General features: G+C 40.2%; 2 protein-coding genes across 6 annotated transcripts; one reads left to right on the top strand and one right to left on the bottom strand.

Annotated features, from left to right (window-relative positions):
- Positions 1-3,392: 3,392 nt before the first annotated feature.
- LOC131220218 (DNA topoisomerase 6 subunit B) lies at positions 3,393-34,650 on the top strand. 4 transcript variants are annotated; one of them, XR_009158529.1, is made up of 19 exons: positions 3,393-3,744; positions 3,829-3,881; positions 5,539-5,636; positions 5,751-5,856; positions 14,104-14,241; positions 14,371-14,422; positions 14,611-14,675; positions 15,981-16,087; positions 16,618-16,720; positions 16,846-16,931; positions 17,038-17,234; positions 30,875-30,990; positions 31,132-31,217; positions 31,473-31,545; positions 32,198-32,289; positions 32,380-32,518; positions 32,655-32,749; positions 33,028-33,147; positions 34,425-34,650. XR_009158529.1 is itself a non-coding variant. In XM_058215182.1 (19 exons), the coding sequence occupies exons 1-19, from the start codon at positions 3,648-3,650 to the stop codon at positions 34,569-34,571; spliced, it is 2,025 nt and encodes a 674-aa protein (XP_058071165.1). In that variant the 5' UTR covers positions 3,395-3,647; the 3' UTR covers positions 34,572-34,650. The 4 variants fall into 4 exon arrangements, 3 of the variants coding, with proteins under 3 accessions (XP_058071165.1, XP_058071177.1, XP_058071172.1); XM_058215182.1 differs by having other exon boundaries at positions 3,395-3,744; positions 32,973-33,147; XM_058215194.1 differs by lacking the exon at positions 3,829-3,881 and having other exon boundaries at positions 3,396-3,744; positions 5,751-5,866; positions 32,973-33,147.
- Positions 34,651-36,200: 1,550 nt separating this feature from the next.
- LOC131220242 (uncharacterized) lies at positions 36,201-57,964 on the bottom strand. 2 transcript variants are annotated; one of them, XM_058215207.1, is made up of 9 exons: positions 57,399-57,964; positions 55,725-55,865; positions 54,470-54,880; positions 43,780-43,884; positions 42,381-42,521; positions 40,968-41,171; positions 40,633-40,725; positions 38,906-39,011; positions 36,201-36,724 (listed from the first exon to the last, which is right to left on the bottom strand). In XM_058215207.1, exons 1-9 carry the CDS (start codon positions 57,903-57,905, stop codon positions 36,681-36,683), a joined length of 1,752 nt encoding a protein of 583 aa, XP_058071190.1. In that variant the 5' UTR covers positions 57,906-57,964; the 3' UTR covers positions 36,201-36,680. The 2 variants fall into 2 exon arrangements, with proteins under 2 accessions (XP_058071190.1, XP_058071183.1); XM_058215200.1 differs by having other exon boundaries at positions 38,906-39,017; positions 57,399-57,963.
- Positions 57,965-72,089: the final 14,125 nt, after the last annotated feature.

The following is a 72,089-nucleotide window of genomic DNA, read 5'->3' on the forward strand; positions in this document are numbered from 1 at the left end:
TTAAAAAAAAAAAAAATAAATTAAAATAAATAAATCTTTAGCTGTATTGTTTTTGTGGGTCCCATCATGAGGTCTGTGTTATATCCAAACTGTCCATCTATTTGGTGAGCTCATATTAAGGCTTGAGACGAAAAATAAGATAGATCTAACTATCAAGTGGACCACACTGTAAAAGGTAGTGGGGAATTGAACGTATATTGTTGAAACCCTTTTAGGGTCACGAAAGTTTTGGATCATTATGAAATTTGTTTTTCCTCTTCATCCAGGTCTCTGTGACCTTATGAATAGATTGGATGGAAAATAAATGTTATGGTGGGCCCTATAAAAGTTTCAACGGTGAAAATCAATTTTCTGCTGCTCTTTGTGGTGTGGTCCAGTTGATCTTTGGATATGATTTTTTTTTTTTTGGATAATGCTCCGAAATGATCTCAAAATATTGATGAACGGTGTGGATATAATAAATACATAACTGTTGGGCCCATGTAACGTTGATCTCCTTTGAACCGTTCGTACAACTCGGAGTTCGAGGAGCGTCAGCGCTCGTCCTCAAGCACCAGCCGATCCGCTTGAAGGAAAAACCAGGGGCATTTTCGACCTTTTGGAAGGCGTCCGTACATCTGGGGCTTATTCTTGGAAAGTAAAATGAGGCGGGCTTCGTCTCGAGAATGGGCCATAAATGGGTGGTAATGTAATAACCCTAAATTTTGGTACATTATAAAAAAACTAAATTAAATATTTAAAGATTTTATTTTTAAATAAAAAATAAAAACAAGTTAATAGTTGAGTTGGTAGCGAAATTCTTAATTGATAGAGAAGTTTAGGGATCGATTCTTGAAGTAGTAATAATAAATTTTTTTTATTAAATATCATAAAAAAATTCAAATTCAGGATAAGGGAAGATGTGCTCATCCTATCTTATGGGAATTTTCTTTAAAAAGGGATACGGAAAGTTTCTACATTAAAAAAAAAGGAGATAGGAAGCCCTAAAGTAAAAGGAAGAGGAAATTCTAAGAAAGCTCAATCGGTTAAGTTCTAATCGTTAGATCTTTTTAACTTTTTATTATGTTGTTAATTTATTCTTGATCTATACAATGGATGGCATGGATCATCCACACCATCATTGTATAGGTGTGTAGAGTCAATTTTAATAAAGTGATGTTTTAATGATTTAGGTCTAATTAGTAATATTTTATGAATAAATTAAATTGATGAAATTCGATTGTGCTAAGATAGATCTGTATGGATCATATGATCCTTAAGGCCAAAATATACAAGGACCATAATTTTTAGATCAATCTAACAATCAGATAGACTACATTAGTCAAATCTAAAAGTGTTTAATAAATGAATCTTAAATTTTTGCGCAAGTGTTAATATCATTTGGCGTAGATGGTCGAGATGGGCCATCGATGTATGTGTGGTTAGATCCACACCATCCATCTAATGTTTAGAGGCAAAATATGATAACACCTTAAGAATCTGGATGATCCAATCATCCGGTGGGCTACCCAGATTAATTATTTGACATTCAATTTCAGGATCTTAAAAAGAAAATTTAAATCTTAATAATTAAATTTACATAAACATATAATTTTAATTATTTAATCATTTTAAATTTGGCCACTTAGAATGTTAATCAAATGTGGACCCCCCATGTAATACAAATAAATGAATAATAATATCGTTGATATAATTAATAGGACCCCGGAATTTAAATCAACCTAATTATATTGCAGAGTCAATACTACCAAACTCAGGTGAGTAACACAACTTGTCTCATAATTCATTAAAATTAAAATAAATTACTGTGATTGTTTGATTGATTTACTGGTTTGAATATTTTGATATGATAATTGTACGATAAATTTATATATGAATATTTTAATCGAGACAATTATGCCAAATATGAAAAATATGCATTTACATATCATCCCTCATTCATTACATTGCATAATGCATGGTCGATCCTGGGGGCACTCATTGGAAGAAATATCGATCTTGGTAGAGCGTTACCAGATGCGGGCTTTGCTCAAGCCCACCGAAAGGTGAAAACCTACCCAACGGGTGGATGCGGGTTGACGACCTCCAACCCAAGCAGATGGACGATCATTCCATTTGATGCATTCATACATCATTTTACATTCATATCATTGTACATGTATTTATGTATTATTTTAATTGCTATGATTATGAACCATGTTGGGTTATATCACTAAGCCTGTCCAGCTTACATTTTTATTGATGGAAAAACCGTATAGAGGAGCTATTAGCAGATGATGTGACGCAAGAACTGGAAGGATCTACTGTACCTAAACATGACTCACCTGAAACATAGGCATACTTATCTGAAGATGAATTAGCGGCATTATACAATTTTTGATTATATGTTTTATTTTGTTAGCATAGTTTGATAATGCATACTAGTATTTATTTTGAGACTTCAAGCAATTATTTAGATTTATGTCTTTGAAATAATGTTAGCATGGAATAAATATTATTATAGAACAATGGTATAATAAATGAATGATTTTAAGGTTCATTTTATTTTAAGGGTTATCAAGATTTATATATGTTTAGTTGATTGGTGCTAAGTATTATGTACGTGTGATTGAGATTATGGTGGACCTTATATTGAATATAATTATCATCTCTGATTAAATCGATTAAGGAATTAAATTAGTACACTTTGTATACGAGTTAGGAACTAAAATCGGGTCTGGGGGTGCACACTCCGTACCCAAATTTAGAGGCGTGACAAGTACAGTCGAAAATTTCTCTTGTTATTTTTCAGTTTTAGCTGTCTAATTTGTATGCATGCATATCAGCCATCATACTCACCACAGTATCAGTGTTTCCTTTCTTCTCAACATTTAATGGAAAATGGTCAAATGCTCCAAGTTAGAGTGCTCTTAGTTGCATCTGTTCTCTTGGACAGTCCAATCAATCCATTTGAACCGTTGGTTTAGTCCATGACACATTTCATGGTATACGATTAAAAATTAGGACTGGTTGGATGGTTCAGTCATCCTTGATATGTTCTTATTCTCTATAGCCGTCCATTTTCCAAATTATGGAATGATGAGGAATCCCTGATTGGCCATAGCAAATCCATTGTCAAACTACTGACCGGAACTATTTTTGTGTAATCAATTTTGACCGTTCGTATTGAATGCCGATGATCAAATGGTTAATATCGGTCAGAATTGTGGGATGTTTTTATGGTTGTCCATGAACGTGTCTTGAACCTAATGGACGGTATGGATCAATGGATTGACTCTCTAAGTGCTCCGATTCCGATGTCATGAAGAGCACCTCTCAATGTTAATCTACGCGTGCTATGCGCACGGACTAGCCTACGCACCCCAGAACTATTTGTCCCCAAAAACTCCAGTCTACTTCGGATGCTACTAGCGGCTCCTTTTTTAACTGTTTTCCTCCATTTCGATCGTCTGCCAGAAACCCAAGCGAGCTTTCTACAACTCTAGTGGCGGAAACCCTAACCTACTCTCATACAAATCCCAAAATCTCCGCCACCGGAACGTATTTCACAACAATCTCCATCTGCAGAACGACTCGTCCCTGAAATCTTCTCATCTGTTCCTCCTCGTTTCTCCCTATCCTCTCCTTCAATCTTTGCCGAGAATTCCATGGATTCCTCAAGCGAAAGCCCGATCGAAGAGAAAAATACGAAGAAAGGGAAATCCAAGACGCCGCGGAAGCCAAAAGAAAGCGTTCTAAAGCAGAGTCAGTTCCCAAACGGATAATCTAAATTCTTTTATTTGTTTTTATTTTTTGGTTGATTTTGTTTGGTTACTGCGTTTTCTGCAGAATCGCCGGCGGAGTTTTTTGCCGAGAACAAGAACATTGCTGGGTTCGACAATGTAGGATTCTTTAATGCTTTGACTCTGTGTGTGTGCGTGCGTGTGAGAGAGAGAGAGAGAGAGAGAGAGAGAGAGAGAGAGAGAGAGAGAGATTTGGAATAGAAATCATATTTCCTCTAGAAAGTATGCTATGGTGTGAGTCTGCTACAACGAAGAAGAGTGTTGAACTTCCCACTTGCAGAACTTACAGGCATCCAAACGACGCATCATGATTGTATGTAGTTCCAGACTCACGTGGTGCCCCATTGTGGTTGGAGCATAGTAAAAAATCACACATTCATACTGATTTGAAAACCCTCACACCTGATTGATGGGCACTTAATGGATGCCTAGTTAGAAAATGGTAGACAGTCCAAATCCAATGGGTGAAATTGGACAGTTAAAAACTTAAGGCCCTGTTTGTTAGATGCCTAAACATTAATTAATGGTAATTATGTATTAAATCTCTAGTACATAATTACTGTCAAGATGAACTCGTTATGTATTAGAGATGAAGATCTCCAGACTCCAATACATTATTGCTGTTGGCTAAAATAAAATGAATTCATTTTAGGTGTCTCCCAAACCAGGTTTAAAATCATCCAGTGAATCTGATTTTCAGGCTATGATACATGCATAATGGGCCCATGATTTGGATGGTCTGGCTTGACGTGTGTAAATCATTATCTACTGTGGATGTGTCACTAACATTCATTGGGTGTGGCAGAGTCACCCTGTGGTCTACCTCTGAAAAAAAAAAAAAATCATCTTCCGCTGAATTTTGCTAATTTGTGCAAAGAATTTTAATGGGAACTGATAGTTACACTCTTGTTTTTTTTTTTTTTAATGTGTTCACGCCCTTTCCTATCATCTTTTTTTTTTCCATACCTTTGCTAGGCAAAAAAGAAATGTCAAAAGAAAATGGTGATATTTGTAGGGGGTGTGCTCCAGTGGTACCAGTACCACCATAAGCTCATGGTGGTACCAGGCAGATGTATGTTCTTTCACCATCCAACCCGTCAGTCAGATGTGTCACCTCCGAAAATCCAAAACTCTGCATGATCTTAAACTAGTGTGGGCCACGAAAAAGGGAATGAACTGCTACGGGACCCTTGAATTACACAGGGGCCCCCATGAGTTACAAAACAGCCTGAATCTTATCATGACCCTTCATCTGGACTTGTTGAAGGGTTTGGATGGCCTTGATTATATATAGAATATGTATTATATATAATAAATACAAATAAAAAAATCTTGCTAATCAATGGTGAGCGTCCCCTTCTGGTGCAATGGTGGCCCACCTGAGTTTTGGATCGGTTTGATCTTCAGACTCCAGAAGTTTCCTAAGGTGACACATCTTATGGACATGTTGGATTTGAATTTTTGCGAACACATCACTACACCCCACATATGGCCAGTACCGCCGTAAACTGACGGTGGTACCATTACCACTAGAGCGTGCTCCTTTGTAAAAGAATGGGGCACACAATCACTAAAAATTTCAATTTGTTCCCTCATTTCGTGTTAGTAATAATCATATTCATCTCATTGGTAATTAAAATTTTCAATTTGTTCCCTCATTTCGCATTAGTAATCATCATATTCATCTCATTGATAATTACCTTGAAGTTTCATAGCCAATTATTAGGTGGTGATTTGAATTGTTGTATAATTCCAGCCTGGCAAGTCTCTTTATACAACTGTGCGAGAACTCGTTGAAAATGCACTTGATTCAGCAGAGTCAATCTCCGAGCTTCCTGTCATTGAATTAACAATGTAAGTGGTAAATGCACACATATACTCCGACATGAATTTATAAGTGTTATTAGGTTACAGTTGTATGTCCTACAATGTTTTGTGACTGGCGTTGTGTTGGATTTGATTTAACAGAGAAGAGATCAGCAAAAGCAAATTTAATACTATGATTGGTCTCGTTGATCGTGAACGTGTGGATGAAGCACTATATGATGATTTTGAATCTTCTAAAGCTCGTGAGGTGCCTTTTGGTTGTCTATTGCCCTAAGCCTACTTTAGTGAATTTGTTTTCCCCATGTGAATGTATATGCTTAATACATTCTCTTTGTTGGATTTAGTAGGTGTAACTTGTTGAGAGTTTGTGCTGATCATGGATATTGCATCCAAGGCATTAAAAAACAGTTACATAACAACCGTTACGTGTTATGATGTAACGGCTTATTACCAAAAAATTGGACCATATTGGTCCCATAATAATCCATTACGATCCAACGCAATGGCCCATGCTTATATAAGGCCCCTTTTGGGGGCTGTTTTTCCATTTTTTGCGATTTTCCTCTACTTTTTTATATCTTTAATTCTTGGGACTATTTTTAACCCATTTTCGACTAGGTTATGCTATTCTTCTAGATTAGAACACAAGATTTAAGTTGTTTTTTTCTTCAAGATTAAAACACAAGGTTAAAAATTGTAATCCGGATCTCACCATTTTTTACTGACCCGAAATTGTGGTTATATGGCTTATTCTGTATGAAGAACTCTTTGCATGCCTGGCGATCCCGAGGTCGTGATCCTCGTCCTCGTTGGGACAATTCAAGAAAGGATAGTTTAAGGAGATCATTGAGATCCCACTAAGTTCGGCATCCCCTATTACTTGAATGACCTTGTCATCTAGTTCCAATTTTTCTATAACATGGGGTCGGGAGAGCTTATTCTCCGGCATCTTAATCCCTCCTCCATTTGGGTTTCCCTCCACTCTCTGGAGAACATTGATGGAGTTCTATAGCTCGGTCATCGCCACTAGGTGGATCCGATGGAATTGGTATGTAAATGGTCGGAATGTTCTTGTTTTGGTTATTCTGATGTTTGTTTCCATTTTCCAGACGTTCCATTGGAGTTGTGGTATTCCGAGTTCTTTCTCTTGTTCGGTTCTTGTTTGGGGGAGTTGGTGTGTATCAACCTGGTTACTACAAATTAGGAAGAACTCTGTTTCACTAGACTCTGCATCTGGGTGAAGAAGATGAAGGTGGTTCCAGGCTCTATGTTGGTAAAAGTTAAGGAGGATTCTGTCTTGATCAAGGTGTTTCGAGAGGATCTCCATGGCCTCTCGACGACTTCGGTGGGTTCTATACTTCTATTTGGACCACATGTGCGCGCCACCCTCGACTATCGTTGGGGATGAAGGAGCTCGATTGTATTGCTCTCGCGGACCACCCTTTCTTGACTGCCCCCCACATGACCCATGTCTCTCATGCAATCATTCAAAGAACACTGTTGTCGAAGTCTCCTCTCAGGTGGCCACGTGTCTGATGGAGATCAGAGCATTCCCTTGGTCGAGCCGACAATTGTCCCGCCTTTGGGATAATTTCCTTATTCTTGACCCAACCCCAACCTTTGCTCGGGTTCTTGGGACTCTCCTAGAGATTGCCCCCATTGAGTCCATGGGCCCCGGTGATGGATGGCCCTAGTTGGGGAGGAAAGGGTCTCACTCAATGATTTGAGAAGATCTCCCTTTGATAGCTTAGCTCCCGCCTACTTTCCCCCATATCCACTGCTTTGATTCAAGAGTTTTCTCGTGCCCTGTTCCCAATCCCATGCGTAATTCCTTATGGGATGAGCTTTCCTTTGCACCCTTTAAGTGGAATCTGCCCTGGTGTGTTGGGGAAGACTTCAATGTTATTCGATTTATGCATGAGAAATCTTCTAGGTCTCGAGTCTCTTCCAGCATGAGAGGTTTCTCCGACTGGGCTTGTAAACATGACTGTTAGACCTTCCTTTGGGGGACATTAGATTTTCGTGGTCATAGATTCTTAGTTTTGCTTGATTGGATTCATCAGTTCAAGTTTGGTCATTAGAGGGGCATCCCCGAGCCCGTTTTCGATCATCCCCCCCAGGTTATGTTTCTTCTTGATAGATTCTTAGTTTTGCTTGATTGGATTCATCGGTTCAAGTTTGGTCGTTAGAGGGGCCTTCTCAAGCCTGTTTTCGATCATTGCCCCATCCTCTTGGGGGCGGAATCACTCATCAAGGATTCCTTGTCCAATCTCCCTCAATATTTTGTCTTTTTTTTTTCCTTGCCCCAAATCAATCATTGCCTGCATTGATGCACTCTCCAATGAGACTTTCTTTGGCAAGGAGGCTCCTGGACCTAAAAGTTTCCCCTTTTAAATTGGAAAGAGGTATGCAATCCTTTTGGTGAGGGTGGGGCTGGTATAGTGGTTTTAGGCATCTTGATCTAGTGAATGAGTCCCTTCTTGGCAAATGGATTTGGAGATTTGCCATTGGCAATCTATTTTTGCTGTCAAGTACGGTCTGGGCTATAGTGGTTGGAGAACTAAGTCCTCCTCCCTACATTGTTATTTGTTTCTTTGGAAACGGATTGTTAAGCTTTCCTCGAGAGTGTTCTCTGAACTCTGACTTTCTATCGGGAATGGGGAGTGAATTAGATTATGGGAGGACCCTTTGAGTGGATCTTCCTCCTTAAGTTCCTCTTTCCCGTCCCTTGCAACCCTCAGTTTTGAGGAGAACATTCTTGTGGTTGATTGCATTTCTAGGTCTGGTGAGGAAGGTGTTTGGGTTCCACCTCTTAGAAGGAACTTGAACAATGTGGAATTCCAGGACCTGACGTCTTTGCTATACTTATTGTAGGGTCTTTTGCGCTCCCCTGATTCTGAAGATTTGTTGGTCTTGTCCCATTCCAAATCGGGAGTCTTCTCCGTTTAGTTTTTCTACTCTATCCTGGCAGTGTCTTCTTCCTCCATTGTTGGCCCTTCTTCTATAGTCGTAGTTTGGAAGTATTTTGCTCCCCTAAAAGTAGCAACTTTTGCATGGTTGGCTAGAAGAAACAAAATCCTCGCCATTGATAATTTGAACGATTTTACCTAATGTGTGCCTCCTTTGCTTTCAAAATGCTGAGAATGTGGATCGTCTCTTCCATTGTTCCTTTTCGTTGGTTCAATGGAACAGGGTGTTTGGCTCGACTAACATTTCCTAGGTGATGCAGGACATGAAATTCAAGTATGATGTGTAAGATTTTCAGACTTTAGATCACACTAATTTAGAAACAGTTACACAAATTCCACATCCCACACAAAAGTTCAAGCACTCAATCAAGGGGAATCTTATGCGGATCCAAGCTTACACATGCTAGGGCCGGATCAATCAAAATTATAGACCAAACAATAATCAAAGGAGGGTAAATTCATCCACACATGCACAGAAATAATTCCCCAATCCAAGGGATTCACAGATTTCAATTCGGGGAACCCTAAAGTTGAAGAAAGGGCATAAAATTGGGGATTTGAGTAATTTAGGGTTAGGGTTAGGGATTTAGGGTGAAAGAGGAGTGAAAGAGAGGAGAGAGACGAACCAGAGAAGCACCACACGCGTGGACAGCAGTGAAGGCCCAGGCGCACGTGCGCTGGTGGTGTCCCGCACGTGTGTGGGGCCCACGAATCAGAAAACAGCCAGCTTGGCCCTGGTCGGCCAGGGGTGGACCACAAAACCCCCAAGTTTCGCGACGATCCGATGATCGGTCTGTGCGCGGTGCTCCACTGAAGTTTCAGCCCTCCTTCAAGGCCAGATTCCAGAAATCTGTTGTAGAAAAGAAATGTTTGCAAAATGTTGATGGATTTGCAGGGAGGATGGCTGTAGGAGGAGAAATATGGAAGGTAGAAGGTGGGAGCGAATCGGGGTGAGTGTGGCTTCGCGCCATGGTAGTCAGCCATTCGAGGAAGGGAGGGTTTCACACCCAATTGTATTTACACAACTCAGAAACTCAGAGAAGTAGAAAAACAAACGCATAAATTTTATTAATCTTAAAAAAAGACTACAAGGGTGCTTATTTATAATAAAATCCTATACTCCAAAACTCGCGCCATGTGCGCACCCTATTACTTGGAGACGGAAGTAATAAAAAATAACAACTAATCAAAACAATCTAAACCATCCATGATATTTCTAATAACAATAATAAACAAAACCCAAAGTACTAGATTATTTAGAATAGTGGGCCACAATCATGAGAACCCATGGTGGGATTCACATGACGATTGGGTCCACTCCAATGAACTAAAACGTAGTCCTCTAACTAGGAGGCCCTCCTTGGACGTCGTCATCGATGCAGATCGATGGTGGGGCCCTCCTTCTCTTTGCGTATGTGCGTAAGGGGGGGCGTGCGTGTGCGCGGGATGTCTCCATCACTAGGTCATGCCAGCTTCCATTGGTGATCTTTTCCTCGCTTGGGACGGGGTAGATGGGGGCTCTCTGGGTAGGAGGAGGTGTCATACTATCATTCGTGCTGTTCTTTAGGCCATCTGGTCTGAAAGGAATAGTCGGTGCTTTTACAATTCAAAAACTTCCTCAGCTAGGATGTTTATCGGGTCCTTTGTTTAGGGATTGGGTTCCTTAACTCTATTGGGTTTTCCTAGTTGTGGGCTGGTGTGTTGTATTACTAGTTTTCCTTCTTTTTTTCTTTTGTTTATTCTGTTGTTTCTCTGTTTTGTCTCTATTGCTTTTGCCTATGACTTAATAGTATATCATCTTTTTTTTTTAAAAAAGATTTAAGTTGTTTTTAAAGAATTGAAGATTTGGTGCCAATTTTAGGGGATTTTTTTTTTTTTTTTTGGTTATTTTATTTAAAGGTAAAAAAATCTTTTTTTTTTTCTTAATGTAATTTTATTGATTCAACATTTTTAAAAAAAGATGGAGCAATATTCTTATGGGTAGCGGTCAAAAAAGGAAACAGAACACATAAAAATCAAAACAGAAACAAAAGGGAAAGGGTACAAAGCAAAACAAAATCAAACCAACAAACACCCTTAGGGAACCCAAGCAAAACATAACCAAACCAACAAACACCTTTAAGGAACCCACACCTAAATATACAAAGCCACCTGATTGCAAACCCCATCAACAAAACCCTTTGATTCAACATTATGTTACTAAATTGACCAAATCTTACTAGATTTGTGTTCGATTTGGCTTGTGTGTGTGTGCGTCACTAGTTTTTATGTAATTTCCAACAATTTCCAAACTTTTTATGTTTATAAAATATTTGGAGTGTAGATTATGCACTAAATTAGGGGGTTTCACCTTTTTTCTTTCTTTCTTTCTTTCTTTCTTTCTTTCTTCTTCTTCTTTTTTTTTTTTTTTTCATGTCATCTTTTGAATGAATAGTGCCAGATTTTTTTTAGCTCAAATTTCTCGAGGGAATTATGTCAAATGCTTAGATATATGCATTAGCGAGATGTATACCATGGATTGCATGAACTGCGGCTCGTCTTAGGGGCATTTGAGTGGTCCCCAAATTGGCCTGGTACTATTCATCTGAATTTAATTTATTTATTTTTCCCGCAAATATCTCGAGGGAAATAGTGTTAAATGGTTATGGATATGCATTGGTGGGATGAGTTCCACAAATTGCATGAATTTAGGCCGTTTTAGGGACATTCAAGTAGTCCTAAATCAACCCAACACTATTCTTTCAAATTTAATTTGTTATTTTTCTTTAATTTTCTTGAAAAAATGGTGTCAAATGGTTGCAGATTTGCATTAATGGAATGAGTGCCACTACATGAATTTCAAGCCATTTTGGGGCATTTGAGTGGGGTCCTAAATCAAACCGATACTATTAATTCGATTTTTTTTTTCTTGAATTTCTTGAGGGAAATGGTATCAAAAGGTTAAGGTGCACATTAGTGGGATAAGTTCCATAGATGATAGATTGCATGAATTTTATGCCGTTTCGAGGGCATTCAAGTGGTCTTAAATCAACTATATTGTGGTTGTCTGTGGTACAATGGTTATATAAATAAAATATAATTGTCCCATCATTAGATTCGTACTCATATAATCTTATTTATATTGAATTCATTGATATTGGATATTTAAAAAAATAAAAATAAATTTAGGAGTGGAGATAAGGGAGTTATAAAGCATAAATTTGGCCTTGCTTGGAAAATGGCTATGGAGATTTGGGGTAGAGGAAAAGAATCTTTGGAGAGAGGCAGTAGCTAAAAAGTATGACGCCCAAGATGGAGGGTAGAGGGTTAAGAGATCCTCTCTTTATAGAGGATCGGGGTTGTGGAAGGTTGTCGTTGAGCGTGGATGGTGGCTTTTGGGAGGGGATTCATTTCTCCATAGCGGATGGGATGGAGAGAGAGTCTGCTTTTGGGAAGATGAGTAGGTCACCGCTTAAGGTGGAATTCCCTAAGTTAGTTACCTTAGCTTCGACGGTCAACATCCCAGTGTCGCGTTGCTTCTCTCTCAATGGCGAGGCAGTTGCGTGGACTCCATGCTGGAGGAATTTGTAGGATGAAAAGGTAGAGGAATTTGTGAGGCTTCTAGCTAAGATCTAAAGGTTCAATCCAATGTCAAGGGAGAAGGCTTTGATGGTGTGGAAAAAATGACAAGTCAGGTTGGTTCATGATTCATTCTTTTTGCAAGATGCTTACAAATCCCTCAAGTGAAGTGCATATCGATCACATGGCTAAGGTTTGGTCTTATGCCCTTGAAAGAAGGTTCTAACGATTGATAATTTACAAAAGAGATCACTACAACTCCCTAAAATATGTGTCATGTGCATGGCAAACATAGCGTCTGTCAATCTCCTTTTCATTATGTGTCCTTTTGCTTGAAAGGTTTGGGAGGGAGTCCTTTGTTTCTTTAATATGGAGTGGGTTTTCTCAAAGTCCATTGAGAACACATTTAGGCTTGGCATGGAGGGGCTGAGAAATATGGTAGGATTGTTTGTAGGTTAGTCGGCGTGGCAGTTCTTTGGGGCCTTGGGAGGGAAAGAAATAGTGGATGCTTTAAAAGTATTAGTGATGGTGGGGGAAGTGTTTAGGACGGTTGAAGTTGAGTTTTTTGGTGTGGGCTTCAAGTTTGAAGTCTAGTGATTCAAATTTTGTCTTACCGTTCCGTGCCGGTTTTGGTATGTGTTTAATGAAATTGCAGTTTTATATATATATATATATATATATATGGGAAATGGTACTATGAGGTCGACCTCATGGGAACTTCTCATAAGGTCGAGCTGTGTGGGCCCCACCGTGATGTGTGTCGAACATCTACCCCATCAGTTAGATGCACCATTCCATGGTGGGCCACGGGCCTAAAAATCAAGTCAATCCATGACTTGGGTGGGCCACACCACATACAACAGTTGAGAGGGGTTACCCTCCCATTAAAACATTCATAATCATTTATTGGGCCCACCGAGATGTGATTCACAAATCCAGACCATCCATTATGTGTGACCCACTTGGATGAGGGGTCAGACCAAGTTTCAGCTGCATCCAGAACACAGGTGGGCCCCACCAAGTACTTTTATATGTTTTAGGCATGTCTTCGCGTGGTTTTAGATGGCATGGCGCACCTGAGTTCTGCATACGGCTGATTTTTGGGATATCCCATAACCTAAAGGGGACCCATCAAATGCATGGTGTTGATGTTTGACACACATCACAGTGGGGCCCACACCACTCGACCGCATAGAACCATTTCCCACACACACACACACGAAGACATGCCTAAAACAGATAAAAGCATTTGGTGAGGCCCACCTGAAATTTGGATGTGTCTGAAACTTGGTCTGACCCCTCATCCAAGTGGGACATAATGGATGGGCTGGATTTGTGAACCACATCTCGGTGGGCCCAAAAAACGATTATGAATGTTTTAATGGGAGGATAACCCCTCAACTTTTTTATGTGGTGTGGCCCACAAAAGTCATGGATTGACTTGATTTTTAAGCCCGAGGCGAACGATGGAATGGTGCACCTGACTGATGGGGTAGATGTTTGACACGCATCATGGTGGGGCCCACACAACTCGACCTCATGGGAAGTTCCCATGAGCTCGACCGCATAGAAACTTTTCCCTATATATATATATATATATATATATAGAAACCTCAAATCTTAATTGAGATCTTTCTTTTTTCTATGTTTTGGAAGAAATTCTGTTACCCCCATTCACTTGACTCTACTTAACTTCACCCAACTTTAAATGGAGTCAAATTGAGTGGATGAGTTTCCTGAATTTTTAAAAAGAAGAAAAAAAAAAGAAAGAAGAAGAAGAAAAAAAGAAGATGAGTTTCCTGAGTACTTAGTTGAGTTTATTATTATTTTTACATTTTATTCTAATTTTTGTTTTCTGATAAGTCTAATCCAAATGATTTTTTAAATTTAAAGTTTGAACAGAGTGGGGCTTTTACCAAACGTTGCTTTAGCTAATATATTGTGTTAAACATTTGACTTCCTTGTAGAAACGACTTGCCAAGGAAGCACGGGATCAAGAAATTCAAGCAAAAAATGCTGCACTTGGGAAGAAAATGAAAGAAACCCCAGCTTTGAAGGCTGTAAAGGGCCGAGGGGAGACCTCGTTTTTCAGGGTGACTTGTAAGGTGCAGCTCATTCATTCCTACTCTTTTAATGTTCCAAAAGGGATAAGTAAAATGACGGGGGTGTCTGCTTTTGTTGGACATTCTGTCATAGTTGACCTTTCATAACATTGATTTATTGTCTTAATGTAGGATAATGGAAAAGGAATGCCACATGATGATATACCGAACATGTTTGGAAGAGGTTTGGTGCCATCCAAATGACTTAATCCTGCCCTTTCCCTTTTTTTCCTGCTATGCAATTGTATGGGATAGAATAAAAATCTCTACTCACCAACATCATTCCTTTTACATTATATCCAGAGTTGGTAAAGTATGGTCCAGTTATTGGCTTCAATATGGTTTAATGCTGCTAGTTGGGTATTCATGCAGTTCTCTCTGGAACAAAATATGGCTTGAAACAGACCCGTGGAAAATTCGGACTTGGTGCCAAGATGGTAAGTCTCACTTCCATTTATAGTAGTTTGTCATATTTTTTTCAACTTGTCTGGCTTCAAGTCTTTATCACCCTCTATCTCCGCCTTTCTAGCTGCCAGCTGGACCTCCTTGTGGAGGACAAGATCAGATGGTCCCCTGAAAAATCAGGTGATTTCTCGATTAAATCGTTCTACTCTGTGTTAGATCCATCCCCCACGCAGCCCCTAGATATAACGACTTTACACCTGTGGAAGTATTTGGCCCCCCCTAAGGTGCTGTTCTTCGCCTGGTTGGTGGGTAGAAACAAAACCCTTTCAGTTGAGAACCTCGAGAAGAGAGGTATGATCCTCCCAAATGTGTGCCTTTGTTGTTTGGCCGCTGAAGAAACCAACAACCACCTCTTTGTGCACTGTCTCCTCATCAGTATGATTTGGGGTCACATCCTCTCTACCTTTGACATGGCTTGGTGCTCTCCCTCCTCTACGGGATCTCTTCTCAAAGCTTGGCACGGTGCTCGTTTGGGATCTCAAAGATCCCCTATTTGGAAGATTGCTTCGTTGGCAGTTTGGTGGGCAGTTTGGGAAGAGAGGAACAACAGATGCTTCAGAAATGAGTCTCACTCTTCTTTGTCCCTCCTCCGTAGAGTGAATCAGTTCATTATAGAATGTAGACAAACTCAGGGGCTGTAATCTTTTGTTCCTAGGTGTGTAGCTGGTTTGCTATCTCAGCATCCCTAGTTTCTGGTTTTTCCTGTTTTCTTTTTGTTGTTCTCTTTCCTCTTTAATGAAATTGCGTTGCTCTTCAAAAAAAAAAAAAAAAACTGTGGTAATGATCTGATGTTCTGCAATAAAATGGTTTAGTAGTCATTTCAGATGTTCTGCCAAGTGTTTAAAAGAATTGGACACGTTCCATTTTCACCACCAGCTTCTGTAATCTAACCTGTGCCATTGGTACAAGTATCACCAATCAACTCTTGGACTATAAGGGAGACTTGTTGAAGCTGTGAACTGGACTTGCTATTTCCAATTTTCAATCGTCCATTGTATGGACTATTGAGAGCATAGTTAGCATTCCATGAATCCTGTTAGCCCGTATCATTATCACCATGGACATCCAGCTATTTGGGGTTAGCTTTCTCATGATTGCTTGGCAAATGTTTGATGATCAGTTGGAACCTGACATCAACGCTTCTCCTTTACCTGGCTTGGGGACTGGCTGGTGCATCACTACCGGGCGGCGTTGTGTAATCTTGTTGCCTGTGTATCTTCTGGCAGGCATTTCTATGCTACAAAATTATGATTTTCAGCCATCATGGACTTCTGCAGGCATTGATTTGGTCCAAGATGAGTACAGGGCTTCCTATAGAGATTCATTCGTCAATGAGGGGACAGAATTATGTTTCGTTCTGCAGGCTGGATATTGATATTCATCGGTATGATCTGAAATCTGGACATTTTTTATGGAATGATTTTTCTGCAGGTGCTTCATAGTTATTATCCCAACTACAAATCAGTCCCACAAACACAAGATGATCACAGGCACAACATTTTAAATTTCTTAGTACAATAGCCCCTCCATTTGTACTTTGACAAACATTATCTGCATTTACACAGACTTTAAAAAAATATATATATATATCTTTTACAACATTTCATGCAGAATTTTTGCATTTCTGTGCGTTTGCATTTTCAAATGTGCATTAGGTTGGAATATAAGAAAGCAGTTCACTAAGATTTGAAAGTTTAAGGAGAGATTGTGTGAAAAAAATAAATACAGACGGTTCTCTCAAAAAAGAACTACAAAGTACAAATCCGTGGGTTGAGAGAGGCAGGGACTAAGTTGGTAAATTTATATATAATATTTGAGATTAATACCTTCTTAGAATATTAATTATTACGGGGTCTACTAGTTTCTTTCCTGTATGTTCAACCATTACTGGCTAATTTTTGGCCAATCATTCAGAAACATTCCTCATGTTCATTTGCACGAAAAACGGGACGACAAGGACCAATGGCATGGAGCAGAAATTCAAGTTATTATTGAAGGGAACTGGACTACTTATCGTGTAAGTAGTGCTAACTTGGACCAGGATTTTCAACTTCCCTTCTGTCTATAGGAGCTTTGGACCAATATGCTAAGTATAATGATATGATTGTCTGAATATAATAACTTGTTTGCTAATATCTGCAGTCAAAGATCCTGCACTATATGCGTCAGATGGCTGTGATTACTCCATATGCTCAATTCCTCTTTAGATTTGTTTCAGACATGCCAGAGTAAGTTCTCTTTGACTCTCATGAATTATTTTTGTCCGCTATCTTTTTTTCCTTCTCAACTGGCAAGTCTTGTATCCAATTTCCTTCATTCTCTTGTTTATTGCAGCAAAAATGTTACAATACAGTTTGCACGAAGAACAGATGTAATGCCTCCAGTTCCTATTGAAACAAGGCACCATCCCTCTGCTGTTGATTTACTGCTTATCAAACGCCTTGCTGCAGAGACTTCAAAACAGACCCTTCTGCAGTTTCTCCAGCATGAATTTGTGAACATTGGCAAATCCTATGCAGAGCGTTTAATAGGCATGTATTCACGTTTGCAACCCCTCTTTCACTCGAGGAGTCATTTGAATGGAACTCACTCTGCAGCTGTTGTTATGGCATCTGGAATTGTATACCTATGGGAATCTAAGGGTCTGTTTGGACAGGGGATCCCACACAGTTGGGATTAGCACTAATCTTGGAGGCCTTTGCCCTACACTTGGATTTACTATGTTAAAGCAGTGTTTTTTTTTCTGTTTAATTGCAATTTTGGGCTTTTTTTTTTCTCTCTTTCTAAAACTTCAATAGTTGCAATTATGTGGAGGAAACTACAGCTTTAGTGTGGTAAACCTGATTTGGAGGGCATGGGTGCCCCTTAATCATGATTTTGCATCCCTACACAAACAGACCTAACTGAATGATTTTGTCTGGGAACCGATGTCATCTTGAAACTCAGGAGTGAACTTTTTTACATATCAGTGATTACGGTATTATCTGGATACTTCTATTTTCTGGATTTTTGCATTGCCGACACTTGGGAACACTTATTCAAAATCTGTACAGATGGTATCCTGGTGTGTCATAGAAAGTGCCATGTGTTGGACACTTTAGGTAAGGTGTCAAAATATATTGTCCGTAAAACTTTCCTCTTATATCTTTCTTGTTTATTTAATTAATTATTTATTTTTGTGAATTTCTTTTGTTAAGCTGAAGATCTCTCATTCCTAGGCCGTACCTCTTTCTCTCTCTCATATATAATGGATTTTATTCAAAAGGAGCGAACCCCCCTGGCACACACACACGCACACACACACACATGGCCCAAACAACCGCCAAAAGAGCAAAACGCCACACCGAATTCTTTTCTCTGAAATTCCCCCTTGTGCCATGCGAGGAGAAGGCTGGAAATGGACCCCTGCATCACCCGTGCCCTGCCAACGGTTTCTCTGACTTTCTTCTACACCTTCAAACAAAGGGGCAACGAGTAAACACATGATCCAGTGTCCCCACATCCCTCCAGCACAATATGCAACAATTAGTTAGGACCAGCTATCTCTTTTGGAGATTCTCTACCGTCAACACCAGGTTCCTTCCCACCAGCCACATGAATGCTGCAACTTTAGGCGGAGCCCCATAAAAAACGAAACGAGCAGTGAAAAGCCACTGTTCACAACCGGGAAAGCTGGCTCAAGCATGCTATAGAAGGATCAAACCATGAAGCGACCTGTTTTGTCCGTCGACCAAACCATCGAGTCTCTTTCTCTAGGAAGAGATTCCATGAAGACTCTCCAATGACAACACAAGCTCTTCAACCTTATCATCCTTTAAGTTCCTTCTGCAAGGAAGGGCCCACCCCATTGTGTTGCTGCATAGGATAAGCATTGGTCTATGGATACTCCCAAGTCTAGGGATAAGCTAGCTAGCCTTGGGAAGACTTCCGTAAGGAGTCAATCCCTGAACCATTGGTCCTCCCAAAACTGAATTCTCTTCCCATCCCCAGTGGAGAATTGCGTGCCTTAACCATATTGGTCACACTAGTCACTCCTCTCCACAGACCCAACACCCTGTACCTCGTTGACTCCTTGACTCACCATTCCCCTTTTTTGCACTCCATATTTGCTAGCCATCACGCTCTCCGTAGCATAACTTCCTCTGTACCAAATCTCCATATCCATTTGCCGATGAGCGCAAAATTCATAGTCTCTAGAGTCTAGCCTCTTCACTCTCGCTCCACCTTCCCGGTACGGCTTACACATTTTCCCAATTTAGCAAATGAAACCTATGCTTCTCCTCTGCTCCTTGTGATAAGAAATCCTCCCTCAATCTGCCCAACCTACTCAAAATTGTTGTCGGGCACTTGAACATGGTCATATAGTATGGGGGAAGGTTGGATAATGCAGCCTTGATCAACATGACCCTATAACCCAAAAAGACAGGCGTTGGCTTTTCCACTTTGAAAGCTTTTTCTCAACTTTTTTTAATTATTTTTATCCCATGAACTCTTTGTTAGCACCTTAGAATTATAAAATAAAAATAAAAAATAAAAAAATCTTCCTTGGGTTGCCGATATAGAGCAAGAGCCCAATTTATGTTGACAGGAAGGCACCGATATGACATTCAAACTCCTTAGCAAGATCTTCCACCACCTCCCTGGAAGTACCCGCTCCCAATATCTCACTCTTGGCCACATTCACTTTCAAAGTGAAGATCGTCCCAAAACATTTGACTAGCTTCCTTGTGTCATCCACCAATTCAACCTTTGCATTGCCAACTAGAATGGTATCATCTGCAAACTGGAGATGGGAAACTTCTAGACGTGATCTTCCTGCCCTGAAGCCGTTGATAAAACCAACTTCTTGACCTTGCCTTGACATTCTACTTAACACCTCAACCACAACCACAAATAGGAATTGGGAGAGCGGATCCCCTTACCTCAACCCTCTTGAAGCTTGTAAATAGCCTTTAGGAGAGCCATTTACAAGAACAGAGAACCTCGCCGAACAGGCACACTCCTGCATCCACGTCCTCTACTTGGATCCATGCCCTAACCTCTCTTGCATATAGTCCAAAACCACCCAGCAAACATGCTTGTATGCCTTCTCGATATCCAGCTTACATACAATACCTTTCTTCTTTTCTCTACAGTAAGCATCGATGCACTCATGAGGGATGGGAACATTGTCCACTATTTGCATGCATGCCACAAATACTTCCTATGAATATGAGATTACCTTATCAAGGACCGCTTAAAACCTCATAGCCAAGAATTTTGCTAATATCTTTTAAGGGCCCCCAATCAAGCTAACGAGTCTATATGGTCGTGATGCCTTTCCAGTTCTTCAATCTTTGGAATAATAGCGATAAAAGAAGCTCTCAATTCTTATCAAAACAACCCTTTACAATCTTCTTTTACATTTCATGCCTCTTTTTAAGTGTTTAAAAAGTGCTCTCTAGATTGGAGAAGCTTCGAAGAGATTTTATGTGGCATGGTGGGAGCTAAAAAGAAATTTTACCTCATGAATTGGGTTGATGTATGCAGGCCGAAAGAGGAAGGGAGGGGTGTGGGCATCAGTGATCTTCGAATCATAAATGAAGCTCTTTTAGGCAAATGGATTTGGAACAGTGTTTCAAAAAATGGAGGTCTATGGAAGGATGTCTTAGTTACAAAGTACAAGGTAGATCGAAAAGGTTGGTGGCCAAATCACATCCCTTTATATGGAGGGCCAAGTGTGTGGCAATCTATTCTAAGCATTAAGGAGTTAGTTGTTGGGGGGTGGGTTGTTTGGTAGGTGACGGCTCTAAGGTCAGATTGTGGAAAGACATTTGGCTTAAGGTATTCCGTAATGGTAATGGTGGCCATAATGGCCACTACTGTTACTTTTATGATATGGGTTGTAACGGCCATTACGGTCTCTTTTTTTATTTGAAAAAAAAAACCTTTGAAAAGCCTATATCTACCCCGTAACGTTAAAAACCAAAAAATAAAAATAAAAATAAAAATAATAAAATAATAAAATAAAATTCCAAAAAACCTATATCTACCCCATAACAGATCATAACAGGACCATTACACCCTTTATAGGGGTTGTAACAGGCCATTAACGACAGTTATAGTTTTTTTTTCCCATAATGGTTGCTACATTCGTTATGACCTCGTAACGTGTAGCGGTTGCCACCGTTACCTTTATGCAACGACCTTTATAGCACACCATAGTTTGGCTAGAAGGCACAAAGCTTGAGAACAAGTATCCTTTGTTGACTCGGGTAGCTTTAGTCATAGACATTCCTGTAAAGCGCTGCTTCAACTCTCACGATCTGGGAGGGAACTAGTTTCCTCCTTTTCGAAGAGATCTTTGGGAAGAGGAAATTGCAGAGTTGTTGGCCCTTTTGAATCAACTTATTGGAGTTTCTCTATCTAATGAAATGGACTCGATTTGTTGGCTCAGCTTGAAGCTCGAAGTCAGGCAATTTCTCAGTTAGATCTCTATATCAGCGGGTTTCAGGTAGTCTTCAGTGTGGCATCAAAGCCCATACTTATCTCATTTGGGCTTATGGTGCTCCATCCAAGGTTGCAGCTTTTGCATGGCTCACAGGATGGAATAAAGTACTCACTGTCGATAATTTAGAGAAAACGGGCCTCGTCTTAGTAATTGCATGCCCGTTATGTTGGAAAGAAGAAGAGTTGGTTGACCATCTTTTCATTCACTGTCCGTTCTCTAGCAAGGTTTGGAGCAGCATCCTGGGCCTTTTTTTAATATGTAAGCTGGGTTATGCCAAGATCGATTGTCGAATTTTTCGTTCAATGGTATTCTGTGGGTCTGCCCTCGTCAAGCAGGAGAAAATGGAGGTTGTTCCTCCTAGTTGGTCTGTGGGCATTTTGGTTCGAAAGAAACAGTAAATGCTATCGAGACAAGAGTGGCACTTCAAAGAGGGTTTTCTTGAAAGCTTTCTCTTCAGTTTCTGAGTGGGCAATGTAGCTCCTCCATAAGGGTTGTTTTCCTTGTTTTGCTAGTTTTCCTTCTTTTTTTTTCCCTGTTGTATCCTTTCTGGCGTGCGCTGTTTTTCCCAATAAAGTTGTCATCCTTCAAAAAGAAGAAGAAGAAGCTCTCAATTCTGAAAATAACTGACCTCTATCGCTAAACTCGTTAATGAAGTTGAAGACGTCCGCCTTCATGACCTCCCAAAAGACTTGGTAGAACACTAGGAAATATGCCTGGTCCTTGGGCCTTGTCCACCCTTAAGTAATCCATTGACTCTTTTTTTTTTTGTTCTTCCTTCGAGACGGTTCTTCTAGGTTGTCTGCCTTTGCCACTGAAATCTAGTTAAACTCCAAGCCATCTAACCTAGGCCTCTTCCATCCACATCTTCCAGCAGATTTTTGTAGAATCGCACAAACGCATTGACACCTGTTGTTTTTCCTCTACCCATTCATCCTCCATCATGGCCATGATGGAACTGATCTAGTGGTTCCTTGCCCTAGCATTAGCCATGGTGTGAAAAACTCTATATTCTTGTCTCCCTCCTTGAACCACATGGCCTGCAATCTTTATTTCTATTTTATTTCCTCATTGATTCGGTTCACATAGAGATTGGTTAAAGATAATCCTCCGATTTCTCTCTTCCTTGGACAATTCCCTCCCATCTTAGCATGTTATCTATATCTTGGATCTCCCTTAGAATGTTATCTATCTCCTTCTCTCTCCCAAGCACCTCCCTCCATTCTATTAATTCTCCTTTGAGCAATTTGAGCTTCTGATGAAGAATGAATCCCACACAATCTTCCACTAGTCTTTGACCAGCCCCTTGAACCCCTCCACTTGAAGCCAAAGAAACTTGAACATGAACATCTTGGGACCGTAGTCATCTTCTATCATCTCCAACATAATGGGATAGTGATTAGATACAAGCCATGGAAAACCCCTTTGACTTGTCAACGGGGAATTCTCCACCCACTCTGTAGACACGAGAAATCTGTCGAGCTTTGCCATGATTGTGTTTTCCTGACCATTGGTCAAGGTATATTTGACTTTCCCCATGGGTAGATCCAGTGTTTTAAATATCAATGATATCAACCGATATATCCCACAGTATATCTTGTATCCCACCTGTGCGATACGAAATGCACAGGTAGTGCGATATATCCCACATGTTCGATTTGGTGAGCATTTTCGAATTTCGATCCTTTTATTTTCTGTAAATCATGTTACATTAGTGTCAAATTGTTACAAATCCATGGATTGGGAGCTTCGATTTCGAGATTTGGAGGATATGGGGCCGAGTTGCAGAAAATTGGAAAAAAAATAAAAAAAATTCCCAATTTCTCGCAAATCATTTGCAATCTTTGTGTCCAAACATAAAATTAAACATGTATTTTTTTATTTTTTTTGAAAGGCAACGAAGATTCATTAAAAAAACCAGAAAAGAGAGGAAACAGTTTGCTGAGATAACGAGCTGAAAACTCCCTGAACTGAGATACAACCGAGAAAAACAACAGAAAAAACATAAAAAAAACTAAAAGAAAAGCCATCAAAATAGCATTTAGACAAAATAGACTCCCCACAACAAAACGCAGCCTAGCTACATCCCACTAAGCTGATGATCGGAGAGAAGAGGAATCCCACTAATGTTGATGGTGTTGCAGGCCCATTCAATGACTAGATGCTGAACTCTCTTGATCACATAGGTCATTGGATGGGAAGCATCTCCGAAACAGCGACTGTTTCTTTCTTCCCAGATGGCCCACCAAGCAGCTAGTAGGGTTATTCTCCAAATTGAGGATCTGCTCTTACCCAGAGAAACTCCATGCTAGGCTGCGAGGACACGATTCGTGGAGCTGGGAAAGGGCCAGGAGACGGGAAAAGAAGACAGGATGGCCAACCAAACTTGGTTGAAGAAAGGGCAGTGAACGAAAAGATGATCTGTCGACTCTTCATTAGACATGCAACAGACGCAAATGTTGGTTAATATGATACCCCTTTTCCTCAAATTGTCGATAGTGAGGACTTTTCTCTTCCCAACCAGCCACCCAAAAACAACAATCTTAGGAGGGACCTTATATTTCCAGACTCTTGCAGTAAACACTTCCTCGGAATTTTCTTTCTTCGTATCGAGAGATCGGTAAAGGGACTTCACCGAGAACAGGCCCTTGCTGTCTAAAGACCAGACTAACTTGTCTTGCTGCACAGGATCTAGATGACAATTTCCAATCCGCTGAAGAAGGCTCACATAAATTTTGACTTCCCAATCGTACAGATTCCCTCTAAAGGGCGGAAGCCAGACCACTACATTGCCTTGAACTGAGTAACAATCAGCCACAGTAAGGAGGGGGTTTGGGGCTAAGCGAGAGATAGCTGGAAACTCCTCTTTTAGAGCATTAGAGCCCACCCAAATATCCTCCCAAAATTGAATTATGTCCCCTTTCCCTATGGAAAAATGAATGTGGCTTTGCACCTCTTTCTGGGAAAATAAAACGCCTCACCAAACAACAGACGCGCTGCTATATGACTCACCTTTGGTCCACCAGCCTTCAGACGATTGCCCCTACTTACATTTAATCAGCCTATTCCAAAGGGCCCCCTTTTCAGCTTCAAGCCTCCACCACCACTTGTCGTGGAGGGCACGATTCATAGATTTGAGGTCTCTAAGTCCAGCACCTCCATCTCGAAATTGTTTGCACACATCTTTCCAACCGATCAAATAAAATTTCTTCCTCTCCTTGCTGCCGTGCCACAGAAAATCCCGCCTGACCCTTTTGAGAATAGATAAAATCTTCGCCGGGCATTTGAAAAGGGACATGAAGTATAAGGGAAGATTTGAGAGCGCCACTTTGATTAAAGTGAGCCGGCCACCTAGTGACAGGTACCTGCATTTCCACCTAGCAAGATAGGATTCGAAACGATCGATGACTTTGTCCTAAAGCGCCACCGGGGGCTTGCCAATACATAGGGGGAGCCGGACAAAAGAGGTAGGGAGGGAGCCCGACGCGCAACCAAAAAATTCAGCGAACCTGCATGTCTCGGTCTTGCTAGTGTTAACTCCTATCATCGTCGATTTGCTCAAATTTATTTTAAGGCCTGAAACCACTTCAAAGCAACGGATAGCGGTACGAAGGTTGCCCACTTTATCCCATTCGGCTTCACTAAACAGGAGAGTGTCGTCTGCATACTGGATGTGAGATATGGGCTGGTCCATATCTTTGATCTTGAAGCCTCCTATAATGTCTTCCGTCTGCCCTTTTCTCAACATACGTGAAAAAGCCTCTACCACAATAAGAAAGAGAAATGGGGATAGCGGATCTCTCTGTCGAAGATCTCTAGAACTTTTAAAGAAACCTTTGGGAGACCCGTTAATGAGGACTGAGAACATCGCTGAACCGACGCATGCCTTTATCCAAGCTGACCACCTGGGACCAAAACCCATCCTCTTTAGCATATACAGAAGGAAGTTCCAATCAACATGATCGTAGGCCTTCTCTAAATCGAGTTTGCATAAGATTCCTCTTGACCCGGATTTGTGACTGGAGTGCAAACATTCGGAAGCCATGAGCGCGCTATCTATAATTTGTCTTCTCAGGATGAAAGCAATTTGATGGTGAGATATGATCTTGTCCATAATCCCCTGGAGACGATTGGCGAGAACTTTAGTGAGGATTTTGTATGGGCTGCCGAGGAGACTGATCGACCTAAGATTGTGGAGAGCGTTAGCCCCCTTCATCTTCGGGATAAGAACGATGAACGTAGCCCCTAGCGCATTTGACAATTGGCCTCTTTCATGAAATTCATTAACAAAGGCCAAGATATCCCCCTGCAGCAACTCCCAGAAATGCTGAAAGAATAGGATAGGAAAGCCATCAGGACCCGGAGCTTTGTCCCCAGCCAGCGACTAAACAACATTTTTAATCTCATCAGGAGAGAAGACAGCTTCTAGGGCCATGACATCCATCTTCGAAATGCAGTCCATAGGTAAGGAGTCCAGATTGGGCCTGCGGTAGGCATCTAACTTAAGGAGATTGGAGAAAAATCTGATGGCTTCTTCTAAAATTTGTTGCTTGTCTTCAATGTGCTCCCCATTTATCGAAAGGCAGTTTATCTTATTAACTCTCGCCCGAGCACTCGCAATGGCATGAAAGTAGCGAGTATTGTTATCACCTTCCCTTATCTATTTGCACCTTGCTTTTTGCCTCCAAGAAATCTCGTCTTCAAGGACCCTAGCTGAATAATCTTTGACAAGCTCTGCACGTCTGGACCACATACCGCTGTCAATCGGAATGTCTTCACTCGCAACATCAATGGACTAGATATGATCCACAATATCTTCGGTTTCGGCCTGCCATTTGTATAGAGCATCCGATTTCCAAGCTTTAAGCTTATCCTTGATCAGACTTAGCTTTTTACATAATTGAAATCCTGTGTAACCATTGACCTCCAAATCTTTCCACCAATCAAAAATAAGTTGATCGAATTCCTCAATCTTCAGCCAAGAAATATCAAAACGAAACGGCCTCGGGCCCCAATTTTCCTCTTCCATAGAGAGCACTATCGGCGAGTGATCAGACGATGGCCGAGGGAGCGCCGATTGTAAGACATGTGGGAAAGCTTCAGTCCACTTAGCCAAGACTAAAAATCGATCTAATCTAGCGAGGGAAGGCGATGAATGTTGGTTCGACCAAGTAAATTTGGCTCAGGACAGGGGCAGGTCCACCAACGCATGGTCGTCAATCCAGCGGGAAAAAGACCGCATTGCAACGGACACTCTACCAGGCTGAGAACGCTCTTCCGCGTACCGCATAATGTTAAAGTCTCCTCCGATACACCACGGGCCGTCAAAAATTTCCCTGGTTGCGTGTAAATCCTCCCAAAAATCCGATCTCCTATCAGCTTGATTAGGATCATAGACCGAAGAAATAAGACAGGAGAAATCGGAACCAATCTGTTTTAGAACGACAGAAACCAAGAACTCTCCGATCCGACTGCGCTTCATCGACCAAATAGCCGCATTCCGGGCGATAGGGATCCCTCCTGCACTACCTGTTGCATTTGAGGACTCCCACTTCGCATCGCGCACTTTCTAGAGGGATTCCATGAGCTTGGCTGAAAAATCTTGGGCCTTTATTTCCTGAAAGCAGATGATATCTGCTTCGCTTCTTCCTGTGATGTCTTTAATCAGACAATGCATCTTCTTGGATCCCACCCCTCTAACATTCCAAGAGAGGACTTTCATCTAAAAACTGATCTTCCCCGGCGACCGCCTCCGATGATACCTTCTGTAATTTCCTTGATGAGACCAGGGCTGGACTGAAGACTCTGTAGCTCTCTATTCTTGGTGGGCTTGGGAGAGAATTTTCTTGGAGATTTGGGGTATTGCAGGGGCTTGCCGCGAGCTTCGATGTAGTGAAAGAGGGCTAAGAAATCTTCTGGATGATCTCCGAAAGAGAGACTCAAGGATCTACTGATGTGTCCCATAGCATCCCTGATCCACCGTTTTTTCTAGATAGAGTCTGCCAGTTCTGCTCTCTCGGCAGCAACCTCCTTATCTGTCTCTTAAGGGAGGCTTCCCATTCTAATCTGGAGCGGCTCAACATCAATAATGTGACCCCCTTCACCTTCCTGAAATAAGGCAATCAGAGCAGAATCTGTCATTGTCTGGGAGTTTGAGGTGGACCGCGTAGAGGAACCGATCACCGAATTATCACATTCAGTCGAGGGAATGGAAGCCTCAGACAGGGAATCCGAGAGATCCGCATCTCCCAGGGGTAGAGAGAGTGGGAGCAAATCGGACTCTCGCCGCAAGATCTGAAGGTTGAGATTCCTGAGGAAGCCGCTAAGAGAACCCGTAGCTTTCACTCTAGAGGAATGGCGCCGGTTGGAAGGAGGAGGACGGAGGGATATGTTCAAGTTCAGAGAGGCCTGGTGCGAAGAAGTCAAGTTGCCCTTTTGTCCTGGGTCGATGGAAACGTGGCTGGGGAAGACACGAGGGGTCTCCAGATCTGCGTCATTTGTCGAGGGGAGTAACACCCGCTCCATAGGTGAATCAATAAGGGCACACGAGCTAGGCACGTGGTCTCGGTCGAGACCCGATCTCATCACTGCCGTCCATGTGGATGTAAAAACATCTTCTGGAATTGCCGCCCGACACGTATTTAAGTTGCTGACATCTTTAATAGACTTCTGCTCAAGATCATCTGCACTCTCCCCGTAGGAATCATTTGCGTGGTTTTCACGACATCTGGCTTCCCGATGGTATGGTAGGTCAGCAGAGCACTGACCCTGGCCGTCCCTCTGACTTGGTACTCCTGCGGCACAATCGTATTGTGTTCCTTCTTCCACTTCCCCATCTGCTCCACTACCGGAAACTCCCTTTACCACTTCTCTGGATCTCCAAAGGTCCCCCCATCTCGGGATCGGGTCGTCCTTACGCTCCATTTGAACAGGCAGGGAGATGCAGCGATCTTCAGTCTGAATCTGAATGAAGGACGGCACTGGCGCACCCTTCTTCCTACGGACCATCACCCTGATAACCCCCATCTCCTCGCCCGGTAGAGATTTGGGGTCCACCTGAATAAGGGCTCCATGACGGGAAGCCGCGGCAAGGAAGAATCCTTTGTTCCACAGTTCTAAAGGAACCGACCAGATCAGCATCCACACCTCCTCACAGCCGAACAGGGAGAACTCTTCCCAACTCTGGATTGAAATGATCAGACCATCCTTAAATAAAACTCCTGCCATGATTAACAGGTCTATGTTGCAGTCAGGCTTCAGCTTAATCCACTGCTCGTCAAAGCCTAACGGTTTGATCGTGTAAGAAGTTTCTGGAATGCTGTAGCATTCATCAAGCCAACGGATGACTTGAGACATGGAGACACCTTCCTTGGTGATAGCAACCGCCGAATTGATTAGTTCTTTTTTGGCTCTCGCAATAGACAGAGAGTCAACATAGATACCAGCATCTTCCCCAATTTCGGTATTCTTAACCTCCTTGCCTTTATCCTGACGCACTCTTTCGGGACCGTAGGGATTTCCCCCCCTGGGATCGACGCGCCTATTTAAGAGCGCATCTCTGAAGGACGAGGAGCCTATCTAGACCTCGTATCTTGATGGTGGATTTCCTTCGATCGTCGCCTGAGATGGAGGATGGGAAGACCTCGAACTAGCAGTACACGCTCTACGCTCCGGTCCGAATCTCGCCTTCAGGACTCACAATTTCTCACCCCCAAAACTCTCTCCATTTAGGGTATGAATCGCCTTGTGAAGTTCGCTCTCGGAACTCATTCTAACCCGTGCAAATCCCCGAAGGGTTCCATTGCCCTTATTCCTTGGCAACACAACATCCATGACAGAGCCAGCCCTGCCAAAAACCCTAGAAAAATTAATGGTGAGCCACCCAGCTGGGAAACCCTTCACGAACAAAGTTGGGTAGCTAGCTACATCTCTTTTTCGTTGTATAGGGCCAGAATACCTCCTTTGATGATGCTTCTTTGCTACAATCACCCATTCATCCTTATCAGGCTGGTGATTAGAGGAAGAAGTCCCTCCCTTCTCACGAGCTTTTTCCGGACCTTCCGGGATTTTCTTCCCCTCTCCATTCGTTGTTGTTGTATGGTTTCCCTTTTCATCACGTTCCGAATTTACAGTCATTGCTTCTGCGTCATTCACATCGTCGTCGATCGCGTCATCGTTCGCGTTCGCATTCTCCATCTTGTTCAAACATGTATGTAACCTAATCTTGTGATTCTTATTTTGCTTTTGAATGTATTGCTTGTGTTTCTACACGTCTTCTTACGTATATAAATTATATGAATAAACATTGAATATACTTGCATCAATTCAGTTAGACAACGCATAGATTTAGGACCCCATACAAAGAAAACCTATTATGTGTACTTGTTTTTTTGAAATTTTTTGATTTGTATGTATTGATGTTTTTTTTTTTTTTAACAATCGCTGAAGTTTCATTGAAAAATTCAACCAATTTCCCAATGTTTTCCTATGTTTCCAACAACAACGATACATTACACGATTCAACCGATATATCCCATGCAATAACCGATATGTATCCATATCCCAAGAATGCGATACGTAACACGATACTGATATTTCGAACACTGGGCAGATCTACTGGTTGATTCCTATCCACCCACTTTGAGAAACTCCACATGCTTCCATTCTCTTGTTATTGAAGAAACTACTCATAAAGACTTTTTCCCACTCAGTACAGATTTTTCATTATAGGCTTCATGACCCATATAACCAAAATAAAGAATCTTTATTGTTCTTTTTTTGCTTTATTTGTTCTTCTGTTAAGGTTCCATAAGTTTTTTAGGGGCCAAGTGATTCTTATACAATGTTCTATCTCTTGAGATGGCTATGGCCCACTTTTTTTATGTTCTGTTAATCATTTATTTGTTAATATAGATTACTTGTAATTAGTTTTATTAGAATTGTGTGAATATTCTTTTCTAGTTTCCTTTGGTTTCAATTTTTTTCGTCATTTTATTTTGTTTGTTAATTTTATCTATGTGCATGGAAGTGTTCCCATGCCTAGATTTTTAGAGATTGAGGTGCCAGACACTTTGACACTTGGACACTTGGGAGCTATGCCATGTCCAGGTAACACTGATGATTAGAAGTGGTTATTGACAAGAATTTTTTACTAATAGTGGGAAAGACAAAAGGACACTGAAGCACAGAACATGGCTTTTCCAAACCAGGGTTGCTCATGCCACATCCACTATGGGGTGTAATATGTTCCTCTCATAGCTAATTTTTCATGTTTTTCATATCCTATTGATGCTGGAATTATGGAGACCTCTAACTGGAGTCTGGGGTAGGATATTCTGAATCTCGTTGATTAAAAAAAAAAAAAAAACAACTTTGGGAGGGCAAATCAGGCCACCTGATGTGATCATTAGGTGGGTGGGTGCCAAATGTGAAAACAATCCTGATCCTAAGTTCGAGAGCTTTTACGTTCATGTTCACTGCATTTGCCAGCTATATTGAAGCATGCATGGTAGAAAGTTCCCTTCATCGTGGAAGATGATTCATTTCTAACTTTGCCAGGATGATCATAGTTGCTGTTGTTGCCATTAAAGGAACTTGCACGTTTTGGCTCCACATTCGGGAGCCTTCAGATTGAATCAAGTTCACAACAACTACTAAAATATGTTTATGCCATTCCTTTGGCAGGAGAAATGGGCCCAGATTTTAATCCTAAGATGTCTGTGAAATCTCTGACCTCTCAGCAAGTAGTTCGTATTCATCAGTTGTTTCGTCAGGCTAAATTTGACGATCCTAGTGGTGATGTAAGTGCTCAATCTTCATCTTGGAGACCACTTCCTCCCTTAACAAATTGTATATTTTGATTATCTGATATTTTTTCGTTCCAACCTCTTAATGGTATGCATTGCATATTAGATGTGCTAACCAGTTAATGTTATCTGTAGTGTCTTAGTCCTGCAGGGGAATACAATCTTCGCTTGGGGATCATAAAAGAGCTGCATCCAGATATGGTTGCTACTTATGCAGGCAGGTTGTAGTTTCATCAGGATAGGGTTAACCCATGTTGCCTTCGATGTCTAATTTTTCACCACATAATTCCATTCTCAACTTGGGCACTTGACATCCCTGGAGATGATGCTTTATTTTAACATTTAAAACTTGAGTTATAGCAATTTTCATAAAGGATGCTATACTTTATTCTTGATTGTGGTCGATAGACATGGTTCCTAGGCATGACTTCCTCTTCTTTTCTTTTTTTCCTTTTTCTTTTTCTTTTTAAAAACAGTCCTCAAGTTTTTGAAGGGCATCCATTCATTGTTGAAGCTGGAATTAGCTTGGGTGGAAAAGATGTTAAGCAAGTAGGTTTCTTTATATAAACTACATATATTCTGTTCCTCTTGACTTGTTTTATGGAACAATGCTACCCTTTTCATCTTCTAAATGGTTTGATAAAATGTCTCCTCTGTTCACATGTTTAATCTGCCCGTCTTGGATGTTTTCCGCTGTTTTCCTCACCTTTGGTTGTTGTGGCCACAGCTCATTAGTGTTCGTGAGGAGTATATGACTGGTTCCTATGACTAATTTGTGTAGTTCTATCAGGACCTAATACAGTCGAGCTTGTTTATTCCTAAACTATTATTAATAACATAGACATGTATATAGTCATAACCTAGACTTGCATGCTAACTTGTGTCCATTAACATGTGTACGCACGCATGCACATGCAGTTACATATGTAGTGTATGTAATCATCTCTGCCCACATGCCCTATTGTTTAAATCATAGAGAGGTTCTCAATAGTTTCTGCTTTTGCAACCATGCTCCATCCTTCTAGGAAGTTTCCAATTATGTTACAAGGATGGTTCCAAAGCAATATCATAGAAAATCTCCATCACATTGCTTGACTATTTAAGCACTGTTTTGTGTGCAACCATGCTATTAATTGTTTCTTTGTTTCAGTCAAGTTTATGTTTGCCACTTACATAACAAGTTCTATTGTTAAAATCATAGGGTCTTAATATCTTTCGCTTTGCAAACCGCATTCCGCTTCTTTTTGAGCAAGGTGCTGATGTTGTCACAAGAACGGCTCAAAAAAGGATCAAGTGAGTTCTTTTTAATGCCATTTTGATAGATTATTGGAGAGAAGCTATTATTAAGTCTGGAAGATCTCATTTAATCATTCTGTCCTTCAGTTGGAATAGCTACAAGATTAATCAAGCTCAAGATAAAATTGGTGTGTTCGTGAGCATTGTAAGCACAAAAATACCCTTCAAAGGAACTGGTAAGGAATATATTGGAGATGATATCAGCGAAATAGCCTCTGCTGTCAAGGTTACTTTCTTGTCCCCGTCTTAGGACTTTTAGTAGGCTTCAGAGAGACTATGGACTAGCTAATATGTTTCCCTTTAGCCCTTTTCCTCTTTAAATCATTCATTTATTTTTATTTTCATTTATGATTATTTTGCAGTCTGCCCTCAAACAATGTTGTATTCAACTAAAATCTAAGATAGTGAAGAAAATTCAGGCTCGTGAGCGACAAGAGAGGAAGCGCAACTTAACTAGGTAATACTATCACCCATGCGTGATGCACCTTATATAACTGAGATAAAGGAGGAAGCTGGGATGCTTATTTCGTGCATGAAATTGAAATGGTCACTAACGTCCTATGTAAATTTTGGAGGTGTCTAATTTTTTTTAGTCTGCATTGACTTTTGAGTATTTTGGTCATGGAGATCCATGTTAACATGACACAACTATTTACTGTAATAATTATATTGAACTGCAGGTACATACCCGATGTTTCTAGGGCAATATATGAACTATTAAAAGAAATGTCACAGGGTCGGGAGAAAAAACAGCGGGTTTACAAAGAAGATCATGATGAAATCCTAAAGAAAGTATCAACTAGTGAGATTACAGAAGCGACCCTGAGGGAGAAACTCACACAACATGTTGAACAGGTAAAATCTCACAATTCCTTTGTTTTTCCTACTCCGTTTGACTTAAACCTGAATTTTCATAATTAACAAAAGAAAGTGCTAGGCTAGTCATGAAAGTAACCATATGGACCATTCATGAGTTGGCCTCACTTGGTATGTGATATGGCCCTGAAAAGAACCCAGCGTAGTTGTCTAATGAACCACAGTATGTTAGATCTGGACCTTGGTCAATTTTCTTAACTGCCCATTTCTCCCATACACGTGTCCCACCTGATGGTGGTTGTGGCCTATTTTTTTGGGCCCGATGCATAAACAGTGGGGCCTACCAAATGAACCTGGATCTCGCATGGCTGCATGGAGAGAGTAGGATTCCGGTGGCTATTTGCAATCACATTTCTTGTGACAGAAACTGCACGATTACAATTGAGTAAAAATGTTCAGTCTATTTGTGGGAGCTGCCTTTCAACTTCAAACAGAGGTTACCTCCCCCAACCCCCTTGAGGATGTGCGTTACATGCTTTTGTTTCAGCCAGTGTTTTGAATAGCCACACTATGGACTGTGTAGCTTGTTCTACGTGGTGTAACGTAGCTTTAATGCTACATAGCTCGTGAAAATAGCTCAAGTCACTCGCAGGCTACGCTACATGATGATTTGCGATTGTTATACTCAGACTACGCTGCGCATTATGTAGGTCACATTACATGTTACTTTTCATGAGAACATTAAAATCTATTAATGTTTTCGACAATTTGTTATATATATTTTTTATTTTCAATAAAAATTGGTGGAGTCTTTTCAATGCTTTTAATAAAATAGTAAGTGTATATTAACAATATTAAATAATTTTAGTTATACTTTTATACTTAATCAGTGCCCTTAGTTTCCTATTACTTCAGGATTTTTTTTATAATGATGACAGGGTGTCCCCGCCCCCAATTTAAGGCGAGATTATTCGTGCGGATGCACGCAATCTCCCACCAACCACGTGCATCGGATAAATCGCGGGGAGGGTAATCGAACTTTTGTCTGTGGGGAGCAAACCCACGGCACTAGCCATTCACCCAAACCCCAGGTGGGTTTCAGGTTGTGTTTGGTTGCACCAAATATGATGAAATTTTCTTAAATTTCATTATTAATCAGTCTAATTTGGTACAGAATATAATGAAATTGGTGCAACCAAGTGCAACCTTGATATTAAAAATAATAAAAATAATAAAAAATTCTACATGTAGCTTGCTACTCTTCACACTATTCACTATTTAAAACACTGGTTTCAACTTTGGATGGAACAATGCAGGTGGATTATGAGATGGCATTGGAGTATGCCACACAGAGTGGTGTGAGTGAAGAGCCTCAAGAAGCTATTTATATACAGGCACTGGAAGGCACATATGATTTTGTTGACCTCCATAGCCCTGTCTGTGTTTTTAGACTCATTCGGTAGGCATATTCCCCTGCCTGAACTGAAGCTTGTTATATTGGATATTTTCTTGCTATTAGATTAAGGGTCCATTTGGGTGTTATTATTTTGTTTTAGTTTATTTTACTTTTGCAACGGATGGATGCACACTCAGCACAAAATATCAATGCAGATGTGAACTCGTCCATATTTGGGTGGAGAAACTCGAGGTAAAAACCCCACATGATCAATTTCTGTATTTCGTGCTTCTCCCCACATATGATTTATGGTGCATCCAAACCACCTAAATTAATAAAATTGAATGCCCAGAGGATTAATTTCTTGGTAATACATGTTACGTGGAGCCCGAGGAGCACAAAACCCTGTGGGGCATGCTATGTCATGTCACATCAACCCCATCCATCAGTTTCTCCAGCTCATGTCAGGATGTGATACCAAAAAATTGAGCAGATCCATCACTTGGAGGTTCCGCGTAACAGGTTACTTGTTCCCCGTTTCCCACTAAAGGTGGTGCAAGCATCATATCTGCAAGAAATGCGCATTTTCAAAACATTAACAATACTTTATTATCACCGAGTCAACTGCGTTTCAATTGTGAGGAAGCCAAGTGCTGCTTAAGAAACTCATGCCCTTCTTCTCCCTCTCTCTGCCTAGCTGACAGATGAAAATGGAGCTGCCTTTGATTCTTAACTATGACATGTAAGATTGCGTCTCCCCTCTTCTTGCCCAACAAAATTTATGGGATTACGATTTTAACAAAAGACTGAATGCACCTTAATTTACACTGCTGAATTCTAGGATGATTGGGCCCAAATGCTCATTTAATCCACTAGATCTCAGTCTCATGCCCCAACATTTTCAGTTCTGTTGAGCCAGGTTCGAAACAAAGGGCTGGGCCACATCTCACAAGATGGGCCTGAAGAGTGTGACGTTCATAACATCTACTTGGAACCGCCAGGCCCACCTGCACCAATGGCAGGAAATTAATGGAAACCGTACATTTCATTTGATTGTTCACTTGTTCTCTGCCAGGGAACAATCGTGTACGGTCGGTCAGTTCAAGGTATGGCCAACTCAGACTATAGAAACAACTAACAAGGGCCTCACATATATGTTACTGCACAATCATGTTCATTGCAACCCACTCGGTAGCATGGCTGCCGTTTTCCTAGGCCTCAATAAAATATTCCCACAACAAGCTTACTGGCAGAAGCATGTCGATTTCAATTTCACGTGTCACCGGTTTTAAGTTTAAAACCTGATACTCTTGAACAGATTCCAGGAGTGCTCATTCAAGAGGTCCAACCTATCCATCCCTCGGTACATGATCCAACCTAAAATAAACAGCCAATGAGAGATGTCAAATGGGCTTGCTTGTTAGTTGCCGTCACCATCCATCGATATTTTTGAACATCCACTATGGGGCCCACCTTACAAATGGCCCAGATCATGCACCCTTACACATTGGCACATTGGGGCATTTGGGTTTAGTGTTTGACAATAATTCAACGCAGTTGCTGATGGCCTGTGGCTCATTCACCAACTTCTGCAATTCCCCAAAATGGCCATGCAAACCAACAAGATCAGAAGAAAATTTCCAAGCAATTGATCCAAAATAAAAATAATAAAAATCATGGATTGGCAGAGGGGCAGTGAACTTCTAAATAGTCACATTTAGTCAGAGATTCAAGCAGACTTATTGCTGGAATAGGAGAAAAAATCACAAATGCAGCAATCTGTATCTTTGTCAGATGGCCAGGCAGCTTCCTTCTTGAAATCAGTACGATACATAAAGAGGAACTCACACATCTTAAGGTTAAAATGCACCGACGCTCAAAATTCAACAACCCCTCCTAATTTCACAAGGAAATGGAACCTATGCGAACAAAAACAAAAAAAAACAAATACAGGTGACCGGCCAACATATTCACAGGTATCTGTGAATATAAAAGGTGCATCGGTACATGAGCATTACAACACTCGCGATTCTCTGCAGCCTGCAGTCTTGGTAAAGGGAAACAGAAATTTCTCAAAAAGGTAACAGCGAGAGAAGGAAATACCAGAAAGATGAAGAAAATTTACAACCCCAGGAAAGGCGGAGCACCGAATACCACACTATAATGCCTCAAAAGTTCAATCGCCTTGTAGACAGTAGAGCTGACGGATATTCCCAGAAGCTGCCACAGAGAAATAAAACCAATTCAGGTAGTCTGTTCTCATGCCTTCATTTTCTTTAAGTTAGCATATACAAGCAATAGCATTTTAATAATAATAATAAAGATTTGATGGTGCATCTGGCTCCGAGCATGCCAGTGCAAAAACAATGTCCTGTTGCATTGACACTTGGTACAATGTTCGGTTTGGTGGTCACGAGTAAAATCATGAGCCAATCTAACAGAAAAGAAATCCAATTTCACTGGATCGCAATCATGCATTTGACACATTAATAGCATAAAAGAACTCAGGCTGTACTTATAAAGTCAACATCAAGGATGGAAAGGTTCGATTCAGCAATTTTACAGAATAACCATGCAATAATTGGAAATATATATAGAGAGAGAAGGAAGATCCACAGAAACAACTGAGAAATAATTCGTTTTGTTGTAGCCCTGAACTAAACTAGGATAAAACTTTGCCAGGAGAATATCCTGCAATTGCCTTAGTGTTCATATTGGAGAGGCTCCACCTTGCAATTGTATTACTTTCAACTCAGACATACAAAGGACACAACTGTAATTTGAGTTCAACTTAAACATCATTGTAATTTGATTATTTCCTCTTTAATTTGAAGTTTTGAACAGATTGTTGGCAAGCCAATTCGCACCACATCCAAATGCAGCCTTATGTAGCTTGTCATGCAGATACATAGAGAATATATAGCTATGTTAGTGAGGTCAAACTTTTTAAAGTCTTCTTCAACCAAGTTACATCAGGTTTTATTAAGTAACAGATCCTCTCTACCCAACAAGGGGGGAAAAAGGTACTTCAGACCTGGAAGATCGATCTATTCATGAGAACTCCCTAAATCAGCCCTTAACAAACCAGCTGTAGAGAAAGTTTTGGGAGCATCTTCCTTTGTGTAAAGCTGTGGCACAGCTAGAAAACAAGGTTTGGGAGAGTATTAGCTTCTCACTAGGCTGTGGTGAAAGAATCAATTTTTGGGGTGACATTTAGGTGGCAACCACCCTTTGAGACAAGATTACCCTCACTTGGTTTCCCTCTGTCCTTCCAGCAATTTCTCGGTTGCTGCTTGCTTCATTGGCGAACACAACTCCGGAGTTTGGATTCCTCCCTGCAGGCGGAACTTGAACTAAGGAAGAAGAGTGTTTTCAGCTATTGCAGATACTTGGAGGCATCTCCCCATCTCCGGAATCTGTTGATTCATTAGTATGGAACAGAGATAAATCGGGATCCTTTTCTGTCTATGTATGAATTTCTTATGATCGCCCCTGCTCCTCCCATTTCTCATACATCCCATATCTGGAAGAATGGATGTCTGCCCAAGATTATTGCTTTCACTTGGCTCGTGGGGAGAAACAGAATGCTCACCGTTGACAATCTTCGAAAGAGGGGAATGATCATTCCTAATGACTGCCTTCTCTGCAAGAAGGATGCTGAATCGGTTAATCACTTTTTCATCTTCTACCCTTTCACCTCAAGTTCCGTGGGACAGAAATCTTAGTTTTGTCAATATTAGTTGTCTTATGCCATGTTCGGTTCAAGGGCTTTTTGAATCTTGGCATGAGGGAATGCCATTTGTTTCAGGGAGAGAGAAATGGAGGAAGGCCATGTTGGCAGCCCTTTGGACCATTTGGGGGGAGAGAAATGATCGCTGTTTTAGAAATATGGACAGGACCAGTCCAGCAGTCACATATTTCAACAGCCTTTTGGCTTCTGTGCAATTATGAGGGTTCAGTTGGTGTCTGTACTCTGCATAAGATTTTCACTTTAAAGTAGGAAGGCAAGCATGACTTGAAACAAGAGTAGAACGTGGTTGGAGTATCATCATGTGAAGGTAGGGCTCAGGGCAGTTGAACACCTATTCAAGTACAGGGATTTTTATGTTTGCAAACACACCACGAGAATTATCCCAAAATTTTAGAGCCAGCAAGACACCTGGTCAGCTTTGCGGATAGCCAACATTATTTTGCAACAATTTCAGGCATGAAGATTAGATGGGCCCATGGCTACGATGATGATAATGATGAAGGTAAGAAGATGCACCACTCACAAATTGATACAGATTACGTATCACAATGCATATGACTTGCCTGGATAAGAAGTGTTAAATAAAATAATAATAATAATAATAATAATAATAATGGAAAAGGGGGGAAAAGGGGAAAAAATTTAATTACCATATAGCCAGTCTTTGAAGTGTACGTGCAGAGCAGATGCCAACTCGCGTTTCCGATTCTCCTCAAGTTGCACATCCCTCAAAGCTTGTTTAATATCATTTAAAACCTGATGCTGGAAAAGACACATCATATTCAACATTTAACAAAAATAAATAACACAGATCAAGGTAGCGAAAATGAAGATGTTGAGATGAATGAGGGGTGCAGACAAGGATATAATTAGGAATGACTGCATTCGAGGGAACTAAGGAGAAGTATTTTAAATGGTTATGCTATGTAGCATGTAGCTTACACTACTTAGCTCATGAAAATAGCTTAAGTCGCGTGTAGCCCACACTACACGCTATACACTACATAGAGTATGTTACACACTACGTAGCTTCCATTATAAGTTATATTTCACTACAACATTAAAATCATTTAATGTTTTCAATGATTTGTTATATTTTTTATTTTCAATAAAAATTAGTTAATCTTTTCAATGCTTTTAGTAAAATAATACAAATAACAATATTAAATCAGTTTCATTGCTCTTTCTTTACCTTTATAATTTTATTGCCCACTCCTATTACACCATAGGTTGCATTTGATTGCACCAAATATCATGAAATTTTATAAATTTCATTATTAATCAGCCTAATTTGGTGCAAAATATCATGAAATTGGTACGACCAAGCACGACCTTCATTTTAAATATAGTAGCAGCATGTAGCTTACGCCTCACGCTTCGGAGGGGTGAATGCTACCCTACACACTATTCATTATTTAAAACATTGCTTAGGAGTAGCACCAATAGGTAATAAAATGAGAGAGTAGACTAAGATGGTATGGCCATGAGCAACAGAGACCAAGAATTGCACCAGTTAGGAGTGAGTCGATTGAGTTGAAGGCACTAAAAGGGCACGGGGAAGGCCCAAAAGGATGTGGATGGAGGCATTAAGAAAATACCAGTGTTGTAAATAGCTACGCTCTGTAGCATGTAGCTTACGCTGCATAGCATAGCTTAGCCTTAACATTACATAACTCGTGAAAATAGCTTCAATCACATCCTACGCTATATAGTTCACATTACAAGTTATTTTTCACTACATTAAAATCAATTAATGTTTTCAAAGTAATAATATTAAATCAGTTTCATTGCTCTTTCTTTACCTTTATACTTAATCATTGCCCTTTTCTATACCTATAAGCTGCGTTTGGTTGCACCGAATATCATGAAAATTTGTTAAATTTCATTATTAGTCTAATTTGATGCAGAATAGCATGAATTGGTGTAACCAAGCACAACCTTGATTAAAAAATTAGTAGTAGTGTGCAGTACACACTTACACTACACACTATGTAGTTTATGCTTCGCACTTCAGATGGGTGAACACTACGCTACACGCTATTTGCTATTTAAAAACTGGAAACTATTTGATCTATGGTTTAACTGAGTATACGGTCTGTGATAGAGTGGAATAGGGTAACAGGATTTGAGTAACTGAACCCAATTAGTTTGGATCAGGCTTAGATGATGATGAACATAATGATCAAGCTAATAGAATGCAGTTTATGCCTGAGGCACCAGTATTGCAGTATGTAAAATAAAATCAAAAGTTAAGCTTGGCATATTGGGACCGCAAAAACCAGAACCTCAATAACTCATGAAGTAATAATATCGTTAATCAATTGCGGATGACACACTGAAATAGCCTGCCATAAGCTGCATGGTTAAGACGACATACATTTTTCCTCTGAGATGCCATGTAAATCTCGGGCAATGGAAATGGGTTATGTTTTGTGGACTGTGGTGAATCGCCTCCAAGCCAGTTAGGAATCTGCAACCAACATTAAAAGAGTACGCAGCATAAGTTCAAGAAAAACAACATTTTAATGCAGTTTTAAGTAGGATTCAGATATGGACTAATATATCACTGCCGATGTGAGATATTGGAAACCTGAAACGAATGGTTAAACAAAATCCATCAAGAAAATGCTAAGACAGGCAGTAGCAATGCAGAAAACATGATCTAATCATTTACTGTCCTCTAAAGTGACCAAATATAGTATGGGAGTGTACCAAAAAATTGGTGAAGTGATCAGGGTCAAGGCATGTAGCAGACTCCGCTTGAACATCAGAGACCCCTGCAGGATGAGATAATGAATCATGTGGATCAACCATTCCCAACACCACAGGTTCATCCCATCTGTTGACAGCTGCATTAATGCCAGCTTGAGACATGTGCTCCTCCAACTGTGAATAAAATGTATTGTATGGTGCCACCTGGTAAGCATAAAAATAAAATAATAATCCATAAACTTTCAATCCTTCCAGTGCATGTCTCAAACCCACATCTTTCTATACAACAATTGTTTCACAAGATAATAAAGACAACTCCTCAGGTAAAGGCAGCTACAACTGATTCCTTTTCTTTTGTGGCGCCTTAGTTTTGTGTTATATTCTTTTCCTGCCTTTGGGTAGGCTTTCTAATAAATTTTGTTCTCTCAAAAAAAAACAAAAAAACTCTACTCCAACCAAAGGTTTGGCATATAGAGAGGACGCACATGCAGCGTCTTATGATGTTCAAAACTGGGACATGATGTATTTAAGACCCTCAAACCATTGATCAGAAATCACATATCATACGGTTTCCAGTAACAACAGCAAGATGTTATTAGGATCTCAATCGACAAAGGAATCACAAAACTTCCAGAATGCATGACACCTAAACAAACTGAAACAAAGGTGGTGGTTGAAATGACCCAACGCCTTGATGCTTGGAAAATGAGCAAGTAAAGAGGACTTAGTACTTAGCCACAGTCTGCTGACGTGCAGACTTCCGCATACTTCGGGCTTTTGGCTATCGAAACTGTTGATATTAACAGGCCCAGCTGCCGATGGGAGATGTCTTAAAACTCTTCCATAATGGAAGATCCAAACAATTCAATCAGTCATCAAGAAGTGAATGCGAAGAAAATAATAATAATAATAAAAGTGGTAGTTGGAAGGAAAGGCCGAAATGGCTAAATTTTGGGAAACTTTTGGGGTTTCCCTCATCCACAATGGGCCCATCAGATCAGCAGTCTGGATCACCATACCCTGGGCCACACATGCATTGAACATCAGCAAATTGTACATTTGCTGGCACCTAGACCCTTCTAGTTTTCCTGGTAAGTTACTATTAACTAGCACTACACCAAGAGCTACATGCAACGATACCGGAACGGAAGGACATGTACCAAATGCGGTTTCATATTCATAAGTGGTCACGAATAAAAGGACTGCATGAGATTTCATATTCATAGTAGTTTAATTTCATAACCTCGGAAAGAATTCCATGTCTTCTTCCAATGATATCATATCCTCTTTTTATCTCACAAGACTCATAAGCCATATTCTCAGGGGCATATAGAAGAAGATGATAAAAAGGCACAAGATGGCATGCAGGAACACAAAGTCAAAATATGTGCGGGCAAGTAGCACTATACTCACCTGCAGTTTATGGTTGTCCCCAAGGATAAGTGGTCGTTGATTAACCCCCAAGAAAAACACACATTCACGACAATTGGCAATACAGATGCGTTTTGTGGCTGTAATCACATGTACCCTTTCACAGTGCTCTACTCTTACAGACTGCAAAAACATGAAATATATGGATTATGCATTCAGATCCAACATGCAGCTAATTGGTGAAAGAATTGCAAAAATGTGTTGCATACTCAATCTACGTGAATACTTTAAGACAACAATAATGGCATGTGCCAGTATTACACAGAATCATGGTAATATATTCATGATAGTGATACATGTGCATCCAGAAGGTTAGCAATATCATAAAGGTTACCTTGACCAAAAATCAGACGAATCAATTCATCATCAGGTGGACCTCATCTGTACTTTGGATCTTATCGATGACTGTTCGTTGGTGGTGGTTTGGTCCACATGGAGAGTAGATCAGCCCGACTTTTGCACCAGGTGTCATTCATAGTGGCACCAAGCTTTTAGACAGGTTTGATGGTGTACGAACTTGACATGTTCATTCTCATGTAGTAGGATGATAACATATCTTCCACCTACTTGCATGTGAGACCTCACAAATGTGTGTGTGCAGTGTGCACTGCATGTGCATGTGTAAGGGAATTAATGGAGCCAAACGAGGGGGAGTAGGCTCGGGCCTGACAAAATCAGAATTTGAATATGGCCCGGCCCGAAACAGTTCAAAATCCATGCCGAGACCAACCCCAGGCCCAGCCCATTGATAGCCCTAGAGCCAAAACCCCAGCCCACACATGTGAGGGTTGGTCGAACATGTCCAGTCTGCTCAGGAACAGTGTATATGCTACAATAGCATGGGTATACAGAAAATAACTTGGTTATCTGGCAGGATAACTGAATGGCTGTTTATACAAACCCTTATAAACCTTATGCATGATATTGTGGCAAGTTTAGTAATTTAGTAACTCTAGAAGTCTTTCCGTTGTTATTATTTAATTTTATAGAGTCCTAGCTTTAAAAATCTTTCTATTTGTTGGAGAGAGTTGTTTCAAAATAGGAAATACAGAAAGCTGTTTATAAATAGCCATATGCATATGATGTACAATTACTTAAACTGACAGAAATTTGGAAATTTTGGTAGGCAGATGAGTGAGATGATTGGTAGGTTATCGACCCTAGAAGAGAGAGGAATAATTCTGGCCCATGAGTACCTAGGAGAAATAATGAAGAATGTGGAGTCAGATAACCACTTGCCTAGCCAAACTAGGTTTCAAATGTTAGGCTGAGACAAAGGTAATTATGTATTAGTACGAGACCTACCAAGGGTACCAAAAGCCTCGTGACATCATCAAAACAATAAAATTTTGATCTAGCAAAGTGATGACATCATGCATACCTTACCAATAGCTCCAAGAACAATGGTTGCATCAGAACATCCATAGATAGTCGCATATCTTAATGGGGCTAGTATGTAAATCACCGAATCATGACAATTTATAACCTGCAGCAAACAAAATTAACGTGACGATACATCGTAAATTTAATTTTTGAAAGGAAACTTTCATGGTTTCATGCAGTAATACATGCATAAAGCATTTGAGACAGCTTAGAGGGAGGGAGGGAGGGAGGAGGGGGAGGGGGTTTGGAATCACATGTGAAATTGCGTCTATAACTTATAGTCAAACAAATATTGAACCAGTTACACAATATAGTCAGAGAAGTATGCATAGCCTCCAAATAACTGGGACAAGGCTATGGTGACAATGATGATGGTGATGGGCCAGAGAAGTATGAACATTGAATGCATGCATGACAAAAAAACATTAATGTCTTATCCAACTTCAATGGCACTACCCAATTTAAATAAATGGGATCTATCCTAACCAGTTACTAAAAGCTATAGATGCATAGTCCATGATACCTGTTGTAGAAGAGAAAAACACATTCCATCTGAATGACCAGAAGGGAAGGCGCAGACCTCAAAATCTAGTGTGGTCCACATGACAGCACATCTACTTAAAAGCAAAGGGTATGTCAAGGAAAAAGGAAAAATAAAAAACTCAAAAGGGTATCAACTTTGTCTTGATCAGTAAAGGGAATAAAATCTAGAAGACTTCAACGCAACCTTTGTCCTATAAAAGGGTTTGGTTAGGGGGTTGCTTTTTATGTTAATAAGCAAAGGTTCATTAAACAGACTTAGGATGCATTTCAAAAGGTGGAGCATGTAAAACTGAATCACCATAAGAAAAATAGACCTATTTTTTTTTTTCTAACAACAATTGACAAAAGGATTTTATTAGAAGCAAAGCGCCTAAAAGACTACAACCCAAAGCAGAGCAGCAAAAAAAAATCTTGGGTTTCCTGTTTCTATGATATCAGCAACTGCTCATGGAATTCAGATCCATGATTTGTCATTGAACTTTCTCAACCAGTGCCAGCACATAATTATTCCTCTAAACATGATCAGTTGGTTGCAGAGGGAAGAATGTTCTGCAGTGTCTAACTGCCAATATCACATACTGATATAAAATAAGCTGCTTGCAGATACAAATATTAGTTATGAAGATAAAATATAGGTTATCAGTAATAGCCATTCGACGAGCACCCAAGGAACAGAAGAATTCTGTCAAATCCAGCCAAGTGACAACTCTTTTTTTTTTTAATAGCATCATAGGATTAAAAGCCAGCCCAATTGGTTGGGATAGGTGCTTAGATGATGATGATGATGAACATCAATTTATTTATTTTTAATTGTGTTACCGTACATCTCTCCAACGCTTGTCTCCTTGTTGAAGAGCGAACATACTTTGCGAGTTAAATTCCTTTCACCTGAATACATTTCTCTCATATTTTCCCATACTTTGTTTGCAGTCTTAGAAAAGATTGCGTTGATCTGGGGCTCCATAGCACTCCTTAGCAACACTCTAATCTAAGCATCCTCAGGCAACCAATCTTCATATTCTAATGAACCTTCTTCAGGTTTGGGGTAAGTCAAATATTTTAGCTTTCTTTTGCCTGTAAGGAATACCCCCACCGATGTGGCCCATTGTGAGTTATTTGCTCCATCGAGTTTAGTCGATGTAATTTGAAAGTTCATCAACTCTAATGGAGATAAAATCAAGGTATAAGGTATTCTGTATCGGTAACGGTGGCTGTAACAGTCACCACTGTTACAATACAGGTATCGGCCGTAACAGCCAATATGGGGGGGTGTAACGACCATTACGACCCCCATAATGGTTGAAAAAAAAATATGCCCAAAAAATTCAGAAAAAATACCTAGAAAATCCATAATAACATAAATATTCCAAATATGTATTCATTTTTTTGTTTCAAACATGTTTGTGGTAGTGTAACGGTCCACTCTTTGGTGAGAGTGTTGTATTGGGTTGTCTAGTGAATTTATGAACACAGTTATGTATTTCTACTGTTTACACATCATAATCAAGCATTAGAATCAGAAATCGAAAAAAAAAAAAAAAAAGAAGCATACCTACTACTTTTTCAATTTTTTGAAAAAATAGCCCTCGAAGCTTCCATTCGCCCAAATCGCTTCAATCTACTGTTTTAATCCTAAAAACTATAGTATTAGTCGAAATCTGTTGTAGAATGATCTAGAAAAGTTTTTGGAATGAGAAAAGTGAAAAAAATGATGAGAAAAATGGATTTGCATAGAAAAGAATAAAAAAAAGTGTCCATTTTTTTTACCGTTACGAGGCAATCGTTGGCCCCCGTAACGGCTAATACGGTCCTTTAAAAAAAAAAAAAGTTGCCCCGTTTCACCCCATATCGTGTAATAGCCACGGCCATTACCCATACGTATTTAGAGCTAAACATGAGTCGAGCTAGCTCAAAAAACTCACTCGAATTGACTCGGTTGAGCTCAATCCGACTCGACTCGCAAACTGGTTCAGGTAAATCCGAGCCCCTAACCCTGTAACTTGAAAAAAAATTGAGTCGAGTTTGAGTTGGGTCAAGCTCGACTCAAAACCAAGCTCGAACCCGACTCGCTCTAAATTATATATATATATATATATATAACATTAAAAAGTTAAAGTTAAACCTAAATCTACCCTACCTAACCCGACAAACCTTTTCCCTCTTCCTTTTTTCCTTTTAGCCTACTCGAGCAGCAGGCCAGCAACGACCCCACCACCCCACGAGCGGCGGTGACCCCACCTCTCTACTTCTCTAATTTCTTTCTCTTTCAGTCCTCTTCAAGAATCAATGAGGTATGTTTGAATCCAATGGCATGTCTATCCATTAGATCGCGTTGGGTTGGGTTGTGTCAGGGTTGGGTTGGGATGGTCAAGGGGGTGCGTGGGTTGTGTCGGGTTGGGTCAGGGTTGGGCTGGGATGGTCAGGGGGCTGCTTGGGTTGTGTCGGGTCGGGTTGGGTTAGACTTGACATTGACATTTGAATTTTGAACATATTATATTTTTTTCTTGTAAATTATGTTGACTTCGTGATTTCGCCTAAAAAAGTAATTCTCTAATCTATTAACAAAAGGTCTTGTGCAGAAATATCGTCTGATAACCCATCCATCGACGTTTGGGATTACGGCACCCAAGCCTACTCCCCAATATCTTGAAGAATGAAGATTAAATGTTGTTTGTTTGGAGACAAATTCGTAAACAAAACAAAACGGCTTAAAATACACTTATCCGGATGGGAAGGAGACGCAAAACCATGTCCCAATACCTCGCAGTAAGTACGAATTCTATTTTAGGCTCTCTTGGACCCCTCTGCACCAAATTCAACTAGCAAAAAAAAAATATAATAACAAGCCTATTATAACATATGAAGATTCAAAAATAGAGAGAGTGAATTAATAGGGAAGAAGAAGAGGAGAATGTTAAATTAAAAGCTCTGGAAGAAAAACAACTAAAACTTGACTTAAAGATAAATAGAGAAGAAGCAGAGGTATCGAGATATCGATGTCCTCCAAGACAACATGACGTCGAGGCAGGGCCAAGCACAAGAAGTAAGAAGAGCAATAAAACATCAAAGTTTCTCTCCAGGCTCTCCTCATTCTATAAGATGTTGGGAACTCCTTATAAATCAACTCACAAAGAAGGCTTAAAAAAGTTAACTAAATTTATATAGGAACATGATGGTAAAGTTTCACCACCTTCTGATTCAGAAGAAGTAAACAATTATCTAGGAGAAAATAACACCTCCAAATCTGCAAACATAACTCCTGTCATCGATGAAACTAAAAACGCATCAAGTGGATGGGATGACGAAGGTGATGATGATGGATCCGGTTCAGATGAAGGCGATAACTCTCTTAACTACCAGCAGGGAATGCGCTCCTCATATGAATCATATTAACAAGTTGTTGATGAATGTTGAGTGGGTTTAACGTTTTGTAATAATAAATATTCTTATGTTGCTACTTGTTAACTTGTAATAACTTGTTATGCACTGCCACTGCACCTACGTTGGTTCTAACAATCCTGATTTTATCATTTTAATGATTTTATTACAATTTTTAAAATGGTATTTAAAAAATTCAACTAACTGGACTCAACTCGATTTGAACGGCTCGCTCGATCGAACTCAATCCTAGCTTGACTCGGCTCGAACCAGCAAGTCGAGGCGAGCTACAAGGATGAGCCCGAAGACCGAGTCGAGTTAAGTTCAAGCTTGGGTCATGGTGGGGTCGAGCTGAGCCAAGCTTGGCCTAGCTCAACTCGAACTTGACTCATGTTCAACTCTATACATATCAGCCTTTATGGCCGTATCGTAACGAATACGGGACACATTCATAAACTACCTGGCTTCATTCTTCGTATCCATAGGTTTAGGAGCAAGAAATAAATACCCAAGGGGAGAAATTTTGACTTGAACTTACTCAACACGTATACGAGAAACCGATGTATATCGCTGATTACGATCATTCAATGCTGCTTCTTGTCTCAACGCACATATTGCTTCTTTAACACTTGTCATACACACTTTCAAGTTTCAACACATACCAAACTCCTCAAATATGATCATAAATCTGGCCACAAATGCATGATGCCCCACTTTTATCCATCATGATGGATTTATGAGAAAGTGAGCCTCACACTCATTTATGGAAGTCAATTACACAACCCACCGTACGATTGGTAAGAGAGGTTCGTGTGGATCAGCCCCCAAAGGCTTTAGATTTCCTCCCTCAAAATAAAAGAAAAGAAAAGAAGGAGAAAAAAACGTTGAAGATGAAGAAAATAGCAATCTTGGATCACGCATGCTTTGCTACCATGTGCATTTAATTGAGAAAGTGAGAGAAGGAGATGAGAAAAGAGGAAGAAAAGAGAAGGAGAAAGAGAGAATAGGTTAGGGATGGACGATCCCACCTTCCCTTATTTTGTTACAAGTCAATCACTCAAAGTACAATATTGTCATTAGTAATAAAGGCAAAAATCCCAAACATGTCCTAACCTAAATTTATAAAGAAACAACTTAGTAAAGTGAATTTAGCATTAGAGAGATGTATAGACACTACTATTCTAATCGTTTTACCAGACACTTCTACTAATGTTAGAAGGATATGTGTACAACAAACAGATAGACCTTTACAAGTTTACTCCAGACGTTCCAAACGTTAAGAGGGCATACATGCAGGCATGCCTTCTACCAATCCTCCTGATCTATCAGAAGATTATTATCCTTCTAAGTTCCTCTCTACACCATCAAATGAAGGTAATTTACCTATTGCTCTTCGCAGGAGAACACATTTGTGTAGCATCCTATTTCCAGCCTTGTTTCATTCACTGGTTTATCTCCTTCATTTTGACAATTTGCCCGGTCCTTGTTGTTTGTGTATATTCCTCGTTATTTCCAGGAGGCTCTGAATGCTATGGAAGAAGAAATGGCTGCATTCCATTAGAATAAAACTTGGAAACTACCAGCTGGAAAGCATGTTGTAGTATGCAAATTAGTGTATACAGTGAAGCATAACAGTTCAGTTGATCAATTGAAAGCTCGGTTGATTGCGAGAGGATACTCTCAGACTTTAAGACCTTCTCCCACGCAGCAAAGCTCAATTCTGTACGTAGGGCTGTTCACGAGTCAAGCTAGCTCGAAAAGCTCGCTCGACTCGGCTCGAGTCAGCTCGGATTGACTCAGCTTGAATGGCCGATTCGAGGCGAGCCAAGCTAATTATTTGAAGCTCGAGTTGAGTTCAAGCCAAGTTCGACCGGGGGCATTTCAACTCGACTCGAACTCGAGCTCGAGCTCGGCTCGATTAATAAATATATTAAATATTATATATTATATATATTATGTATATATATATTATATTAATATAAATTTTAAGTTTAAACTTAAAAATAAAAAAATAAAAAACAAACCCTAGAGTCTCTACCCGACTGCACACACCCCCTTCCCTTTTCCTTTCTTCTCTTTCTCAGCCCATTGCCAGCCGCACGCCCGCCCCGACCACCACCACCAGTTTTTATTTCAGCTCCACAATAGTATGATTTCAATATCTTGATATCTACTTCTTAGGTGAGAAACCCAAAAAATTCGAGATGGGTTCTTCTCAGATTTGTTAGAGCTTCAAGGAAATCCAATGATCTGATTGGCTAGAGCTCTTTACTTGGATTTCTGATCTATGTTCTCCTCTGTTTCTTTTCTAGTACTTGGATTTCTGCTGGTGGAAGAAGATAAAGAACAGATCGGTTCTTACAGGTTTCCTCATCCGATTCGAAGCTTTGTTTGGTTTTTTCATCGGGTTTTGCTTTGATTCTCTTAAGATTTTTAAATTTTTCATCAATGGAGGAGGATCAAGAACAGAATTCATTACTCTCTCACCCAACAAGCTCGAGCTCGACCCGAGGTAAACTCGACTCGACTTGAACCACTAGCTCGACTCGAACTCGACTCGACAGCTTTGGCAAACAAGTCGAGCTTCAATGTTGAGCTCGAGGCCAAGCTCGAGCTCGAGCTCGAACTCGAGTACATCATGGACAAGCCAAGCCAAGCTTGGCCCACCTCGACTCGACTCGGCTCGATGCCCACCTCTATCTGTATGTGTGGTTATTTCCATTACTACATATTTGGATTGGCCTCTATACCAAGCTACCAGGTTGATATGAAAAACACCTTTCTGCATGGAGATGTAGTTGAAGTATAAATGGAGCAGACAAGGTATGTCGACTCAAAACATCAATTTATGGTTTGAAGCAGGTTCCAAGGGCTTGGTTTGACAACTTTATGCTTGGATTTGAGATGAAGCGTAGCCAAGCAGATCATTCTATGTTTATAAGGCAAAGTGAGAAAAGCACTATTATGTTGGCTATGTATGTGGATGATATTATCGTCATGGACAGTGACAGTAGAGGTGACAGTATAGGAATTGACAAGTTGAGGATTTTCTTGCGACAACACTTCTATACGAAGGAAGGATTTGGGTCATCTTTGGTACTTCTTATGAATTGAAGTCATCAAGTCCAAGATGGGAATCATTCTATCACAACGAAAATATGTTATGGATTTATTGGAAGATACAAGCCTTCTAGGAGCCAAGCCTGCTGAAAGTCCCATGGATACAAAAAATAAAAATAAAAATTGAGTGTGGATCAAGGAGAACTGATTGATGATCTAGCAAGATATCGTTGTCTGGTTAAGTTTATTCAAGCTTTACGGGATCCTCACATAAAGGTTAGTGATTCGTATTCTTAGGTATCTAAAGGGAGCATCTGGTCATGGTATTCTTTCTTAGAATAATGGTCATCTCCATGTAAAAGGATATTCTGATGTAGATTGGGTTGGTTCTCCATCTAATAGGAGGTTGACTACTGGCTATTATACTTTTGTAGGAGGAAATATGGTTACATGGAAGAGTAAGAAGCAGAATGTGGTGGCCTATTCAAGTGTTGAGGCTGAATATAGAACTATGCTCCATGGAACATGCGAACTCATTTGGTTGAAGACACTAATGGGCAAGCTAAGGTTTGTGGTGAATACTCCTATGGAGCTATATTGCAATAATCAAGCAGCTTCTCACATTGGCAACAATCCCGTCTATCATGAATGAACCTGTTAGCGCACTGATTTGTGCATCGTGTTTGTCAATCACGTGAGTACTTGTGTCATGTAGTCGGTTGAGCCTTTGGAAGTTAAAGACTGAAGACACAATAGTACAAGAGAATCAAGGAGCAAAGAACAGGTAAATGCGGTGCCTTAGTGGCCCTAACCCTTGACACAAAACAACCTTTGAACATACAAATGATCTTGGCTTAATAGGTAAACCTTGTTGATCATCCATCAGCCTTAGAAACCTAATTAGAACATGATAAGTAAGGATAGAAGAGGTGCAGAGCTGCTATGAAAACATACGCCCAAAACAAAAGATTTCGAGTGGTGCTCGATCCCATCGAGCAGACCTCAAGGGGTCTTTGATGGCATTGAAGACCCCCTCGATAGCATCAAACAAAAAGTCAGATATGTCCAACAAGAGTTCAACATTTTATTTGATTTTCTCGATGGCATCGAAGGTTCACTTCGATAGCATCGAACAAGTAACTCAGATATGTCCAACAAGAACAAATCATATTATATGATTTTCTCAATGACATCGAACAAGTAACTCAGATATGTCCAGCAAGAACAAATCATATTATCTGATTTTCTCGATGGCATTTACAGAGCCGTTATCTACCCGTTTTCTTATCGTTAGAACTCGAACTTCTTAGAAAGGGCATTCAGTTCTTGGGCATATGGATGGATTTTTTGTGCAATATAAGCTTAGGTGAATTCATGATCATATCCCTCATCCCAAGCATCTAAACCAATGAGTTCTAAATCATATTCCTTGAGATTAACGCTCTAATAAGGATTCCAACCTCCACTTTAAAGATGTGCTTGAACTCCTCCATTTTATAGAGATTAAACTCAATCTCTATAGGCATACCATTGTCTAAAACCTCTAGAAGACCCATCTAGGTGAATCCCCTAGGAATTATAACTTTCCATTAGTTGTAGAAGATTCAACCAACCTCCCATCACCTTGGTCACCTCAAAGGATCACTACATGCAAAGTGTTTGATCTTGGAGCTGGAGTCTTAACAAAGCATCGGCATCATGGTCAGGTGAGCAAAGGGGAGCTAATTGAAGCATGAGAGAGAAACAATCAAGCAACCCAAGAAGGAACTACAAAGGGGCTTAATCCAACAAATAAGATGTCGAGTGTAAAAGGCTGTATACTCTCTTTTCTTATGTAGGATTGAGGGTAAGAGTTTGTGACCCAAACTCGACTGAGTTCTTGTGTAAGACCTTGGCTCTTGTGTAGGGCCTAAATCTAAGTTCATGTGTACGACCTAAAACCTAAGTTATTGTATAAGACATTGGCTCTTTTGTAGGGCCTAAATCAAGTTCTTGTGTAGGCCACCATACATGGGTGAGTACGTGTTAGTCTCCATATGAGCCTCCAGCGGGAGTAAACATAGGTCCTTGAACTAGGACTGTGGTTATTGGTTAGCCTACAGAAAACCAACTACAGTCTCTTGCGGGAGCCCCCGACAGGAGTGTACGTCAATAGGTTCTTGTATAGGACCAAGGTTTGTGATGAGCCTATGGAAAACTACATAAAGTCTCTTACAGGAGCTCTTCCTTGTGTAGGATCGTAAATGTTAAAAGTTAATTAAAAACCTCCAATAGTGAAATCCGGTACACTTATGGGTTGAGTACGTCCACCAGGAGTGGAGTAGGGAAACCGAACCACTGTACATGCTTGTATTTGGGATTGTCATTTGAGCACTTGTTTAATTATACTTATGTGATTGAATGGTTAATTATTTGTATGCATGATTAGATGAATGTTAGGATTTGACAATTGGCACATCCCATACACACATGTACATTATCATGTTGTAGACTAATTGCTTATTGCATATCATTTGTAGTCTATATGATTGGACCCTTTATTGGCTTGGAAGCCTTAAAGTTAATTGTGTTACTTAGCTTAATTTGCATAAGTGGCCAATTGTGTTTTAAAAAAGTGAAAATTTTATTTGGTCCTAATCCCTCCTTCTAGGACATAGCCTTCATTTTCGCACATGCAGCCGTGGTAATCCCATTACACCACGGGTGAATTTTCAGAACCAAGCATATCGAGGTCGACTATCACTTCTCGAAAGCCTTCCTTGACATGAGTGTTGCCAATCTCATAAGCTTCCCCTAGTGCATGACGAATAAAAGTTGAAATTTGCCACTAAATTCCTACCTTCATTCACAAGGAAAGACAGGCCCAAGGCTCTGCAGAACTAGACAAAGCCCTTTCCAAAGTTTCTTCTTCTTCTTCTTCTAGCAAATCCTCTTCCATGATTACAGTCCCAGAAATGGGAGCATTCTAAAACTCCCAAGCTGTCTTCGAAGCTTGGATTCACTTTGTTTGAGTCTCTAGCCAAACCAAGGCTGGAATACCAATTGAGCACCCATCAATATTTAACTTCTACGTCCCTAGGAGAGCTAATCCAATGGTCAAGTCTGTTTTCATCTTCATTCCACCACCCATCACCATTCTCCACTCTCGCAGTTAAGAAAGGAACTTCCAACTAACTCTATATCAAATTTCAACACAAGCCAAACTAATCAAGAGCTTTTCAAGAAAAACAAACAGAGGTGAGCTAAACAAAGACAGCTTTCCTCTTGAAGCTGTTACATGAAGATTAGAATCAAACATGAAAAACATCAAAATAATAATAATAATAAAACACACACAACAACAAAAACAACGCCAAGTGACAGACAACGATGCATCCTACTGGTAAGAACTTTGTTAAAAGAGAAACGAATATGGATACATCTTTAGCTATATGACAACACTGCATACAACCTTGAAGATTTTTGTCAGAACATATGATCTTCAATGTTACAGATCATAAATTTAACTCATGGTTATAGAATAAATCCTCTGTAACAGCCACTCCAGATCAGTGAATCTATACATCAATATATGAAGAAGAATGCCCACTCAAAACTCCAAAAGTATTACAAAAATACCCAGAAGTCAATTCTTCCATTCAACCTATGCCAGAATTCATGACATTTCAAAATTGATCAGTGAAAAGGTTCAAGATTTCAATCCTCACCTTTACAGAGCATCCTTTGATATCACATGCTTGCTTTATAACAGAAGCTTTAGAAATTCCCTCCACAAAAAATTGACTTCTTGAATATGCAGCACTGGAAGGCATGGAGGTCCCACTCGGTGAACTGTTTTGAACCCTAGTCTGACTTGTGCAGGCATCAGCCATGGTAACGTCTGGATCAGAGGCACTTGACGGACTACTTTCTTTAGCTGAAGCCTTCTCAGCAGTGTGTTCCAAAGCATCAGCAATATTTTGCACAAGCCAATCATGAACTTGTGCAGCAGGAACAGGAACAGCAGGCATGTCTGGATCTGAATTTGCGAAAAAAGGTGCAAACTGGCTCAGCGGGGACCCCTTTTCACCAAACTGAATGAGGAATCCAAGGTGATCGAACCTTTCTAAAGTCAAAACCTGCATGTGCAACAATAGTTGGACACTCAAACTAACAAGCCCAGAAAGATCCTACAAAATTACTTCCATTTGCTGAAACAAACATAACTCATAAACAATAGAGTTAAAATAGCTACTTCCGAAGGAGTTATATGAGGAAGAGCAGAGCAGCTATATAATCATAGAGTACTTCCTGCCAAGTAAAGCTATCTATAAGCAGTTGAACAGCATGCATGGGAGAATAGGCTTCATCTATCAAGCAAATTCCAGCATGATTTGTTGGACTCCTCTACAAGAGATCGGGCAAGTAGTCCACACCCAAGTGTTGGGACTTCCACACTTTATTGTGGTCTGGTTGTTTTCCTTTTCTTGTATCTTATGTCCCCTTTCTTTTTCTTTTCTTTTCTTTTTTTTCTTTTTTTTGAGAAGTATCTTACATTCCCTTTCCTTCTGCTTTTAATGAAAACGTTCAGTTGTAAATTATTATTTTTTAAAAAGGATTTAGAAAATTGCTCAGTTTAATTGGAGGAACAAGTTTTGAATCAAGCTGATACGGAGGAACAAACTAACACCATTCCAACAGAACATAACCAACGTTCTAAGTTTTACAACCTTTTTGGTGTTGCGACTGTGTGTTTAGAAAGAAGAAGGTAGATGTCTGGTGGGCAACCAGTAGTAAAACTTTTGCCAATCTGACTTTCAAAAGCCAACCCCAAATTGCTAGGAGAGAGCTATGATGAGGGTGACAAAAGATTTCAGGGAAAGTTTTAAGGGTTGTTGGTTTTTCCAATCTCAACCTGAGACCATATTAAGCAAAGGAGAAATGTAAAACAAGAAATACAAGTAGCACTCCAATTCTACCAACCAGAGATTCTTCATCCTCGCCTTCTGCAGGCTCTGCCAAGAGAGCAAGTATGTTAGCCAAATGTTTCTGTAAGTAGGATAACTGATGAGCCTCTTCGTCAGCCTGTGATGGCATAAACCGCCGACTGTTACTTCGGGCAAGCTGCAAAATGACATAAGATTGTGTTTATATTTTGAGATGACCATCGTTAATTCATTACAAAACATCACAGGTTAATACGAACACCCACTAACAATTAGTTCCAAGGGAGAAGGCAATGTCAGGCATGCTGCACCACGGCCAAGTCCAGCAACTCATCCACCAAACACATGACATACAAGCATATGCTAATCCAGATCATCCAAATCAGCACTATTGTGGATGGAGCATGAATCTTCCTCCCTCCACCAGATCATCCAAATCAGTACTATTTTGGAGGGAGCCTGTCCCTCCCTTTCTCTCTACAGATGGCTAAGAATCTTAAGACTATCCATTCAGTGTGATTATCCAGCGTTGCTCCATCCAAAATGCAGCACACAAGTTGTACAGCCCAAACTTAACATCCATGTGCGCCACCTGGATGGTGAACGAGTTCTACGGCTAAGCAAGTTGCAACTTTCCTGATATCACCCAGACACTTAATTTCAAATTCAAACTAACAATTGCAGAAACAAATTATTCTAAATCTTAAATCAAAAACGGGAAAAATCCCCATACTCAAGGGTGTCTGGAAAAAAAAAATTGAAAAAAGGAAGACTATTTACAAATATCAAGCAACTGATCAAAATATTTCTCCAATTAGAAATGTCATTTGTCTCCTGATATTACAATTATTACAATCGTTTCCATTTCAAGCCCACCCTAAAATGACTGTAATGACAGTTGGGGACTTGTTATTCACTCCAAACAGAGAGTGGCCAATTCAAACTCTGAGCAATTAACTTTCTTGCAATTTAATCATGATCTAAGTCAATCACATCCACAACAACCTAGAAAAAAGACAAAATGATGTCCATTAAAATTATAACCACCGTTATCCACATCACCATGGTTGCATTTGGATATGCTAGTGAATTGGATTGCAATAACTAGGGCAATAGAGAGAGAGTGAGAGTGAGAGAGAGAGAGAGAGAGAGAAAGGAATGACCAACATTTAACCAGTTCTCTCAGTGTTTAAAACAAGCATCACACAAATGACCAGCATGTAAATATAATTAGTTCTGTTAGCATTCAAAACAAAGGAAGTACCATGAAATTGCAGTTGCATCCCTTTCAAGTCCAACATGCAATTGGGCAAGTATTCCTTCAATAAGATTACTAATGAAGGTAGTTAGAATTTCATTTCTTCCACTGCATGAATTAACCCATATCACGAAATTCTGCCGATTGCCAAAAAAATACTATAAATTTTATTTTTATTTTTTATTTTTAAAAAAGAAATCCAAAAATTCCAATTTCATACAGATTAGGAACGATCCATCAACCCATTTCCTATTTTACAAAGGACTTCATTGAATCATATTATTCTGAAACTTCAACACATCCAAATCGTGAGATTCCTCGGTAATCGAAACAAAATGCAGAACTAAGCTACCATGGGATCACTCCACAGCATTGGCCATCACAAGAATGCCACTCCAACATTTGCAAAAAACACCAAAAGTAGCAAAAGTTCCCGAAACTGAAGCACTATACCTGGAGCGGCGAGAGCGCAGACAGGTAGCCATCAAAGGCGGACGTGGATGGCCAGACATCGGCGACGGCGACGGAATCCTTATGTGATCGAGGCAGCAGGCGCTTGTAAGACTGGATGTATAGGAAGAGGATGAGATCAAGGACATGGGCGCCGACGGACGGGATCTCTTCGGGGGTGGCGGTGACGAGGGGATCGGAGTCAGAAGGGAGGACGGAAGCGAGAGTATCAAGGACGAGTTGGGCGTGATCAAGAGAGATCTGGAGGGAATCGGAGATGGCGTGGGCGGAGGCACGAAGGGAGGGAGATAAATGGATGAGATTGTCCCTGAGAGGGACGAGGGTGGAGGTGGGGTCGGAGAAGATGAGCTTGGAGATGGGAAGGAGACCGTACTCGAAGGGCTCTCTTCTTGCATGGAGGATGAGTTTAGAGGATTCTTCTGCCACTGCTGCTTCTTCTCCTTCTCCTTTTATAGGAGTAGACATCGTGGGTTCGATACCTTCGCTCATCTTGTTCTTTCAGAGAGAGAGAGAGAGAAAGAAAGAAAGAGAGAGAAAGGAGATGAGAGTAGATCTTGGGCAAATGGCACAGGGAGAGGAGAGAAAAAAGAACTAGGATCCTCTCCAACGCTGTTTTATGCAGTGCCTAAAACAACCCAAGTATGTGGGGTCCACTATGTTTTACATGTAAAATCCACTCCGTCCTTCAGGTTATATCTTTGGTTCTAGATCCTGGAGACAAAAATCAGATAGATTCGCAACTCAAGTGGGCCACACTGCAGGGAACAGTAGGGATGGTGCCAACCATAGGCTTGTGTTTTGGGGCCATCATGGTGTGTATCGTTCATCAAACCCGTTAATCAGGCTTAAGAGGATAAGGAAAAGATTAAAAAAATCATCCAGATAAAAAACTCATGCAGACCTCATCGTGTGAACTTGGTGTTTTTGGTGGCCATTTTACATTGATATTGTTGGTGTAGCCTTTATAAGATTTTAATTTTTTTTATATTATTAACGTACGGTAAAATTGATTTTTAAAGCTCGATAGACGGAGTTGATTTTATTTATAAAACATTGCGGATCCCACAGATCTTGGGTGTCTTACGCGCTGTGTCGTTTAGTCTTGCAGACCATTCCGGAGAGCGGATTAAGTGAGACCCCGGCCTCACCCAAGACGGGGCGACCCTGACCGTGGGTTTACCATGGTCCCACCTGATGCATGTATTATGCATCCATGCCGTCCATCCGTTTTTTACAGATCATTTTATGGCATTATTCTAAAAATAAAGTAAATCCATTTGTCAATTGGACCATATGATTAGAAACAGTGGTGATTGACCGTCCAATCATTAAAAACTTCTTAGGGCACACTTTAAAGTTTCCTTAGTGTTTATTTACCATCCAATCTGTTTATAAGGTCGCGTGAGCCTGGATGAAGGGAAGAAATATATCAGCTTGATCCAAAACTTTTTTGGTCCATTAATGGTCAATTGCCACTGTTTCTTATGCTATGTTCCACCCGATAATTGGATCTACTTCGTTTTTGGAATAATACTCTAAAATAATCTTTAGAAAACGGATGGACGGAATGGATACATAATACATACATCAATGTGGGCCCCACGGTAACCCTACGGTAAGGGCAGCACCGTCTTGGGTACGGCCGGGGACTCACCTAATCCGCTCTCACCATTCCGGTCCTCCCAGAGGAAGGCTCCTTTGAGAGACCGGAATCGTCCACAACACCTGTTATCCGCAGCGCTGAAAAGACCCAAGCACTTCAGGGCCCACCATGTTGTATTTGTGAAATCCACTCCGTCCATCAGGTACGTTCCTCGCTTCTAGGTCATGGAAACATAAAAGAATCTATATCCACAACTCAGGTAGGCCACACAACAGGGGACGATGGGGATGGGACGCCTACCTCATCTTCATGTGTGGGGACATCTCGGTGTTTATCTTTCATCAAACCCGTTTATCAGGTGTGACTACACGAAGGGAGTATATGTATAAAAAAGCGCAACAACATATGAACTTAGAATTTTCAGTGCATTATTCTACATTATCCCCATTTTTGTGGTCCATTCATATCGGATTTTTTTATCAGAATAATCTTTCATATGTACGGTGAAACTGAGGGTTATAACCTGATGGACGGATTAGATTTTTCAATTACAACAAGGTGGGCCCCAGGGAACTTGGCTGTCTTACACGCTGCGTGAAACAGGTGGTGTATTTATTCGGTCCGAGAGCGTGTGTGATGTGTTAAGATACGGGTTTTGCTAAGCCAACACGCGTGTAAAGAATCGCCACCCACAGAGATGCGTGTGAGAAATCCTATCCATCCCTAAGTGGGGTCACGCCTTTTAGATCTTCTGGCCTAAGATTCAAGCATTTTTTTTCACTTCCCGCTCCTTCTCAGGTGTGTCGTGTTTTATAAAATAAATGGACGGTCAAAGCGAACTTGTGTATCAATCGGTTTTCTTTAGTGCATTGCGGCCCACATGAAGAGTGAAAGGGCTTTATTTTTTGGCAAGACGATATAAATAATTCGGCCAACTGGTGGATAGATCGGATATCTTACACGTGTACTGCATTAGCACGGGTGCCGGGGTGTGAGTGGGCAGGCTTTATAAGCGGTTGTCATGGGCAAAGCCATCAACACTCTGGTCTATCGCGCTGGACCAAGAAGTGGTGTTCGTTCGTAGCTAAATGACCACCACGTGGCCCATGGATCCGGCGATCGAGTACTCTCCTTAGATAGATTTCTTCGGTCTAAAGAGATGCTATATGGATGATCTTATCGATTGTTATTCACTGTTGATTTGATGCTTTTCACGTCCGTCCATTTGAAGGATCCCAATTGCATGGATAGGATTTGTTTATCTGCAGTGACATTCAGCCTCTGGTTATCTATTGAAATACAATTAATGGATGGTTCATCATTTTTCCACCGTCCACGTATAAGGTATTGGGCGATGAACGCTGCTTTCTGATTCATCGCGCCAAAGCCAATACCTCGTGACGCGGACATCAGTGAGTAAGATGCCGCCCATGATTCTTTGATCCACACCGTTGAATAAGACTCCCTTGATTCTTCATATTGGAGGATTCTATTCACTAAATCCGGTTAGTTTTCTTTTGATTGGAGATTATAACTGATTTTTTAACCATCCGTTTACATCAACCCATGAAAATGGCTGGGATTTAATATCTAAGTAGCTAGATTCAGGATACTGTCCATCCACAGTAACCCCCATCAAATCAACGGTATGGATAGATATAACCATGTATTCCAACTGTTCAATCCAGGGCCGCACGGCAGTTAGTCCTGTCCTTCTCCATAGGAAAACAGATAATTCCTCATAATGAATCACCTATTCTCCATTTGCATTATCATTACGTTCTTAAAAATCATTATGCTGTTGAAAGGTGGATTTTAGAATAAATAATGGGCCTATCACACCACACGTGTGATTCCATCCCTTGATATCTCCACCAAAAGTGGAGATCCGGCGCATCAAACGATGATCTGAATCGTTCATTTGATCCAACCACTCGTTTTATTATAGCCCACAAATTCGCTGATTGTCTGATCTTACCTTGATAATGACGGCCTTGCACACAAGCTCTACAATTTTCCAAAGCAATTTATTCAACAAAAAAATCCAGCACGTTGCCTTTGGAGAACATTCTATCCGCCAAGGGTAAAAGCTGGTGAAGGGTCCGGATCAGTGGACTGTCTTGCCACGTGTCCAATTTTGTGGTGGAGTAAGATAACTAGCATGGTACTGTCTCCACAGAATGTATAGCTTCAGTAAAATACGCTCATTGTATATGTTTGCTGTGACTTGGGCTGAATCATGCTTGTACCTCCACGCACGTGTGCATGGCATACCAAACTCACGCGCATGTGCAATTTACTCAAATGGATGGACGGATGGATGAAATGCAAGCACGTTAGGAGTGACAAAGTTGCTGGTGGGCTGGCCCAGCTTGACGGGCCGAGTCTACGTCCAGCCTGCTTCGGCCTAATTTCTAGGATGATCTTCATGGCCCATCGTTTGGACGCAGGGCCGTTGATGGCTCTGATTTTGCATGAAATATCTATCATTGATCAAGTCCGTTCCTTGCAAGGGTTCGAGTCCTTACTTCAGTGGTAAACTCTGAGGAGTTTCAACCTTAGGTCTTGGGTTTGAGACCCATGGGTGGTGAAATTCCACTACGGCGTGCTTCTCTTCCTGTATATTCTTAATCTGGCTTATATTAAGTTAATAAGATCTTTTTCAACTTAAGTTTTTGTTTATTAAACTGAAATAAGTAACTGATAATACAAAGTAACTTATATCCATAATTTATTTTTTATTTTTTATTTTTAGCTTTCCACTTACAAAAGGTAACTTATGTTAGGTCATCGTGAGCATTGCTCGTGTGCTGGGGCCTATGAATGAATGTGTCATGTAAGGAATACATTACCTGATCTTTTTGAAAAATCCACACTGTCAACCATTTTATTAATATCATTTCAGTAGGTGGGCCTAAACATGAGAAAAATCCAATACATAAGTGAGTCACACACACTTGCAACAGTGGTATTAAATATTTATTGCTGAAACTGCGTTCATTTGTCATGATGTTTATGATAAATTTATTATGTCTACCAGTTTTTCCGACTCATTTTCGATCACATGGGCCATTACAATATTTCCAAGAAATCTAATGTGTCCATAGCCTAAACTTAAGTTAAGAGTAGCCCAGCTCAAAAATTAATAAAATCCATTTTTTCCGGTTGAATGTTCCTAATCTATCAGTCGATGAAGCAGAGTAAACATGCACAAAGAAAGACACGTCGAGGAACAAAATCAACGGTTCACATTCAAGATGTAGGGGTTGCCTAATCAATGATTAGGATGCATTTTCGTAGGATATAACACATGTACATATGAAGTCAAGTTGGGCTAGCTTGAGCTAGCCCAAGCCCAGCCAGAGTATTGAGTTGGCCATGCATGCCAGGCCCAAGCCTAATAGATTGAAGCCCCGTTCAAATCTACGTTGGGGGTTGTCGTCCAGGCAGGTCGCCAGCCCATTGCCACCATTAGTTTGAATAAACCCCACCATGGTCATTTGGAAAAGCACTCGTACATTTTGACAGACCACCTGTTATCCATTGATTTCAACCGCGTGGGTGTGGCCCTCCCAATGACTGGACCAGTCTGAATGTTGTGTAAGTGGGGCCATGGTTTTGGGATCCAAAACTCGACCCCATGACATGACAGTGCATCAAGGATCTATGATCTTAGCTCTTCTATGGGCATCCACAAGTAGACCACTAGGGAAAAGCTATGGGGTTTTAGGGGAACGGTGCACCGACAGTGAGGCCCATTGTATCAATGGTTTGAATCACTTAACCATGCATATCTCTTGACTGGAAAATCTCTATCCCAGAGTAACCATCTACTTGATAGTTTGAAAAGCCGGTTAAAAGATACCGACATTTTAACCGGCTCATACCCTCCTGACTCAACTAAGTCGGGTTGACTCATGGTATTGAACTAGATTCAGTCCTATCAAGTCTGCAGGGACTCAGCTGACCAGACGTGTTAGTTCTTGAGCTGAGTTGGGACTCATCCGAGTCGAGGGTGAGTACCGAACCAGATGGGGTCCTGTCTGAGTCCAGCTCGGACAAGTCAAATTAGATGATGGTTGATACACTGGCGCTAAGAAATTGTACATGTAAAATATGTAGGGAAAAAGCTGGTCCTCGGTTTGGATGGAATTTTTTTTTTTTTATATTATTATTTTATTTTATTTTATCTATTACACACTCGGATACACCCCCACACACTCACGCTGGTGGAATTTCACCACCCATGGATACTCGAACCCTTGACGGGGTGTTGAAACTCCACAGTCTATCGCCGGAGCAAGAGTAAGGATCCTGTTTGGATGAAATTTATAAATGACTAAGCACAGTGTCTTCACATCCGTGGAGCACATGTACAGGATTCCAAAGCTGATTTGGGGCCAAAACATAGATGGGCCACACCCACAACGTAAATTGATCGAATGATCTAACTGCTGGTTAGAGGACTTTTGTCCATTTAATTTTGACTGTGGGTTTGTAACATTCCACCCTCATCAACCAAAGTCTTCCAATTAACGGCTAGGATTGCTCAACTGGGTAATATATGAACAGTAAAACTGTAAAAGTGCTCGACATGCTCGACAGACCATATGTTGGCTTGGGGAGTTATTTCATATCCCGGAAAAAGTGTGATGGTTCGTACGCATGCACTGAAATTGTATACGTGGCATGCACGTGACTTCAACTAAACCGTCCGAATCACGTGGAAATCTGTCCTTCTGCCCGTGGAAGTTTGTATGCACCTCTGCAGAATTTTTTTTTTACTAGCCTGCTTTTTCAGTCGTCCAATCGAATTGGCATTTTAGAGCTGATTTTACCGGATGGAGGATGAAAAAGCTATGCAAAAGTACATCCAAACACAATGCAAACTGAGATCTGAATCGAAGCATTGTGCAGGTGTCAAATGCTCCTTTCGAAAGTACACCCAAACAGGCCATAACGCGAAGCGATAAACAGCTGTGTAAGTGTAAATGCTGAAAGATACTGCTCATGGTTTAAATAAGCATGCCACTTGCCATCGTTTGCTAATTTCATTTGAATCAAAGTTGTTGACATTCACATGCTAGCACACGTGTGAGACTTGGCGTTTTGTAAGGTTAGAAATAGTGATTAGATCTTTTGCCTTAAAAATCAGGCAATTTCACTTTTAAGTGAACTATGAACTAGAAAGTAAATTGGCCATTAAAATCATATTTCTAATCATTCATTTGTCTTGATATGCTGCGGCCCATGTCATGGGTATATTTCTACCAGTAGATCTAAACAGTGTGGCATACCTGATGGAATGCTCAGATCTCACAAAAGTGTTACATTATGGCACATCCACCCGACTTTGGATCCAGATCTGCAATGGGTAAGGTCCACTCCAGATTCTAAAAGAGTGGGTGGATCCCACCACGCAGATGCCCTTGCACAAAATCATATATGGATGCTTATGATTAAATGGGCCACATGCAAACAGCCATTCTACCGGGATTTACCATGCATCTATCAATGGGATTTTATTTATTTTTTCTTTTTTTCTTTTTTTTACACATGCACACACACTCACGCTGGTGGAATTTCACCACCTATGGGTACTCGAACCCTTGACCGGGAGTTGAAACTCCTGAGAGTCTACCACCCGAGCAAGAGTAAGGACCCATCTATCAATGGGATTAGAAGCTGATAAGTATACCTACGTCTGCCATTATTGCCTGTATCAAATGATTGTTAGAAAAGATGATTTACTGTATGATTGTCTTCCGTTCTGTCTCACCTTTGTGTTCGATGGTCTTTTAATGGAGAGATAGCCATTGCACCTTCTTTATAGCCCAATTAACAGCTAAGAAGCCTTCCCATTGCCGGATTCTCGACGTCCCATACTCACTCATACCTCTCTCTATAGAGGAGATCTGCCGGATTACAACTCCGAGAGTTGTCTGGTACTTTGTAAGTATGCATTTCGTGATGATATGAACAGTCTATTCCATGGTTTGCATGTAGCTAATGTTGTATGTGGCTCATTTAATTCTTACACTCTTTTGCATAGGACACTCACAATATTAACACAAAATGTGGAGTATATGTATCAAGTACAAACTTTACAAGTTCAAAACTTTACTATATATCTTTAATGGATTATAGGTACCATTCATAATCTCATTCATTGAAATTATTAATATGAGACCATGGCAATCATTACTTTATTTATCCAAGCAGGACCATGCGTCATCATAAATATTATCATCACTAATAAAACGGATTTTAAAAACATGGGTGTGAGGTATGAAAATATCATGTCGGGTGTTACCTGCATGCAGACTTCCAAACAATCCAATCACCACTATTAAGATATGCATTTGCTTCAATGTTAGTTAAATCTAATTGTTCATTTTAGCTTATACATGTATAATGTGATATTTAATTAACAGAAATCAAAACTTGAATTGTCAATTAAATCTTAATTAATCGAAATGCTTACAATTATAATGTATGTGCTCTCATTGATTATGAGTATCTTATGAAACAAGATGAAATTATCATTTGGGGTTTGTAAACACTTGATGACTTTAAATTCTTTTCTTTGTAAGGAACTTTATCATATGTTCTTTTGTCTATCTTAATTAAGATAAATGTAATGTCATTTGACATCTAACTTCGTGATAATATTAGAATTAGTATCACAAGTGCTAACAATATTCATGTCATGAAACAAAACCTGAAAACGAACTTTCTATTATTTTATTTTTTTTAACACACGCACACAGACGTCCACACATTCACGCCGTAGTGGGATTTCACCACCTATGGATACTCGAACCCATGACCAGGTGTTGAAACTCCGGAGTGTCTACCGCCGGAGCAAGAGTAAGGACACAATTTTCCATTAATGAAGTGGTGTAATCAAAACTTGTTAATCCTATCAATCTCACTCAACTAATGTTGTTGTACATGAGTAGAATCCTTCATCACATTTTCTATCACACTTTTTATAGATTCTCAATCAGATTCATAATTTTTTATATATAATTTATTCCATGATTTTCATAATGTCAAGTTTAAGATTTAAATTGTAACAATACTTAAAATTAACTCTTACTGTTTGCTAATTAACCAAGGAAATACATTCTTAATCACAACCTATGAAACAAACAAACAACTAAAAGAAAAGCAAGCCTAAATTTCTAATGAACTGTACTAATTTTGGGACATGGATGTATATCACCGGTTGTAACATCCCTTTTTTTTTTAACGGAAGGTATCCCAAACCCCATTGTTTCTTACGGTGTGGCCCACTTGAACCTTGGATCAGCCTCATTTTTGGGCCCTTGCCCTAAATTGACCCGATAAGATGGATGGATGGAGTGGATTTTCCACGCCATCTTAGTGGGTCCCAACATGTTTTTTTGAAAAAAGAAAAGAAAAGAAAAGAAAAGAAAGTGACGTGCTGTAGCACGTCACTCCTCTCACCGTAACCAACCCCATCTCCCACTCCTCTCTCCCTTCTTTTTCAGCTAGCGCTCGCACGACCCGAGCTATGACCATCAACCATTCTTCATGCTAGGACCCATAGCATAATCCATACCGTCTATTATGTTCGGACTTTGAAGTAATCCCATCCGTTGAAAACTCTCCCCCACGATCCGCGTAAAACCCTTATAACCTGATCTTAGCCACTCCTACCTCTTCATCTGATGGTTCTAAATCTTTTAACGCCTCATGTTTCAAATAACCAATCAAATTCACCCAAAGATCCGTTTTGTAGTCTTCTTCTTTTATTTCTTTAAACCGCTTGCTTTAGTTACAACCTCCAACTCTCTAAATGCTTTAAGAGCTTTCTCCAGCATCAAAAGCCAGGGGCATTAATGGTGAGGGGGAGAGAGAGAGAGAGAGAGAGAGAGAGAGAGAGAGAGAGAGAAACCTCAAGAGTCATTGAATCATTAAGTTGCAGGTTTTCATGACCAGTTGTAGGATGTGATCTAGAGGAAGTAACTCAAAAGGAACGACACAACAGGCAAGAATAGAAGAATAAGAAAAAAGAGAGAAGAAGAAGATATGAGAAAATCACCACTGAATCGACTCATCGAGTCGACCCGTCGACTCTTCACATTCAAACAAATTCTAAGTTTAATCCAAGACTTGTATGCAATCCCTGACAGGTAGACTATTCTCTAACCCATCTGATTCAAAATAGTACTCTAGTTAGGGTTGATGTTATTGATTCATTGAGTCAACTCGCTGAGTTAACTCAGTGAGTTATTAGGTTGAGTACTTAGATTCTGGCTAGAAAATAGAAACGTTAGTTTATTATATGTGTGACCAACAATTGTAACTTCATGACAAACGACTTCATTAATTTACATAGAAACTATAAAAAGTCACGCTAAGTCACTTAGTGTATAATGCGTTCAATTGAGTCGAACTGGAGCAGAGTCGGATTATCGACACGTTAAGACCAATCATACATCAAATTCTATTACACTAAATCAAGTAAGTAATCTTCTCAATTGAAAATTTTATGTTAACATATAAATTGAATTGATTATTTGTTATATATTCAATTTATTTGATTATTGTCATTAGTTGCATATTATTTTATTTGATTCTTAATTGCATATTATAGAGGTAATTTATTTGAGTTATTAACTGACTTCAATTAATTATCGTTATGTGCTTAAATTGTAATTATTTCCTTATTATTAAATGATGTATAATGTATTTGAATTTATAGGTGCTCTGCCCCAAAAGGATCGCCGTGTTATTTGTTTATGGGTGGTCTGCTGTAATGACCCGAAAAATTTCGTGCTAAGACCCGAGTACTACCTCTATTTTCCTTAGAAGTTATTTGTGAGTTAATTAGTGTTAAACTCGATTGCTTGTGAAATTAGCATCAATCATTTTAAATTTGATCTGCAGGACTCAAAACTTGTAGAATCATTAGCGCTATGTTACTCTGAAATCTGGGATTCAACGTTAAATCCAGTTACTCTTGAAAATTTTTAGAAGCTTTGGATCGGACCTGGACCGCGCGTCGAAAGTCCGATAGCGATGATCTTAGACAGTTATGGTCACCATGTTGGACTTGACCATCACCTCAAAAATCAAGTCCAGATAATGTCCTGGGTCGATTTAATTGAGTCCGGAGTGAAGAGTGTGAGAACGGTGAGAAATTAAATATGATTTTATAAAATCTAAGTCGTGTTGCTTGCGCGACGATTTTAAGCAATCTGACCGTTGGATTCTGACCCAATTTCACCTTTAGATCAGGGAAGATGGCCCAGGCATGTCATAGTGCTTGTGGACCTGATCGAGTTTCGGTGACCGTTGAATTGAGTGTGGTCCGCCACGGCTGATCTGTAAATCTGATCGGTACGAAAACTCAGCCTGACCTAGATCCATGGTCAGTGAGCTTAAGTCCGACCGCACGTGGAGAAAGGACCACCGGAAGTGTTCCGTTGGATCGAGAGAGGCCTGATTTGGTTATAACCTAAGTATACCTTGGCCCTGGGGTTATTTTCATTAATGTTAGGCCTATATATAGACCTTAAAACCCTCACTCTCTTTTCCATACGAATTTCCTAACCCTAGCTAAGAAAGAGAGGGGAAAAGAGAGAAAGTGAGAGAGAAGTTGGTGAATCATCTTAAGATTCTTTCTTGATACACTACATCCTTAAACCATCACTTTTGAATCGTTATTCCGACGATTCTAAGTTCATGCTTGGGTAAGTTAACCTAACCCTAATCTGTTTAGAGCTTAGAATAGTCTATATGTTGTTGTAGCTCATTTCTATTCTTGCCTTAGGTTATCTAGTCGCCGTTGACGAAGACATATCGTCTGAATCAGTTCGGTGCGCTTTTTCTGGTTTAAGGTGCGGACTATATTCGTATAGGTTATGGTTTTCAAGGCTTTCAATGTCAGATAATGGTTTATTGTTGTTATGGATGCAATTTCACATGCCAAATGCTATGTTTATCTTGCGTTCCTGATACGTATGTGTTATATTGAGATTTGTATATTTTATGTGTATGTAGGAAGTACCGTATACGTATAAAATATGAACATGTATTTGCCATGATTAATTGTCATGTATTTGTACTAGTTGTATGTGTGTCAACTCCTTGGCAAATTGAATTGTCCAAATGCGTGTATTCTAACATACGTCATGTATTTGAACTATAGTCTAAGTGTTTGTAGAAATGTTTGAATGGGCTAATGTGTAATACATTATCCTATTTGCGGGCGTTGAGAAGAGATTCTCAACTCTCCTATTTGGTGTGTATGATTTCTTACATTTAATTTACATTCCTTGTTCTTTAAGTTCAAGCACTACTTATGTTGAAATCCATGTTAAGTGATATTCTTCAAAGGCTCACATACTGTGTGATTTGAATTATTGTTCCATTACTGTTCTAAATTGTATATGCATATCTGTTGTAATGGAATGTGTTTGGGACTATAAAATAGTCCAGGAAATCGGTAATCGGCCTTGAGTTCGTGGCTAAGGTTGCTTTCGCCATGAAGGACGTGATTTGATGAACCCGAGTCGTATTAGAGTTGTCGGCAGTGGTTTGGCCACACGGAGTGTTTGCACACTCTATGTCGTTCAACCCAACGTGCGCTCGTGCTAGTCAAGTTCGTCAAGTAACCCGATTGTCCGATGTATGTTCACCATGTATGGACGCTATTATTTGAATCTATGGTACCAAACTTACCGATGAAATCTCGTTAACCGTTGTACTTTGATCCGCTAAGACTCATGAGCCGGACATGGTCGTATGGAACACCGTGGTCGAGCTGTCGGCCTACGCTGGGGTGACGAGCCTCCTCGTAGTGTCCAGTGAGCACACCAGACTCGTGAGCCGATTATGGTGGTATGTGACACTATATTCGTGCTGTCGGCCTACATTGATTGGTGACGAGCCCTCTGTAGTGACCTCGAGCATACCTGGATACTGCATTAGGGCGACGAGCCTTAGAGTAGTAACGAAGGTATGATAGGCGTGCATTGATTGGTGACGAGCCCTTTGTAGCGACCTAGAACCATATGATCGTATGAGATGCCTAGGATTGACGACCCTAGAATGGATCACCGTTGGGAATTAATATGAGGAAGGTACCTTGGCTTCCCAATCTTGCTGTATGAAAAGGACTAATAACAACTTGTAATCATGTTCATGCACCGCATTTGCATATGCGTCATGTTCATGCACCGCATTTGCATATGCGTGGAAGTCGTTGGCATTGCGGGAGGATGTCATGCGTAACGTGAGATGAAGACGCTGAGGGAGTAAGGCGAGGGCATGCATCATTTATACATACATCTTTACACTAACAAGAGTACTTAGGACATGTTTGATTGTTCTGCTTTATCATTACTGCTTGATTGAATTGATAACATGTTAACCTTTGCTTTATTGTTCCACTGAGTTGATCACTCACTCCTACGTTCTGGGGCGGTGTTTAAACACCAACCAGACTCTGTCTTAGATGCAGATGTTGATGCGACTCCTGAGGCAGAGCAGGAGTTCGAGGATGATGAGGCCGCGTTTTCTTTTATGCAGTTCTCAGGCGGGTTCTTGTGAGCCATGTCCTGATGTGTGGAAATTCTGGGTTTTCTTTTGGGGAATAGATGAAATTTCATTTTTGATGCTTGTAATTTGAATATAAACACTTGTAAGTATGACCCGGCATGTATGCGTATTTCAGGGACTTGCACATGTACACTTATATTTCTTTAAGTCTTCCGCTTACGTCTTTCACTTATCCATGAATTATGTTTGCAGTTTGGCTTAATCTATTCCATGTTTTATGTACTCATACAGACAACATACATCCATCATTAAATATGTTGCATAAGTGATGTTTTGAAACTCAGGAGCTGAGTTATGCTCGACCCCCGAATTTCAGGGCGTTACATTTGCCCTAAAAGGATCATTATATTTTCATGGGTGCTTTGGCTAGGGTCATTCCCGAAAGGATCGGCACGGGTGCTCTACCCTGGGTGATTCCCTAAAAGGATCAAAACACACGGGTGCTCTGTCCTGGGTATTTACCATAAAAGTCTATTCATCATGTGCTCTGCCGAGGCTCATTTCCTAAAAGGATCAACACCGGTGCTCTATCGAGGGTCATTCCCTAAAAGGATCAACACATATGGGTGCTTTGCTGTGGATTAAACTAAAAAGAGTTTTAAATTATTGTATTGTATTATTTTGTTATTCTGAAATACAAATTGTTATTATTATCATGTAAAATGCCAATTTAATACTCATAATTGATCATATTTATTTTATTGAGTTGTATTGGTGTTAACATAAAGTTTTCAATTTTGGGAAGGATGTGACCCTACGAGCCTCGTGCTCACACTCGTATAGATTATTTTGTAGGATTTGTATATGAAGAATCAATTGGGCAACATTGAGGACTTTTATTCTTATTAATTAAAATTCAATGTATATTGTTATTATTTATTTTTTTGTGTCAATGTAATTAAATATTCAAGGATTAATTAGTGGACAATATTTAATGATAATGATTAGTATCATTTTAGTTGCTCTGATTGCCTTGAAAATGCATGAATAATATGGGTTGCGATGTATATTTCTTTAAATACAACTCATAGTCCTGAAATTAGGGTTCGAGCCTGGCCAACTTGGGTTCTGATTTTCGGGGTGTGACAGATTAGTATCAGAGCCTAGGTTGTAGATTCTAACTGAGGACCTAGGTTGTGTTTTAAATTAGTGATCCAAACATAAAGTCATTTGCTTTTATGATAGGAAAAATAAAAATATATATTTAAAAACCGCTTGCATCTATGTTGAAATCAAATATGATCTTATTTAGGCTTGACATTGAACTAATAACTCAAAATTGAACCTTAAGGAAGTTTTAAGAATTTTTAGCCTACTATGATAAGTTGGACGGCAATAGTACGTAGAAAACATATGAATTGTAAAAATCATAACTAATTAATTATAGCTCTATTTAAGGTGATTCAAAATCTCAGTCATAGATTAACAAGTGTAGTTTTATAAAAAAATAATATAAAAAATATAATTATAGGTTT

Source organism: Magnolia sinica, chromosome 1 (genome assembly GCF_029962835.1).
Source record: "Magnolia sinica isolate HGM2019 chromosome 1, MsV1, whole genome shotgun sequence".
Lineage (NCBI taxonomy): Eukaryota > Viridiplantae > Streptophyta > Magnoliopsida > Magnoliales > Magnoliaceae > Magnolia > Magnolia sinica.

Bases quoted from the DNA above. Each gene is read 5' to 3' on its own strand.
- LOC131220242 (XM_058215200.1), bottom strand. From the start codon at position 57,905: ATGAGCGAAGGTATCGAACCCACGATGTCTACTCCTATAAAAGGAGAA. The intron at 54,881-55,724 runs GTTGGTAGAATT...TTGCACATGCAG, and splicing joins GCGAGGATGAAGAATCTCTG to GTTTTGACTTTAGAAAGGTT. The intron at 43,885-54,469 runs GTGAGGATTGAA...TGTTTGCTGCAG, and splicing joins TCAAAGGATGCTCTGTAAAG to GTTATAAATTGTCATGATTC.
- LOC131220218 (XM_058215182.1), top strand. From the start codon at position 3,648: ATGGATTCCTCAAGCGAAAGCCCGATCGAAGAGAAAAATACGAAGAAA. The intron at 16,932-17,037 runs GTAAGTTCTCTT...TGTTTATTGCAG, and splicing joins TTTGTTTCAGACATGCCAGA to CAAAAATGTTACAATACAGT. The intron at 17,235-30,874 runs GCATGTATTCAC...TTCCTTTGGCAG, and splicing joins CTATGCAGAGCGTTTAATAG to GAGAAATGGGCCCAGATTTT.